The sequence below is a fragment of the Diadema antillarum genome, unplaced genomic scaffold (assembly GCF_040938485.1).
Source record: "Diadema antillarum isolate AM-2024a unplaced genomic scaffold, OU_Dant_1.0 seq00000696_RagTag, whole genome shotgun sequence".
Lineage (NCBI taxonomy): Eukaryota > Metazoa > Echinodermata > Echinoidea > Diadematoida > Diadematidae > Diadema > Diadema antillarum.
This window is the reverse complement of record NW_027271601.1, coordinates 1,540,050-1,612,138: the sequence shown is the minus strand read 5'-3', so window position 1 is coordinate 1,612,138 and position 72,089 is coordinate 1,540,050. Positions and strand designations below refer to the sequence as shown.

General features: G+C 39.3%; 2 protein-coding genes and 1 pseudogene across 2 annotated transcripts; 1 reads left to right on the top strand and 2 right to left on the bottom strand.

Annotated features, from left to right (window-relative positions):
- Positions 1–2,003: 2,003 nt before the first annotated feature.
- LOC139737571 (uncharacterized) lies at positions 2,004–2,947 on the bottom strand. The gene has a single exon (XM_071648252.1). The coding sequence runs from the start codon at positions 2,940–2,942 to the stop codon at positions 2,004–2,006; it is 939 nt and encodes a 312-aa protein (XP_071504353.1). The 5' UTR covers positions 2,943–2,947.
- Positions 2,948–31,501: 28,554 nt separating this feature from the next.
- On the top strand, positions 31,502–40,476 carry LOC139737570 (ubiquitin thioesterase OTUB1-like). Its single transcript, XM_071648251.1, has 7 exons — positions 31,502–31,556; positions 34,058–34,110; positions 35,318–35,413; positions 36,157–36,275; positions 36,691–36,775; positions 38,593–38,787; positions 40,262–40,476. Exons 1-7 carry the CDS (start codon positions 31,502–31,504, stop codon positions 40,457–40,459), a joined length of 801 nt encoding a protein of 266 aa, XP_071504352.1. The 3' UTR covers positions 40,460–40,476.
- A 10,164-nt stretch (positions 40,477–50,640) lies between these two features.
- LOC139737568 (uncharacterized) lies at positions 50,641–70,491 on the bottom strand (annotated as a pseudogene).
- Between the last annotated feature and the right edge of the window lie 1,598 nt (positions 70,492–72,089).

The following is a 72,089-nucleotide window of genomic DNA, read 5'->3' as shown; positions in this document are numbered from 1 at the left end:
TGAAAGATCGCCTTGCGATGAGGGGCTGGGATGTATGGACGAGGAAATCCAGTTGACAAATCACATAATATCGTGCGATCTGATGAGGGGATTGGCACTGGTGAGAGTTTGAGTGAACTGTCAGTCGTGAGTCGTTTGAGTTCCTCGTCGTGCTCTTGGGCGAGGGCAATGATGTTGAAGTCGATGGGGGTAGTGCTTACATTGTTGATGAAAGCTCGAGAGAGTGCGTCAGCAGCTGTGTTCCGTTTGCCTGAGATGTGGCGGATGTCGGTCGTGAACTGGGAAATGAAGTCGAGCTGACGAATTTCTCGTGGCGAGTATCTGTCGGGACGGCCGTGGAGAGAGTGGGTGAGAGGCTTGTGGTCGGTGTACACGATGAATTGTCTTCCCTCGAGCATGTGACGGAAGTGTTTGATGCACAGGTAGACGGCGAGCAGCTCTCGTCCAAACGCACTGTAGCGAGTTTCAGCTGGCTGTAGTCGTTTAGAAAAAAACGTGAGAGGTTGCCATGTACCGTCGATGCATTGCTGGAGTACACCGCCGACGCCGACGTCCGACGCGTCTGTGAGGAGACAGAGGGGTGCATCCATCTGCGGGTGAACAAGCATGGTGGCTTGTGAAAGCGCTGCTTTGACTGCATGGAATGAGGAAAGTTCGTAGTCGCTGAGCGAGATGGGCTGATTTTTCCTTTTAGCATTTTTCAACTTGTCGGTGAGTGGTTGCATTAAATCAGCGCATCGAGGGAGAAATCTCCGGTAGAAGTTGACGAGACCTAGAAATTCTCGCAGCTTGCGAAGTGAAGTAGGGGCTGGGAGGTCTTGAATTGCTTTGATCTTGTCTGGCAGAGGAGAGATGCCGTGGTGATCGACAACGTGGCCGAGGAAGTGGAGGGATGGCACGCCGAGTTGGCATTTGGCTGGGTTGATGACGATGCCATACTCAGAGAAGCGTGAAAACACAATGTTCAGGTGTTTTTCGTGTTCCTCGTGTGAGCAGCTTGCGACAAGGACGTCGTCCACGTACGCGTAGGCGAATGGCACGCAGTACTTCGTCCATGAAGCGTTGAAAGGTCTGCGCTGCGTTGCGAAGTCCAAAAGGCATGCGAGCATATTCAAACAGACCGAAGGGCGTGGTGATGGCGGTTTTGTGAACGTCAGCCGGATGAACGGGAATTTGATGGTACGCCTTAACGAGGTCGAGTTTGGAAAATACTGTCATGCCATCAAGATTTGCTGCAAAGTCTTGTAGGTGGGGAATGGGGTAACGATCGGGGACTGTTTGTCGGTTGAGGGCGCGGTAATCGCCACATGGTCGCCAATCGCCGGAGGTCTTTTTCGGCACCATGTGGAGGGGCGAAGACCAGTTGCTTTTCGATTGCGTGACGATGCCGAGCTCGAGCATGTGGCTAAATTCCTCTCTAGCTGCTTCGAGGCGGTCTGATGCGAGCCGGCGTGGTCGAGCGGAGACGGGGGGACCTCGAGTCTCAATGTGATGGGTGACTGAGTGTTTGACGCTCGCCGGTGTGTATACTGGTTGTGTGATTGATGGATGTTGCTGAATTAGGGCGTCGAAGCGAGTGCCGGTGGAGCGTAGCATTTTGAGACTGAGGGACGTTGCCGACGGTTCGGTGACGACGCCGCTGACTGAAAGATTAGTGGTTCCATCTATCAGTTTGTGTCGCTTGACGTCGACTAGCAGACCGAAATGCCGTAGGAAGTCGGCTCCTAATATGGGTGTGGGCACGTCTGCGAGTACGAAAATCCATCGACACACGCGTCGCAGTCCGAGATTTAGCGTTAGGGAGCGTTCGCCGTATGTCGTGATTTGTGACTGGTTTGCGGCCTGTAGTTTGATTGTGTTTGATTGCACTCGCCTCTCAGCCGGGGAAGGGGGAAGAACACTGACTTCCGCGCCGGTGTCGACGAGGAACTGCGTGCCGGTGTTCTTGTCCGAAATGTAGAAGAGGCGACTGTGTGAGTGTGAACCAGCGCTGCTTGTCGCCATTAGGCGCTGGCTTGCTCGTTTCCCTGGGTCGTGGCAGCGGGCGGTTGATGAGCGGAAGACGGTTGTCGTCGACAAGGTGGTTGACAACGGCAAGCGTTCTCTCCGTAGGTTTGATGGTACCAGCACTCACCATTGTCTGAAGCAGGCGTCTGAGCAGGTACGGCAGGGCTGCTACCACGCGAGGTATGCTGTCGGTTTCTGCGTGTGGCCGACCGACCTCGACTACGGCTCCGCTCACGGTTACGAAGCTGCATTGTTAGAGTTTCCACCTGCATTGTTAAACGGTGTATTTGGTCCTGGAGGTGTTGATTGGGCGTGGGTGTTGTTTGGGGTGGGGCTGCCATGGCATTGACAAAACTAGGCGCTGTGACGGCTAGGATGCGGTCGGCGAGCTCCGCTAACTGTGTGACAGTTAGCGAATCGCTAGACGATGCCAGTATTTGTTGCACGTTTGTCGGCATGCGCTGGACGAACAGCTGCCGAAGAATACTGTCTTCGAGCACGCAATCACCAAGCAGCTGTTTCATCCGACGGAGGAGTTGGGTCGGCTTCCTATCCCCCAGTTCTTCCTCCGTCAAGAGCTGCTGTAGTCTACGCTGCTCCGTCTCGGATGTCCGCGCGACGAGTGCTGTCTTCAGCGTGGTGTATGGCTGTGCGGCAGGCTTTGTGATGAGGAGATCGCGCACCTCCTGGGCGATGTCGGGGGAAAGAGAAGAAACCACGTAGGCATATTTTGAGTCTTCCTTGGTAATGCGGCGAGTTGTGAATTGGGCTTCAACCTGCGCGAACCACACCAACGGGTCTTGTGGCCAGTAGGGCGGCAGCTTTATGTTTGCTACGGCGGCGTTATCGACAGCGATGTCAGTGGATGGTTTCGAAGTCGCGTCATCAATCGGGGGCTGAACGGGCTCAACAGGCGCTTGCGAGGGGTCGGTCATAGTGGCGGGGAGATGAATTAGATCACGTCGGGGTCACCAGTGAAGGGATTTCGTAGTAGGATGTTAATAGAACGTAGAAAATGTATCCTTCTACTCACCATTCGTTGATTTTATAACACAATATCTCCCGTGCTGCCGAGCTGCGCCTGGAGTCGATGCTGTTGCAGGAAATGGTCCTCCAATTGAGAGTTCAGTTATTGCACTTTCCCGTTTGGTATATACACAAAAACATAACGCGACACACAGTATAATTTCAGTAAATAAGGCGAAGTAGCACAATGTAGAATGCTCCAGAAGACGGCGAAGTTAGAGAGGGAAAATAGAGATAGACAGATTGAGAGAGAGAGAAGTTCGCGAGTCCGATGTTTGATGATGAAGTTTGGCGAGTTGACAACTTGGCGTTTTCGTGCTTTCACGTCGAAAGCTGGTCAAGAAGTGGTGTGTGCGTGAAAAGTTGATTTTTGTGAATGGAGAGTTGTAACACGCGTGCGAAACTTCTTCGAGAAGTGGAGCGAAGAAAGAAGGAGATTGGTTAGAAATGATGTCCATCTCGCGTTGTCATGGTGACCGTAGGAGTGACCGGAGGTGAAGTTACGCTGTTCGCGAGGAATGTGACAGATGATAATATATGAATGCTCGCGATACAGAGGGCCAGAGCGGTCGTAAAAATGTGCTTGTATTACGCCGTAGAGTGACCACTAGCGGATATGGTCAGCGAGTGGACGAAAACAATTCTTAGTAGTGCGAGAAAATGAAAGTGTGACTCATTGTGCTGCTACACAGTGATGAGATTTGGGCCTATTATCTCTTTTGCAGCTTCACTACGTTTGCCTTTCACACATAATCTGGTTTGTGTTCAAAATACTAAGTAGAAGCCACCTTAAAGCTGGTCAGTTTTAATGCAGGACTGATTTCTTAGATTGAGAACCCATAAACTTCCAGAGACTGCTTTTGGAAAGTTATTTCCTCGTTATGGCGGCTACTTTTGCTGTACCTCTGACAATACTTTCTTGACCTTGATCTTGAATATCACTTGCAGATTTACATAAAAGTTTCTCACTTTATGCAAAGTCACTGTAATACATAGCTGATGATTGTGACTTCACAACTTTAGCTTCCTCTATGTATTTTCATTGATTAAGTTTTTTTTCAGATGATGTTTATGACAAGACCTGGATCAACATTGATGTTGTCAAGTAAAGGCACATAAATATTCTTCATAAATCTCATTCTGTGTATTTGAAGATGCTGAAGTAAAAGAATATTTGACAACATTCAGAAAATATTTTTTAAAGGTCAAATGTGGATTCATTATGGTTCCTCAAAGAGTTTCTGTGATATCTGCATTAAATAAAATGCAGTACACAGAAATATGGCTTATTTACATTTGCTGATGCTAAAAGGTCCTTGTTATCACGGGTTTTTAATTTGGATGGATTTTATCTTCTCCTCGTCTACTTTCAACTCGATGAAGTTCACCGCTCTGATGAAGTTCACCGCTCTGATGAAGTTCACCGCTCTGATGAAGTTCACCACTCTGCATCACAGCAATGAAATTCACAGCCTTTTGCAAAGGGCAGATCGCTATGATTTCAGCATACGCACACAGCAATGGATTTTGCACACACAGCACGCGACCGGCCGCCGTATGCGAGTTCACCGCCCGCCGTGCGAGTCCATTGCTAGGCTTTGCAAAAGTTTTTTTCTGCCTATGTTGCGCCATGTGTCGCATGGCCTATTTCGTTACGAAATCAGTCATTTCGTCGAAAAAAAAAGATTACCATTTCGTTAACGAAATGGCTAAAGAAGTTCGTGACCGCGTGAAAACATCATCTTGACAAAAAGAAAATACAACAAGAAAAAAAAAAATCAACGATTGCAAGGTGCCTGACCTGGGGAGGGGTAGGCCTACAGTAGAAACTAGAAACCTAGCGCACATGCAGACCGATTCTGGAGGGCATAGACAGTCTGGGGCCTCGGGAAAGGACAGGGAAGGAACCGCGAATGCAGCTTGTTATTCCGAAGGTTCGTTATTCCGAAGATTCGTAATTCCGAAGGTTCGTTAATCCGAAAATGAAATAAGATTCGTTATTCCGAAGATTCAATACTCCGAAAATGTAATAAGGTTCGTTATTCCGAAGGTTCGTTAATCTGAAAACGAAATTAAGGTTCGTTAATCCGAAAATGGAATAGGGTTTGTAATTCCGAAGGTTCGTTAAACCGAAAATGAAATAAGACTCGTTATTCCGCAGGTCCGTTGATCCGAAAATAAAAGAAAGTTCGTTATTCCGAAAGTTCGTTAATCCGAAAATGAAATAAGGCTCATTATTCCGAAGGTTCGTTAATCCGAAAATAACTTCGGAATAACGAACCTTCGGAATAACGCCACAAATGTTCGGATTAACGAACCCTTTTTCATTTTCGGATTAACGAACCTCTTTTGTATAGGGAATTTGCGTGTTTCGGATCAACAAACCTTAGGAATGATAACGAACCTTCGGAATAATGAACAGCGCTTTCTTTTGTGGGACCGCTATTTTTTCCCGCATGCAGTATGTAGGCTCTTTATACCCCTAATCTTCCATTTTTCTTCCATCTTATTTCCTTTGCCCTTCGTCTTTCTGTCTGCCATTCTTTTTTCCCTCCCCTCTCCCCCTCCTCCCTTTGCATGAGTCAGCACTGTCACGACTTGTCCTATTGTACCAACAATCTCGAAAGCACTCTTGTGTAACAATCACACAATGTTTATTGGTCTTTTTTTTTCAACTGCACCAACTTTCTTTACCCCTCCCTTTCTTTTCTACCTCTTGCTATGTATTTTTATACTTAAATCACGTCATATAGGTTTTATTCTTTAAAACAATTTTAACCTGTTTTTTTATATTATTTGTATCTTATGTTACAATTTTGCAATGGTGTTATGGCAGATATGGCACCAGCCAAAATTTTACGACAGTGTCGACTGCCATAGCTGAACAAAAAAACATGTCATTGGTGTGTTCATGGACACAAGCGAGGCATTCGACACTCTTGACCACACTATCCTTTTACGCAAATTACATTATTTTGGAGTTCGTGACATTCCACTGGAATGGTTTGAAGATTACTAATATCAAATAGACAGCAGTACGTATACTATGAATCGAAGTTTTGCCTATACATTGTGGCGTCCCACAAGGATTCATATTGGTACCGCTTCTATTTGTAGTGTATATAAATGATATTACAAATTCATCTAAGTTACTGCAATCTATTCTGTTTGCCAATGACAAATGAATTTTGTTCCAATTCTGATTTTCAGTCGCATCTAAGAACTCTTAATACTGAATTACCGAAATTATCTATATGTATATGGTCAAAGAGCAATAGATTATCGCTCAACTTAATAAAGACAAACTTCATTTATTGCCATAACAAGAAGCATAAAAATAAAATGCACCATTTAAGTATCATGGTGGATGGTATGTCTTTGGAACAAAAAGAAAGTTAAAATTTCTTGGAATATATAAAAATGAAAATATGAGATTGAATGCTCATGTGCAATACATCTCAGATAAAATGTCTCGTAACGTTGGTATACTCTGTAAGCTTAAGTATTAGGGCCTATAAGTTCCGAAGAATATTTTATTTGTAAATGCCTTTTAATTCGTTGATATTATCGAACATCTCATAATGTAACATTGTTTGGGTAACTGCAAAAAAAAAAAAAAAAGGTCAAATTGACAGAATATTGCTTCTACAAAAAAAAATACGCACCAATTATTCAGGTTCTTGTGATCATTCAGATCCTTCGTTCGTAGAATTAAAAACACTAGAAGTAACTAAACTACATTAATTTTTTTTTGCAAAATTCACTCTTTATGTTCCGTTTGTATAACGGTCAGTTGTCATCTTCTTCTTTTTTCTCATTATTTCAGTTAAACAAGGACATACATTCTTATCTCACTAGGCAATCTGATAACTTCATTTACAAACTCCTAAAACGGTGGTGGCTCTATAATCTATCAGAGACACTGGACCTGATATTTGGAACTCTCTTCTGAAATTCGAACTTTAAAGTCTATGTATTTTATAAGAAAGCTGAAAAAATAATGCTGCTCACTGGATATCAGTGATCTTATAATGTCATTGTAAATATATTGTATATGAAATTTCCTCGTGGAAATATCGCCGTTCTGAATTTATTGTGTAATGTTATGTAACCGACCATGACCTGTAACTGTTCGCCTGTACCTTGATGAGAAAATACTCTTCCATGCTTTACCTGTTTACTACCAGTGATCCACGTGATCTAACTTTGTGTAAAGCTTTAGCGAAAGCAGACAGACCTCTCCCTCTTATCCTTTCTCCTTTCTTCTATCCTATCTCCATATGTGAGTCATCCCACCCTCTAAGTACGAGGGCTGCATGCAAATGAAGAAATGCTTACGCTGACGCCCTTCTGTTTTATCAATTGCATCGCTGATATATTTTGTTCCACATTGTGAAGGCAATGAAGAAACCTACTTTGTTAAAAATTGATGTTTATGTATATGTATGGCACCAACAATTCAATAATACATGACGGTATGTATCTGCGAGAGCAATGATATAATGCAGGAACCAATAAATCAAAATCAAAACAAATCAAATCGAAATTCAAGATGGCCACCACACCTGATGGGGCAGACAAAAAGCAACGATTAAACTACTAGTAATCAGATTGTTGGGATCACAGACATGGATATTGCTGCAATTTTAATGATAATCATTGCTCACAAGTTGAGAAACAGGATAAAGCCTATTCTGAATTGGCGGCCATATTGAAATTCAACATGGCCTCTAGCCTGAGGAGGTAAAACAAAAGTGATGATTTTGATAAACTCTGTTGTATCATACACATTGGTTTTGCCACCAATCTCAATGCTTTTCGTCACTCAGTTGAAATACTGTATAGGACAAAACCCATTTTGAATTGGCGGCTGTGTTGCAATTCAAGATGGCTGCCAAGCCTGATAACGTAAAACATAGGTGATGATTTTAATGAAATCTGTGGTATTAGAAACAAGGGCAACCCATCATTTTATATGATTTTCATCCCTTACAAGTCGAGATTTGGGCCGAAACCTATCTAAAGGCGGCCATTTTGACATTCAAAATGGCGGCAGAAAATGTGTTCTGAAAATTGTAGTACGGTACCCTTAATTTTCGGAATCAGCACCCCAAGATGACAAAGTTAGACATTAAAACCAATTAGGCAAGAAAATCCAGCTGAAGCCAAATTATTATGTGACATACGGGCCTGCACTTGAGCGTGGTATCAACCAGGTGGGATCCATCTTCATGGTATGTTAACTGATGTAATTATGTAATTATATGATAATAATTACCATGGCAATATTTAAAGTACTATAGTAATGGTCGTTATGGTGATAATAGGTGGTATTGACATAGTTTTATTTACAAAGAGTAACCTCTAACCTGTCGGATTAACTTGTAACCTTGTTATTCTCCTACAGAGCTGCACCGTTACAATAAACCAAAGCATGGATCAGATCTTCGTCGAAAGTGAGTCTAGAGAGACAAAATTTCTCCAGACATCTCGTCTTTAGGGTACGCAATCACTGCGTTTGAACAAAAGGATCTCCTCGCTAGTGACTAGTCTCTTGACTCCTTCTCATAACCACGTAGAGTCACAAAACATAAGGCACATATTTCATCTCTACTTTAACTATTCCTTAAAGCAACAACTATATGCACGTCATACAAAATAGAAACTAGAATAAAGCAAAATACATGAGATTACTTATGTTTACATTTTACATAACTACATACATACACACACACACACACACACACACACACACACTGGATATTATATATTATATCGAGTGCATGAGGCTGAATGCACTATAACAATATAAGCACCGACAAATTCTGAATTTGCCCCGAAGGCCAGTTATATTCAATGAGGCCGCAGGCCGAATTGAATATAATTGCCTGAGGGCAAATTCAGAATTTGGAGGTGCTTGGTACTTGTATAGTGCAATAAGATGTCATGCACTATGTGATATATAAAATAGCATACATACCCAGGCAAGATAAGCCTAGGCCTAGATCATTTCTAACAGTTACACGTGTCTACACAAGCAATAATACCAGTTTCTTTGAACCTGTGTAGACAAAATCCTGAAGATTCAAATTCAACTATAGAGTCTAGGGTCTACGTGGTTATATCTAACGTTTTCTAGGCCCTACGATAGTTTAGGTCTAGGGCCCTAGGGGCCCTGGCCTAACGTTTTTATACTAGATCTACGTATTTGTACACTGTACTGTACGTCACTTTATATACGAGCGACAGAGCTAGTTAACACTATTTTGACCCTACAATAGGTCTACCGTGGATCTAACAGTAACACTAACAGTAACACGTTAGACGCCCTACTTACTGCACTGTGGGTCCAGGACCAGGACTAGATGATGTTTTGTAGGATTAGGGATCTACTGGATTTAAACACAAGGCTCGTGCCAGGCCCCATTGCTGCACATGCGGATTCCGAGAGTGTGTTGTGAATGTCGTAGTAAGGTTCATAGCGTAGCGTGATCAAAGAGCGCTTAGCGTATACTGTTGACACACCACACGCTGCCCATTTCCACGGCGCACTTCCGCGTAGAATGTACGGAGAAAGCGGCACAAATCTTGGGTTGACTTGCTCAGTAATATCCGTCGGATTGATTCCTTTTTCAGAACAGTAGGAGTCCAAAATTCGTAGGGCGTATTTGATGGCATCCTTTGTGTCCTTATTGTCTAAGATACTGTTTATATAGATCAGTCTCTCCAAAAGTAGCGAACCTGTTCATTTCAGCTTCCATGTTTAAATCTACCGCTGAAAGTCTAGTCCCACTACACAGATCTAGATAAGTTGCTGGCATAGCCAGCCTGCGAGAATTGAGAATAATGATAATATCGAGCAAAACATATCGCGGTTGGGGCGCAATCGCGTTGATAAGGTGCGGGATTCAAGTACTCGATGATTAAAATGAGGGAGCAAAAACCGATATCAAATCGATAGTGGGTTATCGTTTGCAATCGTTATATTTTGCGTGCACTATAACTTTTGTCGTGCACTGCCGGCCTGTATCATAAGTATGTATGCTATTTTATATATATATATATATATATATATATATATATATATATATATATATATACACACACTCAACCAAAAAAGTAAGTTCCCCCTAGCATTTTTGGATATATCTCAAGAAGTATTTTACCGATTTTCATAATTCAAACGGGAATGGATAGGGAATTTTATTACTCTTAACATGAATGGCATATCATTGTAACCAGATATCATTATTGGTGTGAAATGATGCATTTTATGCTGAAAAGCATGGAAAAAAAGTTGCACTTTAGTGATTTGCATTGACTTTTACACAGATAAACAATCACTCATGATTCTGAACTTTTTGGCATGGTTTATTGCATATTTCTCTATCTCTTTCTTTTCATGAGCATACAGTGAAGTATTTAATAAATATATATATCCACCATCAGCTTCAATGACAGCTGGCAATTCTTCCTAATACTGTTAACTAAAGTTTGTACTTGGCGCTGCTCAATGTTGGCCCATGCTCTCTGCAAGATGCGCTGAAATTCTTGAAGTTAAGTGTCATCTTTCACCTTCTTGCTCGCTTTCCGCTTAATGATATCCCAAAGATTCTCTATTGAATTACACTCAGGGGATCTTGCAGGCCACTCCATACGTTCGATGCCATTACCCTCAACAAACTGATCTACAACTTGAGCGCGATGAGGTCTAGCATTGTCATCCATGAAGCTGAAATCGTCTCCCATAGCTGCTGCATACGGAATGACGTGCGGTTCCAAAAAAGCACATGGCTTCCACCAACATTTTCATATTGAAAAGGCCTATTTTTAAAAAAGTATGCATAACATCTGTTTAATGGGAAAGCGCATTGTACCTGAAGAAATTCCTAAGAATAACATGACAATTTAAAAAGGTCATTTGCTAAATGGCATAGGAAATGTACACAATATGCTTCATATAACCTTAAACTTTTTTTTCCCCCTTGCATTTTGACATAAAATGCATTTTTTTTTTTCACACCAATAATGATATCTGGTGGCAATGAAATACCATTCAGGTTACGAGTAATAAAATTCCCCATCTATTCCCGTTTGAATTATGAAAATCGGTAAAATACTTTTTGAGATATATCCAAAAAAAAAATGCTAGGGGGAACTTACTTTTTTGGTTGAGTGTGTACATACCTACAATAATAATAGTACGTGAGGGTGTGAGTGGAATATTAGCTATCACTTCCCTTTCCCAAAAATAAATCAATCATCAATGCCACATGACATGTTTTGCTGCGAAATATCAAACTGATGTCATTGCCTATACATGTAAAATTTGAAACACGTAGACATACCTGTATTTTCCTTATCTGGCAGGCAAACAGTTCTGACGAAAGGGCCAAGCGTTGCGTCGCCGGTCAATTTTAGAAGGCCTATGTCATGTAAGGGGAACCCAGTCTTATAAAAGTCTTCATGCCAAATGGCTTCGGCGACTTCAAACTTCTGTGATTTCGTCTCGTGCTCGTCGTTTAGACGATCGGTGAGCCCTTGAAATATACAGTACAGATTAGTAGGCTTGGGACTTTAACGGGGCATTCTAGACAATCTATAAAATTCCACATCATAACTTTAAACTCTATATAAATAGATAGTGTCATATATGAATTTGCGGATTTTGCTTTTGTGGTCCTTGAGCAGATCACCTCTGAAAAAGCCCTGTTGCATGAAAAGATTAAATCAATCACAATTGAGTTTTCAGAAACTTACATAATGCTGAATTTACTGACTTATGTTTTATTTCAACGTTTATGTAACAGGGCCCAGAATTACCAATCTATACACTGCAGAAAGCTTTGTGCTAAATATGAAACACCGAGCTGGTGTTAAATTTCTAATGCTCATTGTTTTGTAGTGTTAGTGTCACACATTGAGGTATCACTTCAAAATGTCGAATTGTTTTTTGAAATAGGTACTTTCTATACTTACTGTTCTTCTTGTTGATTTTTAACTTCAACAAGACAATCAAGAACTTTCCGATAAAGTACTTGATTTTGGAAAAGAAAGGTGTGAGCACATTTACACCACAGTAACACCAGTTGGTGTCGTCTCCTGCTGACACTGTGCGGATGTTATACCGTTAACATTAACTCCAGCAATATCAACTCAACACCATGTGGTGCCATTGTGGAATTAACACCAGTGCAGTGTCAAAATATCGCCAGCTACAGTGTCAAATCATCACCACGAAGTGCATGTGAACATAATTTCTACACCAGTGGGTGTGATTCTCTATATTGAGACACTTTATCTATTTCACATTTAACACCAATGATGTTAAATCTAACACCGATGTTTTTGAAGTGTAGTTGTTCAAATCAGAGTACAAAACTAAAATCCATATATTACATTATGTAAACAAATATGCATTCGAATTACATTTAGTTAGTGCAACTATATATCCGCAGATTATTCAGAAGGTATACATTGCATACTATTTTTTTCATTGACGTCAGGTTTATCAATAACCTCTTCTACATACAATTTTTGTATTTATCTTTATTACATAATATTCCATAGTGTATTTACGAATCTATGCTGTACGTAAGGATGATGTAATAATGTTTGAAGAAGCCTGCTCGCCGGTACCGTGAATTAATGTAAAACAAGAACAATCAAGTAAACCATTTAGAAAGCATTTAGAAAGCGCATACATGTATTAAAATTCCGTTCAACAGTCGTCACTGTAAAAATATCCACTACATTTCAAAGTACTTACCAAGAAGGACAGTAAAGTCGGTTGTATTCGTCTCATTAATGCAGTGAGCGGCAGTGAGAACTCAATTCTTTGCGATCAACGTACCACCGCATTTGAAAAGCTAAATAGGGAAGGAAAAATAGCACATTTTTAAGTGGTTTCAATCACACAACTGTAGTCTTGTCATGTTTCCTAAAATAAACCCTCTCCCCTCTCTCACTTCCCTTGTTCTCCCCTCTCTCACTTCCCTTGTGTTCCTCATCCATTGTCTACTTTCTATGAATAAATGTAGGAGCTCTTATAAATCATCGTGTTTTCCAAACGTTTGGAGCAATCACATGATTTACTCGTGCATAATCTACAATACAAACTAAAGTACTACTAGTATTTCATACCACGAAAAAAAAGAAAGAAAAGTTGTGGGGCGGAGATATTATCACCTCACTTGTTTGCATATTCACAATGACTGCCTAAGAAGTGTTTGGTTATAGACTAGCAAAACTACGGAAGCTTAAAAGTGCCAACCAGATGACGAGATAAAAAGACGAGAAGACAGGTTAAATACCGAGAAGCCGAGTTATTGCAACTCGGCAAGTCGACTTGTTTAGGTCAAGAAGACAAGAAGCCGATTTCTTGTAGCTCGGCAAGTCGACTTGTTTGGGACAAGAAGACATGATATCGAGTTGTTGAAACTCGGAATATCGACTTGCTTGGGACAAGAAGACAAGATGACAAGTTATTGCAACTCGGCAAGTCGACTTGTTTAGGTCAAGAAGACAAGAAGCCGATTTCTTGTAGCTCGGCAAGTCGACTTGTTTGGGACAAGAAGACATGATATCGAGTTGTTGAAACTCGGAAAGTCGACTTGCTTGGGACAAGAAGACAAGATGACAAGTTATTGCAACTCGGCAAGTCGACTTGTTTAGGTCAAGAAGACAAGAAGCCGATTTCTTGTAGCTCGGCAAGTCGACTTGTTTGTACGGAAGATTAAAAGTGCCAACCAGATGACGAGATAAGAAGACGAGAAGACAGGTTAAATACCGAGAAGCCGAGTTACTGCAACTCGGCAAGTCGACTTGCTTGGATCAAGAAGACAAGATGACAAGTTGTTGAAACTCGGTAAGTCGACTCGTTTGGGACAAGAAGACATGATAACGAGTTGTTGAAACTCGGAAAGTCGACTTGCTTTGGACAAGAAGTCAAGATGACAAGTTGTTGAAACTCGGCAAGTCGACTCGTTTGGGATAAGAAGTCAAGATGACAAGTTGTTGAAACTCGGCAAGTCGACTTGCTTGGGACAAGAAGTCAAGATGACAAGTTGTTGAAACTCGGCAAGTCGACTCGTTAGGGACAAGAAGTCAAGATGACAAGTTGTTGAAACTCGGCAAGTCGACTTGCTTGGGACAAGAAGTCAAGATGACAAGTTATTGAAACTCGGCAAGTCGACTCGTTTGGGACAAGAAGACATGATGACAAGTTGTTGAAACTCGGAAAGTCGACTTGCTCGGGACAAGAAGTCAAGATGACAAGTTGTTGAAACTCGGCAAGTCGACTTGCTTTGGACAAGAAGTCAAGATGACAAGTTGTTGAAACTCGGCAAGTCGACTCGTTTGGGACAAGAAGTCAAGATGACAAGTTGTTGAAACTCGGCAAGTCGACTTGCTTGGGACAAGAAGTCAAGATGACAAGTTATTGAAACTCGGCAAGTCGACTCGTTTGGGACAAGAAGACATGATTACAAGTTGTTGAAACTCGGAAAGTCGACTTGCTTGGGACAAGAAGTCAAGATGACAAGATGTTGAAACTCGGCAAGTCGACTTGCTTTGGACAAGAAGTCAAGATGACAAGTTGTTGAAACTCGGAAAGTCGACTTGCTTTGGACAAGAAGTCAAGATGACAAGTTGTTGAAACTCGGCAAGTCGACTCGTTTGGGACAAGAAGTCAAGATGACAAGTTGTTGAAACTCGGCAAGTCGACTTGCTTGGGACAAGAAGTCAAGATGACAAGTTATTGAAACTCGGCAAGTCGACTCGTTTGGACCAAAAAGACATGATTACAAGTTGTTGAAACTCGGAAAGTCGACTTGCTTGGGACAAGAAGTCAAGATGACAAGATGTTGAAACTCGGCAAGTCGACTTGCTTTGGACAAGAAGTCAAGATGACAAGTTATTGAAACTCGGCAAGTCGACTTGTTTGGGACAAGAAGACATGATATCGAGTTGTTGAAACTCGGAATATCGACTTGCTTGGGACAAGAAGACAAGATGACAAGTTATTGCAACTCGGCAAGTCGACTTGTTTAGGTCAAGAAGACAAGAAGCCGATTTCTTGTAGCTCAGCAAGTCGACTTGTTTGGGACAAGAAGACATGATATCGAGTTGTTGAAACTCGGAAAGTCGACTTGCTTGGGACAAGAAGACAAGATGACAAGTTATTGCAACTCGGCAAGTCGACTTGTTTAGGTCAAGAAGACAAGAAGCCGATTTCTTGTAGCTCGGCAAGTCGACTTGTTTGTACGGAAGATTAAAAGTGCCAACCAGATGACGAGATAAGAAGACGAGAAGACAGGTTAAATACCGAGAAGCCGAGTTACTGCAACTCGGCAAGTCGACTTGCTTGGATCAAGAAGACAAGATGACAAGTTGTTGAAACTCGGTAAGTCGACTCGTTTGGGACAAGAAGACATGATAACGAGTTGTTGAAACTCGGAAAGTCGACTTGCTTTGGACAAGAAGTCAAGATGACAAGTTGTTGAAACTCGGCAAGTCGACTCGTTTGGGATAAGAAGTCAAGATGACAAGTTGTTGAAACTCGGCAAGTCGACTTGCTTGGGACAAGAAGTCAAGATGACAAGTTGTTGAAACTCGGCAAGTCGACTCGTTAGGGACAAGAAGTCAAGATGACAAGTTGTTGAAACTCGGCAAGTCGACTTGCTTGGGACAAGAAGTCAAGATGACAAGTTATTGAAACTCGGCAAGTCGACTCGTTTGGGACAAGAAGACATGATGACAAGTTGTTGAAACTCGGAAAGTCGACTTGCTCGGGACAAGAAGTCAAGATGACAAGTTGTTGAAACTCGGCAAGTCGACTTGCTTTGGACAAGAAGTCAAGATGACAAGTTGTTGAAACTCGGCAAGTCGACTCGTTTGGGACAAGAAGTCAAGATGACAAGTTGTTGAAACTCGGCAAGTCGACTTGCTTGGGACAAGAAGTCAAGATGACAAGTTATTGAAACTCGGCAAGTCGACTCGTTTGGGACAAGAAGACATGATTACAAGTTGTTGAAACTCGGAAAGTCGACTTGCTTGGGACAAGAAGTCAAGATGACAAGATGTTGAAACTCGGCAAGTCGACTTGCTTTGGACAAGAAGTCAAGATGACAAGTTGTTGAAACTCGGAAAGTCGACTTGCTTTGGACAAGAAGTCAAGATGACAAGTTGTTGAAACTCGGCAAGTCGACTCGTTTGGGACAAGAAGTCAAGATGACAAGTTGTTGAAACTCGGCAAGTCGACTTGCTTGGGACAAGAAGTCAAGATGACAAGTTATTGAAACTCGGCAAGTCGACTCGTTTGGGACAAGAAGACATGATTACAAGTTGTTGAAACTCGGAAAGTCGACTTGCTTGGGACAAGAAGTCAAGATGACAAGATGTTGAAACTCGGCAAGTCGACTTGCTTTGGACAAGAAGTCAAGATGACAAGTTATTGAAACTCGGCAAGTCGACTTGTTTGGGACAAGAAGACATGATATCGAGTTGTTGAAACTCGGAATATCGACTTGCTTGGGACAAGAAGACAAGATGACAAGTTATTGCAACTCGGCAAGTCGACTTGTTTAGGTCAAGAAGACAAGAAGCCGATTTCTTGTAGCTCAGCAAGTCGACTTGTTTGGGACAAGAAGACATGATATCGAGTTGTTGAAACTCGGAAAGTCGACTTGCTCGGGACAAGAAGTCAAGATGACAAGTTGTTGAAACTCGGCAAGTCGACTTGCTTTGGACAAGAAGTCAAGATGACAAGTTGTTGAAACTCGGCAAGTCGACTCGTTTGGGACAAGAAGTCAAGATGACAAGTTGTTGAAACTCGGCAAGTCGACTTGCTTGGGACAAGAAGTCAAGATGACAAGTTATTGAAACTCGGCAAGTCGACTCGTTTGGGACAAGAAGACATGATTACAAGTTGTTGAAACTCGGAAAGTCGACTTGCTTGGGACAAGAAGTCAAGATGACAAGATGTTGAAACTCGGCAAGTCGACTTGCTTTGGACAAGAAGTCAAGATGACAAGTTGTTGAAACTCGGAAAGTCGACTTGCTTTGGACAAGAAGTCAAGATGACAAGTTATTGAAACTCGGCAAGTCGACTCGTTTGGGACAAGAAGACATGATTACAAGTTGTTGAAACTCGGAAAGTCGACTTGCTTGGGACAAGAAGTCAAGATGACAAGATGTTGAAACTCGGCAAGTCGACTTGCTTTGGACAAGAAGTCAAGATGACAAGTTGTTGAAACTCGGAAAGTCGACTTGCTTTGGACAAGAAGTCAAGATGACAAGTTGTTGAAACTCGGAAAGTCGACTTGCTTGGGACAAGAAGTCAAGATGACAAGTTGTTGAAACTCGGTAAGTCGACTTGCTTGGGACAAGAAGTCAAGATGACAAGCTGTTGAAACTCGGCAAGTCGACTCGTTAGGGACAAGAAGTCAAGATGACAAGTTGTTGAAACTCGGCAAGTCGACTTGCTTGGGACAAGAAGTCAAGATGACAAGCTGTTGAAACTCGGCAAGTCGACTCGTTAGGGACAAGAAGTCAAGATGACAAGTTGTTGAAACTCGGTAAGTCGACTTGCTTGGGACAAGAAGTCAAGATGACAAGCTGTTGAAACTCGGCAAGTCGACTCGTTAGGGACAAGAAGTCAAGATGACAAGTTGTTGAAACTCGGCAAGTCGACTTGCTTGGGACAAGAAGTCAAGATGACAAGTTATTGAAACTCGGCAAGTCGACTCGTTTGGGACAAGAAGACATGATAACGAGTTGTTGAAACTCGGAAAGTCGACTTGCTTGGGACAAGAAGTCAAGATGACAAGTTGTTGAAACTCGGCAAGTCAACTCGTTTGGAACAAGAAGACAATGTTCAGTTATTGGTTTTCAGAATCATGTTAAGTAAATTCGATCATTAATGATGTTATGTCCATATCGGTCCTGTCTCTAGCACCTGTATACTTCATCAAAAACAGCCCGTAACTTATGTGTGATAGTCGATCACGAAATCTCATATCGAAGTCATATAGCTCAAGTTCAGCGGAATGTTAGATATCAGTTGGGTTATTTAAGTTTCAAATATACGATTCCTCTTTTTTGATGTTGTTGTTGTTGGATCAAAATCTGCAGCTGATATCAACGGCATAAATCCTTCCGGGGGGGGGGGGATGATCGGCGATAGTCACTATTACCACGGTTACAAGCCAATAACCTGACCGGCGCACCCTTTTGTTTTTTGTTTTTTGTTCGTTTTTTTTTGGAGGGGGAGAAGCTTGGTGACCCCCCCCCCCGACACACACACACACACACTTTACAGGGAGCGAATGTCCCATTCTTTTGCATGAATTATAAAGTGGGAGGGAAGTGGCAGCAAAAATATGTAGTCTTTTTGTTCTCGTTTTTGTTTGTTTGTTTTTGCTTGTCAGTATGAAGACTTTTTTGTTGTTGTTTCTCTTGTCTTTTGATTTCCTTTCTTCTTCACTGAAAGACCATTTTGACCCCCCCCCCTACCTTTCAAAAATGTGGCGCGGCCCTGAATAGTGCCCAAATAAATTCAATAAAATGGTAACATTTCTTTTATGTAATAAAATTATGTACAAACCATCCCCCCCCCCCCCCCCCGCCTCCATTACAGGGGGAATTTACGCCCATGGCTGCTATGCTTAATCATTCTTTGCCTTCTTCTCGGTTGGGTTTTTCGAATTCGCTATTGTGTAATATTCCAAAAAAAAAAGATGTCACAAAAACTTATTAGTACATCATTCGGTTCATACCCTTTTCCCCGTATACCTACTCTATTACTGTCATCTATAAAATGTTGAAATCCAAACTTAAAACGTGTCTGTTCCCCTCACAATGAGGACTATAACTGCAATATGTAATGTTCGGAACGATTGCAATCTTTATCTGGTATATGTGGTTGTTTGTTGCTTGTCCTTTTCTTCTGTGTTTTCTTGTTTGAACATGTATGATATTTAAATTCATTTTTATTTCTTGAAACGCCTTCGAAAAAAGTAGACCTGCGCCCTGTGCAAGTATAGACACCATTATTAGTATTTATTTATTTATTTATTTCGTTATTATTATTATCATTATCATTATCATTATTAATATCATCATTATTCACATAATCATCATTATCATATGTGAAGCAAGCAAGCTTTTCACGATTACATTCCTAGACAGAATGCAGAAATGGGGATCTCTGAGCGTTAGCCTTGGATGACCAGCACGACCGCAAACTAAGCAAGCAAACAAGCAAGTAAACAAAGTGACAAGACAAAAAAAACCAACAGATGGTTAATGTATTATCGGCTCTGAGCGGCTCGGGAATACCGAGATCATTACAAAGAAACGAATAATTAATCACTGTGATTTCGAAGACTTCGTTGATACCCGTTATTTTTCGCTGTTCACAGAATGTGAGTTTTTTCCGACTGAAATAACAAACGATGTTAGAAAATTTAAATGGGAGTGGTAATTTTCTTGTGTCAAATTAATTGGAGGAGAGGTGATTGTTTGGGGTCTAATTTTAGAAAAGGGTAATTCTAAATGGAAATAATGTTCTGTGTTACCTATAATGTAGTGGTTACTGCAAAATGATGCAGCAGGGCAATACTGAAATAAATGCTATAGTCCGGCAGCCGAGGGGGCTAAGTACTTTTTCTCTGATATATATATATATATATTTTTTCTTTGTTGATTATTCATCTTTGGGATCTCTACAATGATATTCAGGTGGGTGTGGAGCTCTCACCATTGGGCAATTTTAATTATTCAAAGTGGCGTCCAAAATGGCCGCCATGAAGCCTATACAAGAGTCAGAAAAATGTCACTAAAACACTAGTACTTCAATTAGAACACTTATCTAAACGGCCAGTAATATTAGTACAATGTCTCTAGTCGAACAAAATCTGGTTGCCATGGTAACCATCAAATAATTGGAACAAACCTCAAAAAAGTTAGCAAAGTATGCAAAATACACAAAAATGCCTGTTATTTGTGCGACGTCAACGAAATATCAAATACCTGCATACCTCTTACAAAGAAAGCCTTAATGAAGCTCCCATTAATCTAGCCTTAATTTATATTTATAGTTGCCATAGCAACCTAAACTTGAATTTAACTGTGAATAAATGCCGAAGGATTGAATTGCAGTATAGCAATGATGTGAAAATGTGAAATACCATATTTCAGGTCTTTACTCCACATATGCCTATTATTGGTTACACGAATCCAATACCTCCCTCTGTTATAATTATGAAGTTGATATGTCCTGGTTGCCATGGTAACTGCTCAATGTCACTTTCAAGGACAGTCCCACAACATGCATACATACACATTGTAACAAAATTGCTTGACACTATTAAAATTAGATGGCAAGAGACTAACATCTTTGTGTAATACTTATTGGATGGATAAACCGACTGTTAGCTGGGATTTGCATGTTTTCATTTGTTTCCAAGTTGTAATATAAAAATAAAATCATACAATGTGAAATATTTTCATGGTTTTGTCAAAATATTGGAACATACATTGCAATATTACAGCCTGCATAAATTTCCTTAAAAAATCGTTCATTAAGTGTTTACGTGAAAACAACATTTCAAAAATGATACTTCCTATTATGTGGTACAAGGTGAAGGCTATAATGAAATAACTTTCACATTCATGACATTGACATCAATACATACATTGTTCGTAATAAACTACAGTCCTTGAGGATGAAATAATCAAGTTTGTTTCATGATTTCCTGTTAATTATCTCACTATACTTACCTGTAGTTTTTATTCATGAGTCATGCATATTAATTTAACCGAAGTTGATATTATACAAGTGTATAAGGCAAAAACACTCTGAAAAAGAAAATATGTGTTTGTTATAATTTTCTGTTAAAAAAAACACAAAAAAACACAAAAAACATATTATGACTTACTTTTCTTGTTTCATTTCTGTAGTACATGTAGGTTTCTAAATTAGGTCATGTAAGTTTTTTAAGATTCAGGTTCCAGTTCTGATGAGTAGCTTATTTTCACTTTGCTTCATTATGCGAGGGACTATAGTATCGAATATAAACTGGGCCGCCTCACTTTTAAAAAACACAGCGCCAGCCCCGATATGAGTGGTTCTTATATTAAGGGATGTTTATGAATAAAGTGCCTTATGAGTGTTTGAACTTCTTAAATTTTCATATCTTTCTATGCTTGAATTTGGGATAAAACCGATTTTGTTAAGCTAAGATTTATTTCTGGCTACTGGCTACTTGTAAGCCGATTTTGTAATCTAATCTTTATGGTTTGACATCGTGGTTTAACTCTCAAACAAGTAGCACATGTCTTCTAAAGGTGGCCCAACTCACGGCTTAACTCTCCTTGCTCTGCAAAGTGTTGACATTTATTTTTCTAAAGAAAGTTCTTTTTTTTTATTAGGCAATATCCTAGAAGAGTAGAAGAAATTTTCATAGCTATAACAAGACAGGTTTATAGTTGTTCTTCAATTTGGTAACAAACACTTGTTGTGAGCAAGAATTGATTAGGAATCATATCCAAAAATGGAAAAAGTGGTTGAACTCTCCTGCATCTCCTCTACTTGATATCATAGGATTTTCTTTAATGTATATAATTTTATGATGCTTCAAGACATCGTAGGCAATTATCTCTTCAGATGATACTCTCATGGTAACATGTATAACACCAAGAAAAAGGCAAATTCGGAAGACAATTACGATGTAGTCAGTTTCTTTTACAGATTGATAAGCTTCCTATATATATATATATATATATATATATATATATATATACAGGTTACTTATAAATTTTGAAACATCCCAGGACTATACATTCGTATGTAAAATATCATGTCTGGAACCAGCCAAAGAGCAAGTATCCATGGCAACCATCTACTCAGGTCCTTTAGGTAAAATAGTTTCTACGAATTTCTGCCAAACATTCTGGTCAACACGTCCCTCACCACACACACAAACCCGATTCCATATCATTTTTATTTATATTGTGCATTTTAGGGATTTTAAGCTAATTCAATGTTTACCGTGGCAACTGTCCTGCAACAAAAAATGTCAAAAATATCTTGTTCAAGTTATTGGACCTTTGGACAAATGCTCCAATCCAAACGTTGATATAGTAGCATTCACAACACATGATTACATACATTTTCCTATATTGAGGGCTGTGTGGCGGCTATGTTGGACGCCATTTTGAATAATCAAAATTGCCCAAGGGTGAGAGCTCCACAACCACCTGAATACCTTTGAAAAGACCCAAAAGATGAATAATCATCAGAGAAAAAAAAAACTGTATCAGAGAAAAAGTACTTCGGCCAAAAAAAAAAAAAAAAAGGCTTTTGGCTGCCGGACTTCTAAATACGGTATAAACAGAAAATAGCATCGAAATTCTCCTAGACACATCTGGAGGCGGTGATAAGAATTTTCAAAATAGATGCAGTAATGTACTCATTAATTTATGAAATAAAGGTAAAATATGTGGGCCCATAAGTAGACATATTCATGGGGTACTCCATGACATTTCATCCCTGCCTGCCTCTGAGTAGTTGTCGTGGGCCGTGGGTTCGGGGGATGCCCGATGGGGAATTATTGTTCTGGTGAATTGGCCTGGAGGTTAAGAAGTTTGATATCCAGAGGTAATAGTTGTAGGCTATCAGGATTGGTGGGAAAGCCCTAGAGGGAGTAATCAACCGGGTGATATTTATCTGGTGGGTAATTGCCCTGCGAAAATTGTCCTGGTGGTATTTATCCGGGGATGGGGGATGTTTTCGGGGGAGGGGTGAGTTGCAGGGCCGTCACCAGCTTTTTTTTCAAAGGGGGGGGGGGGTGCGTTTTGACAGTAAATGTAAACTGTGAGATTTTTTTTTTTATTTGATTTATTGGATCCTGTGTCATCGTGTACATTTACACATACTCTATATATGTACATACATGTGATTGTATACATACACGAATCTTTCGCTATGAAGGACTATACGGGGGTACATTATGTGACGGTGTGAGATCCTCGACGATGATCAATTTCGCTCCTTCAGTGCGGAGGGTGTGGGAGGGGGATACCCCCTCCCACGGTGGGAACTTTTTGTAAAAACAAAAGTGTAAAAGTCGCGTTTCGTAGAGCATAGTGAAAATGGAAATAATATGAAGGACTATTACGGGGATACATTATGTGACGATGTGAGATCCTCGGCGAGGGAGCGAAGCAACCGAGCGGGAGAGGGTGTAGGAGGGGGATACCCCTTCCACGGAGGGACTTTTTGTAAAAAGAAAAAAAAAAAGGAGAATTGCATAACTATTAAATGCGAGCGAGCGGAGCGAGCGAGCTTGAAATTTTTGATATTTTACAATCCCAAACTGCGGTTTGTAGCTATATTTTTTCGCTTTGGAAATGAAGGGGGGGGGGGGGGCGCACCGGGCGCAACTGCTGGCAATTACTGGCATCAGCATGAGGATAATGGCATAACGATTAAATGCGAGCAAGCGGAGCGAGAGAGCTTGAAAATTTTGACAAATTTACAGTCCAAAAACTTCCGTTTGTACCTATATTTCTTCGCTTTGAAAATTAAGGGGGGCGCACAGGGCGCAACTGCTGGCAATTACTGGCAGTAACATCAGGAGAATGGCATAACAATTAAATGCGAGCGAGCAGAACGAGTGAGCTTGAAAATTTTGACACCGTCAAAAAACTGCCGTTTGTATCTATATTTTTTCGTTTTCGAAATTAAGGGGGGGGGGGCTTACCGGGTGCAACTGCTGGCAATTACTGGCAGCAACGTCAGGAGAACGGCACAACGATTAAATGCAAGCGAGAGAAGCGAGCGAGCTCGAAAATGTTGGCATTTCACAGTTTTAAAAAAATGCCGTTTTTAGCTACGCATCTTTTCGCTTTGAAAATTAAGAGGGGGCACCGGGCGCAATTGCTGGCAATTACTGGCAGTAACATCAGGAGAATGGCAAGGCGATTGAATGCGAGCGAGCTTGAAAATGTTGACATTTTACAGTCAAAAAATTACCGTTTGTAGCTGTATTTGTTCGCTTTGGAAATTAAGCAGGGCGCACCGGGCGCAACTGCTGGCAATTACTGGCAGCAACATCAGGAGAATGGGATAACGATTAAATGCGAGCTAGCGGAGCGAGCGACCTTGAAAAATTTGACAATTTACTGTCAAAAAAACTTCCGTTTGTAGGTATATTTCTTCGCTTTGGAAATTAAGGGGGCGCACAGGGCGCAACTGCTGGCAATTACTGGCAGCAACATCAGGAGAATGGCATAACGATTATATCGTCTGTATCACTTCAGTCAATCAATTTTCCTTACAACGTTTCTGTTACCCCAAGGTTCCACAATTATGTTTTCTCAATTTACTTTGTTTTGATTATGCAACCGTATTCTATGTTACCAAAGGAAGTGAAATGTTTATGTTCTTTTCGAAAAAAGAAATAAAGTTTGAATTGAATTGAATTGATTAAAATGCGAGCGAGCTTGAAAATTTTGACATTTTACAGTCTAAAAACTGCCGTTTGTAGCTATCCTTTTCGCTTTGGAAATTAAGGGGGCGCACCGGGTGCAACTGCTGGCAATTTGATACTGGCAGCAACATCAGGAGAATAGCAGAGCGATTAAATACGAGCGAGCGGAGCGAGTGAGAGTAAAAATTCTGACATTTTACAGTCCAAAAACTGCCGTTTTTAGCTATAAATATGTTGTTTTCGCTTTGGAAATTAAGGGGGCGGTGCGCCACTGGTAGTCAAGGATGTCGGTTTATTGTTCATGATTGGGGGAGGTATGACCAGCGAGGGGGCGTCGAAGTGACCAAGCGGGGGAAGGATGTCCAAAATCTGCACTTTAGAGCATCCCCTAATTGTTTGTGTTTGTGTGTGTTTGTGTGTGTTTGTGTGTCTTGGGAAAGTTGGGAAATAGCCCGTCAAGTCTTATTATTGGCAATGCAAGGCATTTTAATATAGACTATAGTATGTAAAGCAACAATCAGTGATCTAGCTTTGATATAACGAAGTGTAAGGTACAGAGATGTAATTCTACATCACATTGCGCAACATTACAGCGACTCTTTGCCGTTCGGATGTTCTGAGTACACTGCTCCATCCTGCCTATCATTCAGAAAGCCAACCAGGAATCACGATGAATCACAATCTTTTGTCGGCTCCGGGCTTTTTGAACAATGTTTCACACTATTGATGCCTCTTTTATTATGGTTAAAAGAAATCTTAGAGAAAAAAAATATAATTTCTTGCTCACCCTTTCATGTCAATTTCAAAAGCAGTTTATTAACCTTTGAATTACCATTTTGATATTTTTTTTTACCAGCGGATTGGGGGGGGGGGGGGGGGGGGCACGTGCCCCCCCCCCCATTCCACCCCCGTTACGCCACTGATTGGAAACCTATAACGGGGGAGGGGGTGGGCGGGGTATCTTCCTCCCATGCGATGGAGCTTTTGCTTTTTCTGAATTGATAATCCGTTGCACAATGAATGAAATATTCCGTATACAGTACGGTCGATAGATAGTAAACACTGTATGTATAATGCATCAGTGCTGCCAGATCCGGGGTGCGATTGTTTTTGTTTTTTGTTTTTGTTTTTGTTTTGTTTTGTTTTTTCCCCCTGGTGCAAAATAAAAATAAAAATTGAATAAGAAAAAAAAAACCAATTATTTAGCGTCCGGCGTTGAGGTCACTCGCAGACTGAAGCATTTTTTTTTGATTAACAATTTTTTTTTTAGGTTCTGAAGGGGGTGCGTTCGCACCCAGCGCACTCCCCCCCCCCCCCCCCCCCCCCCCCCCGTGACGCCCATGAGTTGCCCTATCGGGAATAGCCCTGGAGGTAAGTTGTTCGGGGCTAGCCCCGCGATTGCCCTGGAGGGTAACTGCGCTGGGAAAGTAGAAGATTGCAGTGGTAAATCCCTAGGGTATCTATCGGGTTGTAGTTGTTATACCAGGGGTACTAATGCGGGAAGTAGTTATCCCGATTGTAGTGCAACCTTCGTCATTTGTCGGTGTTAGACACTGTGTTGTCACGGAAACAGTATTTTCAGGAAAAAAATACCAGTGTTTTGCTCCATTGGTCAGGTTTATGCATTGAGATTTTGGTGAGGAAAATCATTTCTAAATAAACTGAACATATCTTTGATCATTGTAGGGCAATGTGTTGCCGTTGGGTGGGATACTATAATGACAAGTTTTTTTTTTTCTGAAAGAACATAAATTTAATTACCAGTTTTGCTGGATGAGCTAACACCATCGGGTCAGGGTGGGGCATCGGAAATATTCAGTGATTGTTTAAGTTGCGTTTGTCTTTGAATTCACTGCTTTGTTGTTGTTGTTGTGATGATGTTTTATTTGATAGTGCTATCTGGGGGTAGTCATCTGTGGGATAGTTATCCAGAAGTAGTTATCCCGGGGGTAATTATACGGGGGTAGTTATCCGGGGGTAGTTATCCAGATCCAAGGGGTAGTAATTATTTAGTTTAGTTTAGTTTAGTTTAGTTTATTTTGCACCAAGCATTAAAAATATACAGAGCAAACAATAAAAACATGAATGTACAAAATGAGATACAAAAGAGAAAAATTCATTAGACATAAGACATACAATTAGAAATAATGTTGCGGTATGACTACATACAAAGACAATGCCATTGGTGGGGGAAGCAGCAAGAAAGGAAAAGCCCTTGTGAGTAGCTGACCCATTGTACTGTAACATACATATACCTTAGACAGATTTAAGGAAAAGAAATGACAGTTAAGTTGACAAAACGGAACAAGTCAAACCAATGCAATCATTACAAAAGAAAACTACGGAGATATGGACGATACAACACAGAAAAACAGCAACAACAAAAATAAAAATACGCCTTGAATTAACTACGTTTGTAATCTTCCAGTAAAAAGTGTTTATATTTGATTTTGAAACTATTTATAGATTGTGATGCTTTAATTTCTCTAGGGATAGAAAACCATATATGAGGACCCTGATATATAACTGAATTTTTAAAAAATGAGGTGCGCATGTGATATAAATGATAGTTTGCAGAATTTCTTGTGCCGTAATTATGAATAGTGCTGTTCAGCGAAAAATAATCTAAAAGGGATTCTGGAAGTAACTTTTTGTAACATAGATACATAAAAATACCCAACTGTAAAAGATAAATATCATAGAATTGCAGCATCTTATACAAATGAAAGATTGGTTTTGAATGGGCAAGATATGAAGCATGGTGTACAATACGTATTGCACGTTTTTGCAAGACACAAACTCTGTTCAACTGGGTTTTTGATGCATTGCCCCAAATTATGATCCCGTATGACAAATGTGGTAAAACAATTGAATTATAAATCATTTTTAAAAACACTTTAGGCATTGACTTTAATCTATACATAACACCAATATTCTTTGCCAACACATTACAAACGTTATTTACATGAGCATTCCAGGTAACATTTTCATCAAGTATTAATCCTAAAAACTTCAAAGCCGACACACGTTTTACCTGAGAGGCACAGATATTGACAGAAAAATTATCAATATTACATTTTCTCTTGGTGAATAGCATATAATTAGTTTTTTGAACATTAATTGTAAGTTTATTTGAATAAAACCACTTTGTCATCAGAGTAAGTTCTTGATTCAAAATAATTTGTAACTCTAAAATATTCTTGTGTGAAAAAAATATGCTCGTATCATCGGCAAAAAGAATAAGCTTTAAAGTTTCAGAAACATTAAAAATGTCATTGATATATAACAAAAATAGTAAAGGTCCCAAAATAGAGCCCTGGGGCACTCCACATCTTATGCCTAAATTAAATGATTTATCATTACAGATGCTTACATATTGTTTACGTTCACACAAATAACTCTTAAGTAATTGTAATGGTAATCCTCTAATTCCATATGCATATAATTTATGTACCAATATACTATGATCAAGCGTGTCGAACGCCTTACTTAAATCAAGAAATACACCAATCATATATTCTTTATTCTCAATCGCAGTTACAACTTCATGCACAAAATTCACCATTGCAGATGATGTGGAGTGCCCCGGCCTAAAACCATATTGATTTTCATGTATTATATTGCACTGTGTAAGAAAATTAAAAAGACGATTGTATATACACTTTTCTAATATTTTTGAAAATACTGGCAAGACTGAAATTGGCCGATAATTAGAAACGAGTTCCGGGCTTCCACTTTTATACACAGGAATCACCCTAGCAATTTTCATATTTTCTGGGAAAATACCAAATTCAAGACACTTATTAAATATCAAACTCAAACGTTTTGCTATCACATGTATAACTCTCTTTACAACTTTTATGTGAATATCATCATATCCGGCACTGGTAATTGATTTTAAGTTACAGACTATGTCTATAATTTCTTTCTCAGTAACAGGGTTAAAATAAATAGTGCGTTCATTTACTTTCACATATTGCATGAAATTATCAGTAACATCTAGTGTAAACTTTGAATTCAAATCATATCCAATATCAACGAAGTACTTATTCATAACATCACATATTTCTTTCTTATCAGATATATACTTTCTCACAATTCTTTAATATTCCATTGCACTTGAATTATGGGGTAGTTTTCCAGGAAGTAGTGTTCCTAGACCCCAAATATCGATAAACAACTTGTCACCTTGATTTCTTGTCCTAAACAAATTCCGACCACTCGTTGACTTGTCTTTTTGTCCGCAACAAGTCGACTTTTCTGTTCCACTAACTAACCAATTTGTCTTCTTTTCCAAAACAAGTCGACTTGTCGTGTTTTGTCAACTCGGCATTTTGTCTTCTCGTCCAAAACAAGTCGACATTCCGAGTTTCAACAAGTCGTTATCATGTCTTCTTTTCCCAAACAAGTCGACTTCCCGAGTTTCAACAACTCATTTTCATGTCGTTTTGTCCAAAACGAGTCGACTTGCTGAGTTTCAACAACTCGTTATCATGTCTTTGTGTCCCAAACAAATCGACTTGCCGAGTTTCAACAACTTGTCATCTTGACTTCTTGTCCCAAGCAAGTCGACTTGCCGAGTTTCAATAACTTGTCATCTTGACTTCATGTCCCTAACGAGTCGACTTGCCGAGTTTCAACAACTTGTCATCTTGACTTCTTGTCCCTAACGAGTCGACTTGCCGAGTTTCAACAACTTGTCATCTTGACTTCTTGTCCCTAACGAGTCGACTTGCCGAGTTTCAACAACTTGTCATCTTGACTTCTTGTCCAAAGCAAGTCGACTTGCCGAGTTTCAACAATTCGTTATCATGTCTTCTTGTCCCAAACGAGTGGACTTGCCGAGTTTCAATAACTTGTCATCTTGAATTCTTGTCCCAAGCAAGTCGACTTGCCGAGTTTCAACAACTTGTCATCTTGACTTCTTGTCCCAAGCAAGTCGACTTTCCGAGTTTCAACAACTCGTTATCATGTCTTCTTGTTCCAAACGAGTCGACTTGCCGAGTTTCAACAACTTGTCATCTTGACTTCTTGTCCCAAACGAGTCGACTTGCCGAGTTTCAACAACTTGTCATCTTGACTTCTTGTCCCGAGCAAGTCGACTTTCCGAGTTTCAACAACCCGTTATCATGTCTTCTTGTTCCAAGCAAGTCGACTTGCCGAGTTTCAATAACTTGTCATCTTGACTTCTTGTCCCAAGCAAGTCGACTTGCCGAGTTTCAACAACTCGTTATCATGTCTTCTTGTCCCAAACGAGTCGACTTGCCGAGTTTCAATAACTTGTCATCTTGACTTCTTGTCCCAAGCAAGTCGACTTGCCGAGTTTCAACAACTTGTCATCTTGACTTCTTGTCCCAAGCAAGTCGACTTTCCGAGTTTCAACAACTCGTTATCATGTCTTCTTGTTCCAAACGAGTCGACTTGCCGAGTTTCAACAACTTGTCATCTTGACTTCTTGTCCCAAACGAGTCGACTTGCCGAGTTTCAACAACTTGTCATCTTGACTTCTTGTCCCAAGCAAGTCGACTTTCCGAGTTTCAACAACCCGTTATCATGTCTTCTTGTTCCAAACGAGTCGACTTGCCGAGTTTCAATAACTTGTCATCTTGACTTCTTGTCCCAAGCAAGTCGACTTGCCGAGTTTCAACAACTTGTCATCTTGACTTCTTGTCCCTAACGAGTCGACTTGCCGAGTTTCAAAAACTTGTCATCTTGACTAATTCTTGTCCCAAGCAAGTTGACTTGCCGAGTTTCAACAACTTGTCATCTTGACTTCTTGTCCAAAGCAAGTCGACTTTCCGAGTTTCAACAACTCGTTATCATGTCTTCTTGTTCCAAACGAGTCGACTTACCGAGTTTCAACAACTTGTCATCTTGACTTCTTGTCCCAAACGAGTCGACTTGCCGAGTTTCAACAACTTGTCATCTCGACTTCTTGTCCAAAGCAAGTCGACTTTCCGAGTTTCAACAACTCGTTATCATGTCTTCTTGTCCCAAACGAGTCGACTTACCGAGTTTCAACAACTTGTCATCTTGTCTTCTTGATCCAAGCAAGTCGACTTGCCGAGTTGCAATAACTCGGCTTCTCGGTATTTAACCTGTCTTCTCGTCTTCTTATCTCGTCATCTGGTTGGCACTTTTAAGCTTCCGTAAAGTTCTCCCAGAATTTAATTGATTACTTTTTAAACTGCATGATAATTGTCGCATGTCTCTGGTGTATCTTTTTTCTTCTTTTTTTTTTGTCATACATGTATGCTTCAATTCATTTGAAGGGGTCGGTGCATAGTGCTAACCCACACAGTAGTCATTTTGAGATAATCGCTGTTGAACGTTTGGAAATTCCATACATTGCACATTAATCAAACATGAATTTGTGCATTTTCACCATCTTATTGGTTGAATTCAAATATGATATTTTCACAGAGGTTAGAGTGAAGGATAAGAATTATGAAAATGCATGTAACTCAATTTTGACAAAAGTGTGGGTTAGCACTATATTGCACCGACCCCTTCATTTCATTTCATGCATTGTCTGTAATCATGGATATTGTTTTGTCCACATGCATTTTACAAAAATATTTTGTGCAATTACTAGTACAATGTACATCAAAAAACATTTACATGACATGTATGACATAAGAGACACATCATTTTTGGGCAACATTGTAAAACATGATGGAACAAATATCATGGTTAGTCTTCGAACTTTTATTTGGTGTTTGTTTGTTTGTTTGTTTGTTTGTTTGTTTGTTTTATAAATAAAACCGAAATTGAATTGAATTGAATCCGGCTGGAATAGTGCAGTACCTGCCAGTAGGGCCTACATGATCAGCGAGATGTACAAAGAGCTTTCGAATCGCCTTCACACAGGACGTAGATGACGATGTACACCCGGTACGTAGAGGCAAGTAGCGCTTCGCGTTTACGTTTAGACACTCTTTGGTGTACATCTATTAGCGCCCACCGACACCAGGATGGCAAACAAGGAGGAGAAGCCGCTGACCGATCAAGAAATTGAACAATTTACAGGTACCCGTTCGTTTTCTCAATACTTTATGCTCGATTATTTATTTCGGGTAAGATTTGATTGTTGTTGAAATATCTCTTAAGATGAGAGAAAGCTGAATTTTGCGATTCTTCCCTCAGTTGATATCGTCCAGTCCCGTGCGTGGAAATATGTGTCTGTGCAGTGCAATACTGAAAACCTACACTGCTACTGTACCTGGGCCTTGTTGTTGTACGTTGTTGTTGGTGCTTAAAAGCGCATCATTCAATATTGAATATTTACGCCTTCTATCTTATATATAAAAAGAAATTCACACTCATTTTTTTTTCAACACGGAAGAAATAATAATTCCACTGTTATAGGTCTATAACTAAAATAATCATGATATAATTTGGCGCGGGGAACAATCTGCACGCATAATTTAGAGAGGTTTCGTACAACTAACGTTACAAGGCTCACAAAATCTGGTAAGCCCGGCTCGGTAATGTTGAGCAGGCTTCTCGGCCGATCTTGCATGACCTATGCCTAGACCACTCATTTGCAAGAGGGCGCTCCACCCAACACATTATTTTGCGAGGCAGTTTCCCGATTGTATTGTGTCTTTGTGATACACCAGAACAAAACCATATATTAACTACTATAATTCTACACACATGATACAAACAGACAAGCCCAATAGCGGGTAAGTGCAGTGCAGTGCAGTGCAGTGCTGTGCATCAATGATATTACGTTATATACAATTCCTCCTGATATATATCTTCTCATTATGTAGAAATAAGAAAAAGGAAAATACGGCCGCGGCCTAGGCAGGCCGTAAATTTTAGACTGGCCGTAACAGTAACGGGTTATGTCTATTAACTCTAAATAGTAACTGTATAGACACTTGCTGGTTGACCAGTCTGCTTGCATTGTTCACTGTGATAGCTCCAATGCTAGTGTCAGCCAGAATTGCCAGTTAATCAGTTCAGAAAGTGTTATATGGGACTGCATGGAGATGATTTTACATGGAAACCAGACTAGATCTAGAGAGCGGTAGAGGTTCTAGAGGTTTCTAGATGAGTTGCTGAAATGTATCTTTCGGATCCTATTTATATACACCAGTCTAATTAAAGTTAAAGAAGTAAATTTATCATTTTATTCACTTATCATTTCTTCATTGAAGACAAAGATAGAGGATCTCTGTGCATTTATAGAGTGAGTTGAGATAAATTTGGATCCTCAAGTGCATTTCGTTTGGTATGACATACAATGTAATCATAATATATCCTTTTTTCCCCTTTTTTTATTGCTGAACCACACTAATTGTGTCAATATTTTGTTACGCATCAAAGTAATGCTGAAAATGAAAATGAAATTATTTCTCAGAACGAAGACATTCATTTTCACCTTGCTGTTAAAAAGATGGTACAGTGTAGGGCCTACAAGAAATTATAAGACATTCCACAAGGATGCCATTCCTCAAAGTCTCTATGTCATTGAATGGTATGTTATCCTCGCTTGCTTGTTAGGCATACCTACTGTATGCTATTACATATATCAATGCAAAACTTTCTTTATTCATTGCTTTGAATACCTTCAAGTACATTGTACTTTGATAAGTGGTGAATTACATTGTGTCGATTCAGTTCTATAATTCTACATTCTTTTTTACTAGAGTGGATGTGTACTCCGTATCTAGGTTATTTTCACCAAAAGGATGTCTAATAATTATTTCTGAAGCTTACCGTATTGCATGGACACATTGTATTTTGCTTTGTTTTATGAGCTGCTACACATTTCTGTTATTATAATTACATTAATTTGTTATCAATGTTGTTTTGTCATAGAGACTGGTATTCTAATTAAATCAGAAATCTCATATCATTAACTTTCTATAAATTCTTGAATGTATGCTTATCGTTCCAGGAAGTCTTTTACATTTCCATATTCGATGTGTGTAGAGATCATCTAATTATATTCCATGTCTTTCAGTATTTATATGAAATGTCCTTCACTTGAACCTCCTGACAATAACCCCCCAACATTACTCTCTAGTTGATAGGAGCTGATATGTACATGTATATTCTAGATATTAATACCTATAGTTTGGTGTATTATTCATATCATATTATTATGAACAATCATTTATTTCAGTATTCATTTTCTTTTTCCCTCACATCCAAATCCCAAAAATATTCGTTGTAAACAGATCAGACTTTAATAACACTTACCTAGGGGTACTGTTCTTTCTTGCAAGGCTCACTCTTATTTTGTTTTTATAAGTAATGAATAGAAAAATTATGTGAAAATGGAGATATATGTGGAATAATGACATGAAGTGCTCAACTAAAATGATGTCTACAATGTCTATATTTATTGGGCAGGAAGTCAGTATGAACAGATGTCTTCCCTTCATTTTTGACTAGTAAGCCTTGTATTATAGGGACACCTCCTTTTCATCATCATTTTTCTTCTTCTTCTTCTCCTTCTTCTTTTTCTTCCACTTCTTTTTTTTTAAAATAATTTTGTTCATTCTCTGTTCTAGGTATGGCCAGGGATGAAGCAATCATAGCTCAAGTGGATAAGATTGAGAAAGAGGTGAGCTAAGTTTGTTGCTAAAGATCAAATGCATGTAAATAGATTGTTGTTTCATTTAAATTGATGAAATTCTTGCGTCAAGATTTGTTTTTAAAATTTCAACTAATTGACAATTTGCCATACATTGACATAAATTGCGCACTGAATTGATCAGTATTTTAGTAGTAGCCATGACAAAAGAAATCATGGTCAAACATCAGTATCACTCAATCATACTCGAGCAGGATTTGAACCTACAGTACAACCTCCTAGACCACTGAGCTTCCGCCCAGCAGCCAGTACTGGTTCTAATCCGTATTACACAGTACCTGCTACATGCTATAAGGATTAGAACCTGCACTGGCTGTCAGGCTGAAGTTAAGTGGTCTTGTGGATAAGACGCCTGTCTGATGATCAGGAGGTCTTAGGTTCAAATCCTGCTCAAGATTCTAAGTTTGCTTACTGTTCATTCAAGAGATCGGTTCAGCGATATTTAACTGTGTTCATTGTGCATGATCTGATCTGCATAGTACATCAAGACAATGTTGCTTGGCTGTGGATATTGTAAAATGAATGTGTGACATTGCAGTTTTTGTCTGGAGTCAGGAGGTTGTCCGTGAGCAGAGCTGCCAAGTCTTCCTAATTTTTCAGGGGGTTCCCCAGAAAGTTCAAGTATCTCTTCGTGTCCTGACAAAGCAAAAGCCTCCTTGATTTGTCAGTCAACCTTGTGTAGAACACAAGTATATCTCTGTTTGCCTTGTGAAGCCTCTTTGATTTTGATGAGGAAATGTTGGCAGCCTTGGAAACAGATATTGTTTAAACAAAGAAAGAAAGAAAGAAACAAACAAACAAACAAACACACCTTACAGAAAAGTCAGGTGATACTGATGTTTGACCACTGATTTTAATACTGACACGTATATAGTTGCAAATGACTTGTCTGGAAATTCCATTATTTTGTCCGTAGAGAGTGCATTAAATCTTATTTCTTCCAACACAAAGTCTTATTCAATGATTCACCTACACGTATTAAAAGGCTGTGATAGTTGCACTTGTGCTCTCATCAATAGTCTTTTGTATTGTAAAGTTCATTATCATCCACATCATTGCATTTATGCTTTATGCCATTGGATTTGACTGAACCAAGTTTGTTGACTGTATTGATATAAGCTATTCTACATTTGTATATATTGTATGACCTTACTCTCTGCTCTTTTTTCCATTCCAGATGAAGGAATCAACAGCTCTTGTGAGTGACAAGCTTCCTCTTTCAGTTCTCACAGATGAGTTTAGAAGTGATCCCGTCTACAGCCAGAAAATTGAGGTAATTCCATCATAAAATTGTTCGGTACATACATAATATAGTAGACTTGATTAATCATTCCTTGTCATGAAAGACTTGTTCAGTAGCAACATTTGCATAATGACACACGAGACTTGTAAAGCAGTATACTGTAAGAACACATTTGAATGAGTGCTGTAGAGACAGCACGTCACCGTTTTTCAGTTTTACTCTCTGTTAGCAAGATTGTATGGTGTCTAGACGGACATGTAGGATCAAATTCTGCATTATTTACGAGAGTTGATTTGTTTACAACAGGTGACTTGTATTCATGGTTGGTCATAGAAGTGCTGAGTGAAATCCATTAAAATAAACAACAGCTGAATTAAAGTAGATAAATAAAAACAAGTCAAATCTTTGGGCCAAGCATAGATTATTCTCCAAAATTCTGAAGCATTTGTGTAAGTGGGAAAATTTTGAGTTCCTACTTCTAACAGACTTGTGTTATGTACCAGTGTCATAACATTAGCATTGAAATATAGTAATAATGTGAAAGAACACAGCTTGCAAAATAGACTAGGCATTGATGATTGTGACATAGATAAAAATTATTCACATGCATACAGGCAGCATTGTCTAGTAATGAATAAAAAAATGTGCATCAGCAGTTGAACTTTTTCTCCTGTGTGTTATGCTGGCTGACATGTTTTGGTGAAACTAAAAAGAAACATTTGATCTTTGCAAACATACATGTGTATCAATCTTCTCTTTGCCTCGACTTACAGGATCTTTTGACGAAGCACAGGTTTATCAGAAAAACAAGAGGTGACGGAAATTGCTTCTTCCGAGCATTTGGTTTTGCATACTTTGAGACTCTTCTCACAGACAAAGTAGAACTTCACAGGTGAGGAAAATGTGTGGTAGCAGATATACAGTGTTCCTTTTCCCCCTTTTCTAAAGACTTCTTTTCGTGTATATCGAGAAACTTGTATAGTTGATGCCTTTGCACTGCCCTACCGTATGTTCATGAGAAGACATTGCAAGTTCATGTGCCAAAATTTGTGAGTTGAGAGCCAAGCTATTGAATCATGCTAGGTTGTCCAACTGGCATCTTCTCAATTTCAGAAAGGTGTACTACATGGCATGACGCATCCTTGTTATGAGTGTACTTTCTGCGATGAAGTGAAAACATTGCATTTAGATTTTAACTGCTGTTTCAAAGTGTTCACATTGCGTGATTGGAAAATAAAGAAATAGATAAACAAAAAACAAAGATTGAAAATCTCCTCAGTTTTCCATGTTTTCCATGCTTTCTGCAGGTTTATTGGCATTGCAAAGGAGAGCAAAGATGAGCTGATCAACCTGGGTTTCCCATCTTTCACTTTGGAAGACTTCCATGATACAGTGAGTAAGACTCCAATTCTCCCATTTCGGGCAGAAGACCTCCCACTTTGAAGCCATTATCTCAAAATCTCCCACTCTTCCGCTTAAAAGTTTGAATTTCTTGTGCTGAAGATATATCTTTTACTGCTTAAAACTTAGCATTCTCCCACTCAACTTTGCTTTGTCATCTCTGTTCAAAGATAATGCTATTGAAATATGGAACCAGAGTGCATTTATAACCCTAGAAGCTATGGGGCAACAAGCTGGGTCCTGGGGGGTGTTTCATGAAACTTTTTGTCAGTGATTTACACCGACAACTGTTAAAAGCTACTGAAATCCTTGCGTCTGATTGGCTGATAGCAAATTTGTCGGTGAAAACCTCCAACGAACTCGTTGATGAAACGCCCCCTCAGGATCCCCACTGCAAGGGACGTTGCACTTTGAGCTTCTGGTGTGCACTCTGTGTACACAATGTGAGTCTCCACTTTGCTTGGGGGTTCAGGCAGAAGAATCTCCCATTGTAGAAATGCTTGGGGTTGAAGTCTATGGTGTGACACTTTTAATGATAGAACCGGGCTTAGTCTTCATAATAAAGGGATGGTACAGAATTGGTTGAGATGAGAATTGGGCTTTTAACTCTTTGTGAGATACCAAGAAACTACTTATGATATACGTGTAGTACAGAGGATACCATTCTAAGAGGAATTCAAAGTTTATTTGATGAAAATCGGTTTCGGAATGGCTGAGACATCCAAAAACAAAGTAAAACAAAGCCATCATTATAGATTGTGGGTCCCACATTTTATTTGGATCGCTCTGTTTTGGGTATCTCAGCCATTTCAGAACCAATTTTCATCAAATAAACTTTGAATTCCAGGCTCTTTCATATTTCGTAAGAGGTTTCGTATAATCTCACCAAAAATGTTAGAAACCTGAAGTTAGGTCTCAACCAAAACTATACGATACCCTTAAAGGTACAGGGGCGGATCCAGGGAGGACCGCAACCGGCGCATGCCCCCCTTTATTTTTTGTTGAAACAAAAGAAATAAAAAGAAAAAAATGGGGGAGGGGTGCGTGCACCCCCCCCCCTTAATTTTGTAAACGCGCCCCCTCTTTATGGAATTCCTGGATCCGCCCCTGAGGTATATTATTAAACAGTCACTAAGGTTTGCAGAGGCTTTGCCCACATTTTACATAATTGTTCACTTCAGTTTAAGATGAATAATAATGTGGTGAATGATTACAAAAGTTGTCTTTTCTATGGGTCCTGTGGGATGATTGGCTTCCCATCTCACTGTTTTTCTGTGCTCTGAACAGATAATCTAGGAAAGTTTGCCTTAAGTGTGTGTGTGTGTGTGTGTGTGTTTGTTTGGATGCAAGAATCTTACCCCCCCCCCAAAAAAAAAAAAAAAGAAAAGAAAAGAAAAGAAGAGAAAATAAAAGTTGTGATGCCAAATGAATAACATACTCTCTCATTTGCATGTATGGACAGATAAATTTGTATGAAGCCACATTCTCATCCTTACCAAAATAAGTCAGTTTTCTTATATTTTTAACTTGAAGGTTTAAATTATACAGTGACTGAATTAAATATATAAGAGGTAAATATTATAATACTTCAATTTTTATCAAAGTCCACAGACATATATGCAACATGATTCTAAGTATGTAAGTGTATACAAGTGTGTCTTTGGTCCTGTTTGTGTTGGTATCTGGAAAAGAGCCATAATAAATTTTATTTTTAAATGTAAGAGTGTAAATACTTGCAGTGTTTCTGGTATTGCATGTTATGATGTTGCTGAGTTGCAAATTCCATTTATATGGTAATTTTTGTCTAGTTCATGGAGGCCGTTCAGTCGTTGCAAGACCAGCCCAGTGTGGACAAACTGGTGGACACATTCTGTGACCAAGGCATTTCGGATTACCTCGTCGTCTACTTCCGTCTCCTCACGTCGGGAGAACTCCAGAAGCAGAGCGAGTTCTATCAGAATTTCATTGAAGGTGGCAGGACTGTCAAAGAATTCTGCAGCCAGGTAAGGAGTGGTTTAGCTCTTTCTAGTAAATACACTTACTAATTCATCATGGAAAACAAGTTAGAAAAATATCTGTTTCTTGTCAGAAAAGTAAAAATGGCTAAGGGCAACCGTTACGCTTCTCAACCATTTTTAACCTGAGGCCCACTTTTGCTCCTATAAGTTTTTTTTGAGGCCCAGTTAGATGGACAAGAAATATTTTTTAGTAACGGGGGTAATTTTTTGGCTGTCAAATTTTTTGGCCGACATTGCGGCCACCTGAGATAGCTTCATGGTCCACAAGTGGGCCATGGCCCACCAGAGAAGTGGGGGGAGGGGGAGGGGGTGGGCACTTGGGGCAAAGTTTTTTTGTGTGAATTAGATAAAGTATGCATGCAGGCAGTTGTTTGTTTTGCCTATGTAGCGTGTGTGCAGAGGATGACAGGTGCATGTTTATTTGGCTGTACACTGATGCCCGTACAATTGCTTCACACTATACATGAGCATTCAAGCACTGAACATCAAAATTTGCACAGGAAGTTATTGACGTATGCAATTGAATGCAATCAATGATGCTAGACAACTAATTTTACATCAAGGTGCCTTTATTTTTTTGCCGTTTGGGGACTGATCCTTTTAACCCGTTCCTTACGGGAACCTGGTTTACCAGGTTCCCGTGGGCGCAACTGATGTACGGGAACCTGGTTTACCAGGTTCCCAAAATGAAGACAAGGGTGCCTGCTTCAGTGGCCTAAATTCATGTTTCTTTGTGTTAAAATGCTCAGAAAAGTGGGTTTGATAAAAAGATCAGAGTTTATTCTATCAGGATTTGTTCTCCTGCTGTTTAAAAAAGGGGTGTTTTACAGTATTATGTACCTTTTCCTGATTTAGTTTTTTGCTTGTTCTGCTGTAAACTCGTACGAACATGTACATAATGATCAAGGCTGAGATCAGTTAGAAATGCGGGTTCGCTGACCCCAGTCACCTCATTCAGGTACCTGGTTTTGTGTGGAACAAAAGATTCTGAGAGCTCATCAGCGCACGCTCTATTCATACCTCGCACCCGATCGATATTTCCATTGTTCACGGGCACATGTAGTTGACTGTAGAAAGGGGGACACAATGAACCGCTTGACTGCCTTCACACAGCTGGATTACCAACCTGTGTGCCTCTCTGTCGACGGGCGAAAAGAATCTCGTTTGGGGGCATTAAAGGCACTCAGAGAATTGCGGAAGGAACGGGTTAATTGAATACAGTATCTCTGTATTGGAGATATCTCTCTGGGATATTACCAAAACACAAGTCTACAATATCAGAAAATTGTGAGTCCAGATACACTTGAACTGCAAGGTGTATATTTCACAGGAAAAACAATTGTGGGGGGGGGGGGGGACATGCCAATCGTTGAGTCTGTTTCATCTGAAAGGTTTGATCATAAATCTGTGCAATTAGTGGCATTACTCACTTTTTCATTCACTATGTCATCCAAAACAGGAGGTTGAGCCAATGGCCAAAGAGAGTGACCACATCCACATCATTGCACTGACCACTGCCCTGTCTGTTGGCATCAGAGTGGCATACCTAGATCGGGGTGAGGGGGGAAAGGTCAACTGTCACGACTTCCCCGAGGGATGCACACCACAGCTCACCCTCCTCTACCGGCCTGGTCACTATGATATACTCTACTCCTAGCCACCCCTCTCTGAAGAATGGATGCTTCCATTTTTTTTTTTTGACCAATGCCCTCAACTGGGAAGAGAGAACTGATGAATATTCATGGTTGTTGTAAAACAATCTGGGTTTCATAAACTCATGGCAGGGGTGTTGATGTGCTCACCTCAGTGCTCTGTGTCCTGTGTTTCATTAATTGTGCATTTGCTGCAGGATTGGGGCATCAATGTTGATATGACATGTTTCACCAGGTCGCTGGACAAGGAATTGTGGTGGGTTGTGACCAGAAAATAATGGACAATCACTTGGAATGTATCCACTGTTATCAGTCCTGTAAGGTGTAGATAGTAGCCTGCATTTGCCTTAAAGGATATATCAGGCTTATAGCAGCAGAAAGTAGCTACTTGTCTCTTGAACATGTCACAACACAGCAGGCGTAGTCATAATCATCATGTTAAAGAGGATAATATACAATGTACACTCATTAGTCTCATTTTACGAAAACAATTAGACTTTCAGAAGTAGCAGCAATTTGATTTCTCTTCACCAAACTGTGGCCCTGTGAGTAATATTTAGCTGTCATTTGCTGATCATGATGATTTTCAAGACAGCACCATTCTGATGATTCAATTTGACATTCTCAGTGAATTGCTTGTGAATAGCTTGTGGTAAGGTTGATTGTAAAGTTTTGTGGTACGGGTGTACGAGGAAGGTTGATGTGACATTTGATTTCAGCAAGTCAACAGGGTCGGTAATCATTTTCAAATAGTGACTGAGAAAATTAGAGGGACTGTAAGCAAGGCTAATGACAGGAGTGGGTTATTGTTGAGGTTTCAAAATCAGTGGTAACTGTGAGTCATTGCTTTATCCAGATTGATCTGATTGACTCTCAAGACAGGTGCAGGACAGCATGCAAGTGGATGCAAGACCCATGTTGCCATGGCAACCTCAGCAGAAGCAAGATTGGTTGAATTGTCATTTGTGCCATACTGTTGAAAAGCTCTTAATGGAGGGTTTATGTAAAACTCTAAAATAAAGCCATTGTTTTAAATTATTGATATTTTCTGTAATGTGATGTAAAAAAAAAAAATGGTATTTGAATTTGTAACTGTTTATCTCTTTAGTTGCACTGATATGATAACAGAATAAAGTTCATTGTTTTAGGGGGAAAATACACCATTGTATGCATCTTGTTATTGGTGTTTGTCTTGAATAAGTAATATAGATGTCAATGTTTTCGTGCTTTATTGAAGCACAAAGGGTTTTCTATAATCAAGAACATAGAAGAAGAAAAAGAAAGATGAGTGCCCCGAGAAGGAAAACAATTTATATGACACTTCATGCTTGGGCATTGTTGGCGTATTCTTTGAGTTGGTTGTTCTTATGTGATGTCTACATACAGTATGGGAGAAATCTCAGATATCTCTGGGATATTACCAAAACACAGGTCTACAATGTCAGAAAATTGAAATTTTGAGTCCAGATACACTTGAACTGCAAGGTGTATGTTTCACAGGAAAAATAATTGTGGGGGAGGGGGAGGGGGAACCTGCCAATTGTTGAGTCTGTTTCATCTGAAATGTTTGATTATAAATCTGTGCGATAATTCGCATTACTCACACTATTTCATTCACTATGTCACCCAAACCAGGAAGTTGAGCCAATGGTCAAAGAGAGTGACCACATCCACATCATTGCACTTACCACTGCCCTGTCTGTTGGCATCAGAGTGGCATACCTAGATCAGGGTGAGGGGGGAAAGGTCAACTGTCACGACTTCATGAAGTGTCAGTGGATTTGATCCATCAATCATGTGGGGTTTTTTTTTAATGTAAACATGCATGCATGCATGTGTTGTATGCTTTTTCAAAATATTATTTTATCTATTTTATTTCATATTATGATGAATTCATGTAAACCTTATCCACTGTGTATGCAACCATTGAAGAGGGACTAAATTGACTCGGGCAGAATGCATTTATAAACTATTAAAATACAATATTGCTTTGCATGTTAACAGGGAAAAAAACACACACAATTTGTTCAAATGCTGTCTGCAGAATACACCAACTCTGAATTGAGCTGTCTTAGGACACAATTATCTCTTCAAATAACCGTTGCTAACCATGTAGGCCTAAGGTACATTGAAAAGATTTGGTTCTACAGAAAAACGACTCTTTCTGGGGCACCCACCCCCTTAATAGCTTCTTCAATGAAATTTGTGAATTGCATGAAAGATGAAGTGTATTTACTTTCACAATGAAAAACTCATGACAGGTATTCAAGCATGTGGTTGAAATTTGATGAAACCTGTGAATGCACGTGCCACAAATTCTCATATAAAGTGTTTGGAAGTGCAAAACTGAGAACAAATCACAAAACATATCTAGAACCAATGTTTGCTGAAGGTACAATTGTAGATGTTTGTTATCTGGGAGTACTTGGTGTGATAATGATGATGATTATTTTTTTTTTTCAATATTGTTGAATGAATATGTCAGATTGTTGGTTGTCAAAACTTTCGTTATCAAAGTAATATGCTTTGGAATTTACAGATGTGTTTGCATTGCTTTGATACTCAATGTCTTCTTTAATATGATAATAGAAGACAATGATTTGTTTCGGTCTTTTGTGCTGGTTTTCTGACAACAGGTCCCAAGTCATCTTTGAAAATATATTGTATGAGCTAATTGAAGGTTAGTTGAGAGCTTTGCTGAAAAATGATGTCCACACATTGGTCCTCAATTGCAAATTTGACACATGTAGGGGAGAGCGGGGTGAGTTGGGACGCGGGTCAAATGGGACACGTCCTCTGAATCAAAAACTGTTCAACCAATCAGCGATTGGCTAATATCTACAATAAGTCCCTAGCAACCATACATCACATTAAGAAAGCCATGCAGTTCGGCAAATTCTAAGTGGTCATAAATTGCTATTGAAAATTTTCCCCCAAATATGATTTTTTTTTTTAAATCAGGTTAATTAACCTGTTGTCTTTGTATTCATGATTTCAAGGGCACAATTGAAGCTGGTGGTGAGCCTTATTGATATGCAACTAATATAACTTGTTTTTGACAAATGCCTGCATGGTTACTGAGCAGTTGTACATATCTATGTATATGCCATGTGAGGGACAGTTGGGACAACGTGTCCCATTTGTCCCTCATAATAGCATTACATGTAAAACAGTTCAGATTTTCAAACATGTTGTTCAAACTTGTTTTGTTGAAATAAAGATCATTTTAAAGCATGTTTGACTGTTTTCATTACCAATGTTTCATTACGCCTTCAAACTTTGACTTTTCCGACATGTTTATAGGATGTCACACTTTACCCCACTTTACCAACACCGTCCCATTTCTCCCTTGCCGTTGTCCCACTTTACCCACGGGTGGGTCAACTTCTCCCCCAAAATAAGGTTTTTTCTTTTCATTAACTGCAGAAAATTGAGAACAGTGCCACCCCCAGTTTATAGCTCTTTATGTAACCTACCATATGAACCTTCATGCAAGCCCGCAAGGAAATGTAATCATCTCTTTTATAAAAAGATATCAGAAGAAAATCGGCGAACTTGAAATAATGTCCCACTTCTCCCCGCTCTCCCCTACAGACATGATGTCTGAAATGATTTTCATTTTGTTTTCCTTTTGCCCGTCTTGTTTTGCATGTCTTGAAGTAATTGTTTAAATCTATTTATGATTAGAATGGCAAGATGATGATGAAATATGTTTTTTCGATATATCCTTCTATCTTGTTGCTTTTTACACTAATTGGTAACATGTTCCAAATTATTATTCTGATGTTGGTGGAAAAACTCACTAATACAATGTATTTCAGAAATCATAAAAACTTTCAGAAATGATATCAAGTGAACCTTTTAACATTAACGGGGTAGGTGCTGGACAGTCAGAAATGTGATGTCTTGTTACCTAATAAAGAAATCATATGTGAATGTGATGTCATAATGTGTTCTTTGTCTTTATATATCTTGACAGAAGTTCCTTGTGTGTGCTGTATAGAAGCTAGGACCATTTTCGTGACAAAATGTTATGTTGTGCTATATTTTACAATATGTTACTCGAAAAAGTAGCCAAATTCACATGCCTTTCCAATTCAGAATAAGTCTTTAGTCAGCATGGTAGTTGCACACAGTATAGACTTCAGAGACATACAGCACAAAACTTACACTGTTAGCAGGGCTTCTTGTTGGAATGATAGTTTATGTATAATGAGAATAATATGATTAGAATAGCTTATTATTTCATGCCTAGGTAGTGTTTCCTGTCTGAATTATGTACAAAGATGTTTGAGAAGTGCTAAGCACTCTTTGAATTATGTCAAGGTCTCTGTTTTTATGTTTCATTTATGTTAACTCTTTGTGATGCCAATTGTCTATCTATACCTGCAAATGCTGCTGGTTTGATGGCTGCTGGTTTGAAGTGCTATGATGGTTACCATGACAATAAGATATATTTGTGTTGAACTAAGAATATGTGAAATATTAGAGCTACATTGTAGAATGAAGCAGATTTTGGAAATCTTGTATGGGTATAAAAAAGTACAATGGACTCCCGTTACAATGAGGTCCTCGGGGACCGGTGGTTATAACCGTTATAACCAAACAAATGAACAATAAAAATACAAAGAGTGGATAATCCTGTTGCCTGAATTTTTACTTCGTTGTACCCGGAATTTTATTATAACCGTGTTCGTTAGAACGGGAGTGCACTGTACCCTAGTGATACCAGAACATTGAATTGGGACGCTTCCTAGGTCTCACATATTGTGCGCTTCACTTTCTTGCACGCGAAATGCTGTCGCCTTCTTTGAATTACACAAGTGTGATCTGCACCGTATGCAAACAGCATCCATGCATTATGCGTCCATGTTGCTCGTTTTGACTGTTGAATCACAAAGCCTGTGAAACTGGCTTGTTAGTCAGTACAGTGGGGAAAAAATAAAGGAACAAATGTTTTAAAGAGTAATGTAGATAGAGCAGAGGTAAATGATAGTTGTATCCAAAAGCCAGTTTATCAAAGTTCATGGAAACGAGGTAAGTGAGGAACTCGTTATCGTGAATGTTTTTTCGTTGTAACAAACGTGTGTACAGTGCTGCATAAGCATACACATTTTTGACTAATGGCCAAGATCTTGTTGTGTTTCCAGAATATTCTCTATATTGAGTGCTTTATGTCATGAACATGCATGTACAAAGTCTATTCCTGGAAAAATCTTGTGCCATTAGTGGAATGTGATAGTGTCCATGGTAACAAGATTCACCCATACAATCAGAAGCTGCATGACTCAATGTTTAGTTGGAGTAGAAGCATTGCAAAGTGAGAGGAGCATTTGGCGGTCAGTCCAGTTTCAACTGCTCAATTTTTTGTTTCTTACCTTATGTCTGTGTTCAGTATGTAGCACATGTTATGTTGTAAAGACAATTACATGTATCTTGAGGGCACCCAAAGCACAGGAAAAAAAAAAAAAGCCATAAAAATATGAAAACCACTTGGTGCAAGAAGTGTCAGTGTTGATGTCATTATGTATACACATACATGTACATTTGATTACACTACATCATGCTCTAAAAAGCCTATACCTGTACCCTTGGCAAAGTTTTACCCTGTAACTGTACAAATTTGTAACTTGTACATGTAGAAATAATCTCGCCCTATCATAAAAAAATAAATAAACTAGAGAAGCACAATTGAGAGTGCAGACCTCCGCCAAGCATGCAGCCCATTTCCACCTGCACTGATCTTGTTATTCCACAGAGATCAGTGATTTCCACCCATACGCACTTATAGCTTTGTGCGCTGAAAGCCGCCCGATTTCCCAATATAGAAGCCTTTGTTACGTCATAAACCCTCAGCTGCACAGCACGTCTCGCCCTAGCAGAAACCTTTGGCAGAAACTAGAGCACGCGCTTTAGTGCGTGCATGCAAACCTCAAATAGGCTCAGCCTGAACTCCCAAGTTCATTGACCCTACCTGCCAAAATATTAAAAATCCTTCATAAATTCCCCAAAAATTCTCGGATCATTACCAAAAGTTAATCGTTGTTACTTGTGTCATTCTCAACCTTTCCTGCAAGTTTCATCCCAATCCGTTAACTTCTTTTTGAGTTATTTTGCACACGGACAAACAAACGAACTAACTAACGAACAAACCAACTGTAATGAAAACATAACCTCCTCCCTTGGTGGAGGTAATAAAGAATGGGGAACTGTGTCAGTGTGTGACTGTAGCCATCAGGGAATACAAACAGGCAAGAAAAAAATCTGTTCGGTCAACATTCTACCTAATATATTACATACATTTTCATTTCACTACTTGGGTTACACAGGTATTTCCTGAGTCTTACATGGTGAAAACACTTTCACACCAAAGATGCTCCTACAGTATTAATACTCGTATGCAGGGGTGTCTGAACTCATTGCAATGTTCTAAATACATGTAGCGTATATTTGAGAGTGGATGGAAACGTGTGCATGTACTACGATGTGGATTACCACAAATGCAGAAACTTGCATACAGTATTTGCAAGGTGCACATTATTTTCTTCCTGAAAGATATCCAAAGTTGGGGGTGTGCCCTGAGGTACGAATGCAAGAAATTCCCACGGCAGTTGATGCGCATGATGATGTGTACAAATCATTTTGCTGGAAGCCAATACAGCGTTTATATTGGCAATTGCACACGTATGTGTGACTGTGTGAAGAAAATGTCCCAGATATGCGAAAGATAATTTCTAGTACAAAGTAACAATACGTATAGAATATTGTGTATATACATGAACATATTGACTTTACAGTACAGTATGTAGCTGACATAAGAAGTTAAGAAAAATACTCTTAAATGCACTGAGCCTGTTCAAATGAATGCTAGGAGTAGTCCATATTTATTAGTTATGGTGATGGTCTTGTATGACACAATTTCTGACATTAAAATACAATCACATCATGAAACAATGACATACTGTATACGCTGAATATTTCGCGAGGTTTTTATTTTCGCGAATTTCGTGAGTCAGGTGCTATTCGCGAAATTAAAGACAGGCGAAAATATTGACTCTGATCCCGATGTGAATGTGACATATGCGTGTACATTTCTCCGTTTAGTACAGGACTCCACGATCGCGAATTTAACCACTCGCGAAATCGTTGGGAAGTCCTGATTCGCAAAAATTTAGACTTGCAAAATATATGGCGTATACAGTAAACAAGGCAGGGACAAAAGTGAGTCAGAGATGGTAAAAGAAAAGAAAGAGGTCTACTTTAACAGAGATTCAAGGGCTCATCTTACACATTCATGTTGGCATAACATATCTATGCAAATGAAATCTTTGAAGGCTTCTGTGGTGGTAGAACGTTGGATGGTAGAAGGCTTCACGGTGCACCACGTATTCTTTCTGGAGTATGTGAGTGGGATTGGGTAGGCCCTTTTCAGGGCCACTCACATACTCTAGAAAGAATACGTGGTGCACCGTGAAGCCTTCTACCACCCATATCTATGCAAATGTTACATCACCATGACATATATTAACCCATCGAGGACAAACTGATTTTCCTAACACACATTTCCCATAGACATCTGCCCGAGTACACTCTGGAATAGTCTTCAATGGATTAAGAAAGGCATTAATGCATAGTTGTTTTTTTCCATGATCCTTAAAGATAATATAAAGTTTTGGTACCTCAAAAGTTTCTCTGGGTTTCCTTGTCTTAGTTTGTGTTTCAGGTTAAAGTACCTTTCATATAACTAACACTGTGAGACTTACTCGCCCCAAAGTGCTCTCATGTCTTAGTAATCATGCAATAATGGTTTCGTACCAGAGCAAAGCGGGCTCTGAAAAATTCGAACGAGCTGTTAGTTTGACTCGGCGCGGTACCGCGACAATCAATATACACGTATTGTACGAAACCATTATTGCATGATTACTAAGACATGAGAGCACTTTGGGGCGAGTAAGTCTCAGTGTTAGTTATATGAAAGGTACTTTAACCTGAAACACAAACTACAATAAGACAAGGAAACTCAGGGAAACTTTTGAGGTACCAAAACTTTATATTATCTTAAAATATTTTCAGCACAGTGAACGTGTCACTCACTGATTACTTCAAAAATAAAACAAAAGTGTTGTCTCAATATATGGTGCTGTAAATGCCCTGGATTTATGACTGCCTTCATTTCTATTTATATATTTGAAACATATTCTGCTGAGATTGTTCTCTGGTCTTACCGAATTTGTTTTAAAAAAATCCTTTAAAATTACAGCTCTTGACAGATACTGGAAAGCATATCTAGTGCAGTGAGAAAGCCATCTCTACATCTCTAAATTACTGCAATAGATCTAACATTAGCAAGTGTATGATTATAGAAATCTTTTCATTGGAGAGCACATATTTGGGGCAACATAAAGCCACGACTATGCATTGCATACAATGGCAAATAAATTGATCATGAAACTGCCACAAATATCTCGGGGTTTTATAGTAGTATTCTTTTGCATATAACATTCAGTCCAGGCCATTGTGTCTGTACAAAATCTTTAACACAACTACATGTACAAACAAGTATGAGCACTGGGAAAAAAAATAATAATAAAGTTTAAAAAAAAAAAAAAATTGACATGATATAGAAAAATCAAGAGAAAATGGCACAGTTCATCAAATGCACAAAGTCAAAAGAGCACACTATGTGTATTTCAACCATATACATGTACATAGAAATTAAATCCGTGCATGTTAAATTTGCTTTCATGTGATATTTGACGATTATAGTACAGGCATTCAAAATCACAAGAAACACATTATATGTATGTCTGTATATATACAAATGTATAACGTACAAATGAGCAAAATGAAATTCCTAAGAAAAGGAATGTCCAGTGAAACGAATCAAGGTCGATCAGAACTGGAAAAGGATTTTGAAAATTCATCTCAATTTACAAAAAAAAAAACTAAAAAAAAAAATCCCCAACTAGAAAAAAACAATGTTACTGATTATACAATCTCCACTGTATTTGGTGTATTTGCCTGGTCAGTGGCCAATTTTTTTTTGCCCCCACCCCCTCCCACCCCACAAAAAAAAAAAAGACTGCCACAGGGTCTGTAAAAGCTATCATATTCACAAGCACACTCACTTTTAACTACTGTTGAACATGGAAACTCTATTGGTCCAATCAAGTTAAAAATAATTCCTGGCCTGCGTTTGTAAGTGGAAGTCTATCTCAAGCCCAATGGCACTTAATTATACGTGCTCATCAAATTTCAAGCAGTGCAAACCGATCAAGACTCCCCTTGATTGGATAGCAGTGGCTGTTCATTACCTCTTAGCACCAGTCAAGTTCTCCCCTCTCACATCTACAGTATGTGACACTTGTCTCGACAAAGTTCTTGGACACCGCACAGTCATTCCAGGGCTGGAAATCACATCTGTGTGATGGCCTACTAAGGAAACAAACAAATAGGTTCAGTCTTGAAGGGAGACTATCCAACACGAACCAAGTGGAGGTCATGACCTTGTTGCCTAGTGCTGAACCCTCATTCATCACTCTGGTGGCACACCAGTCCTCTCCCCTGGTGCGTTTATCAACTCACTTCTGGCATAGAATTAAGATTTCAAACCAACTTTCAGGGAATTTTGGGCAGTTGGTAAACTCACAGCTGTTTTGATTATGGGGTAAGAAATATGTTTCCGAAACACCAAATAAAATGTGGTCAAAATGCATTTGAGCCATAAACATGTTTCTGTAGAGTTGATAAACACACAGTTTTGTTTTTTTAACACGTTAATAGCTTGGACCTGCCCATGCCAACCACTACCAACTACACATCTGTGCTCCTATAGTCAAATTGTGCAACGGAGCTGTAAAGCAACAAGGCCTCCCAATCAACTCCCTACGGCTGATACAGTGGACTCCCTTTATAACGAAGTTCTTGGGACCGGCAGTTTTCTTCTTTTATTTCAAAATTTCGTTATAACCGAACAAAATAAACAATAAAGAACAAAGAGCGGATAACTTTGCAGCCTGAATTTTTACTTCGTTATAACTGGAATTTCATTATAACCGTGTTCGTTATAACAGGAGTGAACTGTATACGCAACAACTCGAGAGACATGATCCAAAAGGCGTTTGCAAAATGTTCTGATTAAGACAGCCTAAGACATCCAACAGTGTGGTACTGCTGCTTTACGTCACTAGTCATCGTCAGACCAGTAATAGTCTGCCTCCCCATCCTCTTCCACGTCGTGTTCCATGATCGGTTCAATCTGGAAGGCGTCCACCACAGACGTGTTCAATGCTGCCAAGCCCACCCCGCCCTTCTTGTGGGCGATCTGTACAGGGTGAGTAAAGGAATGGAGTGAACAAAAAAAAGAATGGTAAAGTCCTATATAGAGGTACCTTTTTTACCCTATTGGTGGTTTACACATTATTCTGACTACATCATTCACTTAAATACATTGGGATTGGTAAAATTATATTCTTGTTTAATAAATTTTGCTACTGTAAAAGTGGAAATTTTCGCGGTGTTGAAATTTTCATGCATTTCCCGCAACCCGAAACTAGCGCTAAAATAAAGGCACGCGAATATTTTTGTTTGCCATATGTTCCAGCAGTTAATGACTTGATTCCGGGAATTAAAGACATGCGAAACTCTTCTTATACCGCCAAGCGCGAAAAATTAGTCGCACAAAAATATCCACTTTTACAGTATATCAAAGGTGTGAAAAGTATTCTAAAGGCTAGAGGTATTGCATTCACGGACATGACATGGTGTTCTACCTCATTTAGTCCCAATCTAATACAGAACTGCTTTAAAATTTAATTGTTGATATGCTACAAGTTAATATTGAACTATAAGGTAATAATAATAATAATAATAATAATAATAATAATAATAATGGCCTCTTGTAAAGTGCTGAAGTCCATCAAAAATGATGCTCATGGTGCTGTAAAATAACCAACATAAACAGTACATATACGTACATACGATAATGAACGATAATTTATCGGAACAATGAAATACAAAAACAAAAAAAATGCTACTTATACACAACAAAAATTGATGTCCAGAACATGAGAAAAACTGAACATATACTAATGTTGCCGTAATGTGTACAAAAAGACATCAAATTGTAATGATCATTCTTCTTTCACAATTAAGAATTGAGGTAGATACATAGATTTCAAAATCCATCCATAGCTGGCCTAAGATCTGCTCTAAATCGCAGTGGGGAAGTCCCCAGTCTAATACCACCATCTGAAAGGTTGATATCAATCAGTCACATGCCCGGTACTTGTCGTTTCACTGTGTAAACAAAGAAAGTCTAGAATTTTACTGCAACATCTATTCCATGACCATCTCCCCATGTGAAACTGTTATCTTTTTATTTTTTTTTTTCATGGCTAGACATGGCAGCACATCAAAAGTAATTCTCATGCCTTATTATCAGTTTGTCACACAGCAGGGGCAGATCCAGGAATTCCTAAAGGGTGGGGGGGGGGGGCACCCCCACATATTTTTCTTTATATTTCTTTTGTTTAAAAAAAAAAATTAAAAAGGGGCGGCGCATGCCCGGTGTTCGCCCGCCTGGATCCGCCACTGCACAGTGCAATGAATTCGTATGAATGTATGACAAACTAGAAATGTCGCTATGGCGACTGGTATGCCTCCGCCATAATGCATGATTCTCCTAATAGGTCTATAGTACATGTGGACAATGTGTGATTACATTTTCACAAAACTGGCAAAATATCAAAAGGACATGTTTGTCACAAATGTTTTGAATGTTCACCTTCCTTGACCTAGGTTTGATTGGATGAATAGGAGAGCACGTATTTGGGGATTTAAAGACTTTAACTTGACTTTGACCTTTCATAAGTTTATGCTTTGAGTAATTTTCGAGGTATGGAGAAAAAGTGCAATTTCTGTTTTGAATAGTAAATTGTTACCATTTCATCTGGCCTTTGACCCTAAAATTCATAAGAGTATTTCTGTCAAGTTTCAAGATAACTTGAGCCACTTCCGAGATATTGAGGAAGAAGTAAGTTCAGCACTTTCACTTGATCTTTGACCTTTTGACCTTTGACCTTTTTGGCAAAAAAAAAAAAGACTTCCCAGAGAATCTCTATTAGGTTATACATGCATACACCAAGTTAAAAAATATATATAATCCTGCTGGCCTTGCATAAATATGAGGGAAATAGTAAAATTTTGAAGGTTTGACCTTGACCTTTGACCCTGAACTTTGACCCATGAACCTCAAATTCCCTAGATAATCATTGCCAGTCAGTACATGCAAATATACTATGTTCTATGAAGATACCTTGAACAATTTCCAAGATACGGAGAAAAAAAGGGAAATATTAACATTTTTACTTGACCTTTTGGCCTTTGACCTCATGATCCCAAATATTCACCAGAGAATCTTTATTAGGTAATACATGTATACAATAGGTTTCAAAAAAATATCTTCTGGCATTTCATAGATATGGAGAAAATACTAAATTTTACATATTTGACCTTGACCTTTTGACCTTTGACCTTGAGCATGTGCACCCAAAAGTTGATAGGCACAACTTCCCTCCCTAATACATGTACATGCCAAGTTTCATTAGGATACCTTTAAAGGTTTTTTAGTTACGCTGTCCACAAAATTCATTACGGACAGACGGAAGGACGGACGGACGGACGGACAACCCGAAAACATAATGCCTCCAGCACCACTTCGTGGAAAAAATTGAAAATTGAAAAATTAGATATATCGCTACGGCGACTGATATGCCTCCGCCATAATGCATGGTTCTCCTAATAGGTCTATAGTACAATGTCTTGACAATGTGTGATGACAGTTTCACACAATTGGCAAAATATTAAAATGACAGGTTTGACACAAATGTGCTGAATGTTCACTTTCCTAGAATTAGGTTCAATTGGATGAATGATTAGAATGTCAGAGTGCAGGTATTTGGGGAACTGATGATTTTTACTTGACTTTTGACCCTTTTATATGTTTATGCATAGAGTAATTTTCAAGGTATTGAGAAAAAGTATAATTTCAGTATCAAATGGGAAAATAGCATTATCTAAACCTGGCCTTTGACCTTTGACCTCACAGTTCCAAAGAGAATCACTGTTAGGTTGAACATGCATAAATATGTAAGTTTCATGATGATACCTTGAGTTACTTTTGAGATATGGAGGAAAAAGTACAATTCAGCACTTTCACTTGACCTTTGACCTTTTGGCAAGAAACTTCCCACAGAATATATATTGGGTAATACATGTATACATCAAGTTTAAAAAAAAACCCAAAAACCTTCAGGCATTGCATAAATATAAGGAAAGTAGTGATACTTTGAGGAGTTGACCTTGAACTTTGACCCCCTGACCTTTGAACCACGACCCCCAACTTCCCTAGATAATCACTGCCCATTGGAACAAGCATATATACTAAGTTCCATGAAGATACCTTGAACCATTTGCGAGATATGGAGAAAAACATGAATTTTCAACCTTTTTTTTTCACAAAATAACCTGTGACCTTTGACCTTTGACCCCGTGACCCTAAAATCCCAACAAAGTATTATCCCCCAGGATATACCCTCATACCAAGTTTGATGTAAAACCACCACACGGTTCTTGAGATATCGACAAAAACAAAACGGGACGGACGTACGTACGGACGGACGGACGGACGACCCGAAAACATAATGCCTCTGGCCACTTCGTTGGCGGAGGCATAAAAAGTGTCCTACGTCCTTCCCCTACATGTAGAGGTGTAAAAGCTGACATACCTTCCTGGTGGTTTCTGGTGATTTCTTTGCTTTCCCCCTTACAGGCTTCTTCTTCTGAATGCCATGGATGTACTGCTCTGTGTGTTTTCTGGAGGTCACAAAACGAAAAGAGAGGAAGTCTCATTGGACAGCATATCGGGATCACAGAAAAATCTACAGTCATGTCTCCTTCAACACAGTACAGCTTTTTATGGAACTCGATTCTGTGGCGTTCACTCAATATCCATACAGATACAAAAACCCACACAAACACAGACCCAGACATAAATACACATACACAGAAACAAACATGCACAGCCACACACACAAACAAACTCAGACATACAAACTTCATTACTGCTGTTGAAATGGCATCACTGTCATCTTCTTCTCTACAACTATACATTAGTGACACAAAAATCATACAGACTAGTGAAAATGACATCTTTTGCATCAAAAGCCTCAAACTTATCCCAACAGGGGAATCCTTGTTTGCATTTAGTCCATTAACCGAGGTAAATGATTTGCTATACAATGAACCTAAAAACAATCAATCTATTTAAAAAAAAAAGAGAAAGATTAAAGCACTCTGGTCTGGTGAGAACTGCTCACTTTCCTTGAACCAGCAATGCAGTCATACCTACCTCTCAACAGAATGGAGTAATCCAGGACTAATGAGGGTGGAGTGGGGCGTCTTCTTGCCAGACAGGGGGGCTAGGATGGAGAAGAGTCTGGTGCTGGGGGTCTTCATGCGCCCCGTGCCTGGTGTCTTACCGACCACACCCTCCTCCTCTTCTTCCTCCTCCTCATCCTCATCATCGTCATCTAGATCCAAATTCAGGAGTGTCTGAACAACAAACATCATAGAGATTATTCAGAGGAGAATGTACTGCAAGGAGAATGACATATTACATGAATACAGTCAAAGAAAAAAAAATAATGAAAGCTTGAACAAATATGCCAAGTGCTCTTGACAGAAAGTTTAACATGCTTCTGAAATGCTTGTCTCGGTCATATAAATATGTTATAGATGTTTTCTGCATAATACTGTAATAATCCTCACACACTCCTCACATAAAAAGTAACTTTCTTAAAATTTTGTCGAGTGACATATAACTTTCATGACCCATCCTCACAAACAGCAATTCATCCATACAGATTTGGGAAGAAGTTGTACTTCTGGTCTTTTTGTATAAAAGGATATACCTGCAACATGCAAAGTTATATCAAAACATATAATTTGATTTGCATTTAATTAAAAGGCTAAATTTCCAACTTGTCTTGTGACATTCCCATAAATTTTGAATTCATAACAGCATTGAGTGCTACAGGAATGTTCATGGCATTAGATCCAGTCTGAAAGTATTTTTTTTTTTTCTGCTGGCTTATTGATAAACACATTTCTCACTTACAGATAAAGAGTTTCTCTAGACACATCCAAAAGTTGTATTTACCTGTGACAGTTTCAATGATGGGCTGTCATCTCTCTCAGGTAACTTCAACTTTTGGATTTGTCTACAGAACTCTTTATCTATATTTATCAACCATCCTTATGAACTTTAATATTTTGCAACATTTCTCACTTTCTTGGTCACTTTTTGCTTCTTGAAGGGTGTGGAGTCAAAGAGGTTATCATCGTAGTTCTGGTTTGTGCTGTTTCAATGAACTCCTTGAGCTGTCTCTTCCGTCTCATGGTTCCTTTGGCTGCCGTTAGTGTCACTGGTTCTACAGCAGCAAAGCAGAGTGGTAGCAACGTTCATTTGAAGGAGAATGGAAACCCGTATAACATATCTGGATTAACCCTAATCCTACCAGGTTTTTTTGAGGGACTTGAAACCACGGGGGGGGGGGGGGGGGGGGGGGGGGGGGGGGGGGGGGGGTGGTGGGATCGCATGATCTTATATAATCATTATATATATAATACATATTTATATATAATCATTATAATCAATATAATCATATAATCATGTGATAAACCATGATCAGCCATTGAAAGTAAAAAATATTTATTTTTATATGAATTAATTGCAAAAAACACAATTTTACATTGGATTTTGTACACAAAATCACGTTTTTTGAGCAATTTTTGGGTCGACAATATTTTTCAAAAAAATGTATGCCTCCTTGTTTTATGTGGCCCCTCCCACGACAATACCACCCACCGTGGTAGTCTGATTACGTAACGCTGACCCCCACTGCAATACCGGAAAGCCCAACGTGGCAGAAATTATAAACTCACATTCCTACCTCGCAACGCACTTGAGTCAGACGTGCTTTCTATATCCTCGGTGTCTACATGAGTGAATGCTAGTTGTATTCATATGCAAGTATATTACAGGTGTGGCTTCAAAACGGTATGCACGGGAGCGACAAATTTGGTCTCAAAAGTTGCGCAATACTTGAAAGAAAAATGTTATAAAATGTCGCGGCGAGAGCATCATGCATTGCGGAATAATCACACGAAACGTCGAGGGGGGGGCCAAAATGCCCCCCGGGAAAAAGTTTAAGGGAATGCAGCAATATCAGTAGTAAACATCAGTGAAGAAGTTTGAGAAAAACTGAACAACCCATCCAAACATTATGATTTCTACAGTTTGGTGCAGCCACTGCTGGATGACAAGACTACGTTTTGTGACATATATGGAAAATTATATACAGTTTAAAAAAACAACAACAATTAAACAAACATATCTTCGCTTTTCTACCAAAATGACAACTCCTATTTGACTCTAGGTCAGATAATTAATGAAAACAGAAACTAGAAAAATGTGCACAATGTCAGGGGTACCTTTAGCTGCTTTTTGGTTTTCCTTCTTGCTGGACCTGGGCTTTGTGCTGGACTTGCTGGTGGCAGTGAGTTTGGCCTGGTGCATCTGTTGGCATTCCCAGTCGGTCTTGGTCCCCACAGAGGAGGCGACTCGCAGCCAGAACTGACTGCTGCTGGGTGGTATCATCTTCAGCGCCCTGTGGACATAAAGAAAACTTCTCTCTCAATTTTTGTTTTTTCAAGGGCACTGCTTTCTTTCATCTTTTGTAATATCACTGCACTAAGCAGCTTTAAATGGAAAGTCCACCCAAATTAGAATCCTTACAAATAAATACCAGTTACTGCTCATATAAGTCAAGTGTAAGATTCAGGTGCTTTGCTCTAGGTAAGAACTGAATACAGAACTTTACATTCCTATCATGTATCATTTCCATGGAATGCTCATTACGGAAAAAGTTTTGTGTTTACTATCAACCAAATGAATGTCCGAGTGAAAAATATGCTATATATGTAGTATCGCATGCAGCATTTTATTGATTCCAATTCTCCTTCCCTTCTGTTTTTGCGATGTGATCTCTTTGGAAAGTCGTTACACTACACAGAACAATGCAAGTACCCAAGTGCTGTATCATGCTTGTATCCAAAACACCATGCAAGAAAACTTTTAAAACATCGCAGAGACAAAAATTTTATGCTACAGCATGCTTGACTCACCTCTGCAAGCGATGCATTTCATCAGGACTCCATTTTTCTCCCCTCTCCACCGCATCTGGATGAGCAACTGTTTTCTTCTTCCGCGACACTCGCGCTCTCGGCGTCTCATCGCTGATCTGCCGACTTTCTGCGATTTCCACATCTTTCTGCTGTTGAGACTCGGTTGATTCATCAGCTTTAGGCTTTCCCCTCTGGACAGACTTCTGTTTCTTAGCTTGTCTCGGGCGATCAATATTTCTTTCACTGATTGCATCAACATCCGAGCTCTCCTTATCCCTACTGAGATCCTGATGGTCAGTTTGGGAGTGACTCGTCTTGGTCTGATCAGAAGTCTTTTCAGTCTCACCCTTCTCGTCATTCTTGGGATTATTCCTTGTCTGCTCAGCATCAGCTCTATTCAGTAAGACTGTAGGAAGCATGTTGGATCCCAGGAGAGGTTGTTGAGAATACTTGGAGTCTTTTGTCCTTCTGTGCCTGTGCAGACTGCTTTCATTTGTGATCGTAGGAGGTGCCTGTTTTTCCGTGCCAGCTGAACTTAGAGGCTGTGTTTTTGATGTGTCCTTAGTACCTTTCACACCTCTCGCACTGGACCGTTGTGATTTCTTATCTCGTTCGGCTGATGAGATGTCACTGCTGAAGTCTTCATCATCAGACACAGAGTAGGAGCAATCCTCACTGCTCCTTGATTTGGAGACATCTCCCTGGCCCACTCCATCTCGAGACCTGCGGCTGCTCCTAGAGAGGCGGTGCTGCCGGTGTTTCTCCACCACGCCCATCACAGCACCGTACAAGTCATATCTATTGTGGGAACCACTCTTGTCCGTCGAAACCCGCTGGTCTTTTTTACTCTTCTCTGACACACTCACATCCCCTAACCTCTCGTCAACCTCACGCGGAGACTTCTGGGGGGCGTGATTGTTGCATAACCTGAGAGGAGTCCTTCTTGTTGGAAGAGGCTCATCACTCTGAAGATTCTTTTCTATCCTGTCTGGACGACTTCTTGTAGTTCTTTCCTCTGAATCACCAGCATCTGACTCCTGCCCCTTTGCTCTGCTTGGTTTCACAGACTCCCGCTTGGTAGGTGAGGAGGCTAGCACTTGTTCTTCCACCACATCCTTCTCCTTTGCTGCAACCCTATCTTGTTTCACCTCCATCTTGCTGGTCCTCTCTCTCGCAGCTTTCCTCTTGGATGTCCTCCTCCTGCCATCCTCGCTCTCGACGGAAGACGTCGGCTCAAGATCGCTATCCGTGACATCACTCTGAGAGCTGCGATCCAGTGAAGATTCATTTCTTGATTTCCCATGCCTCGTTCTGCGGGTTTTGCCCAATCTCTTAAACAGTCTTTCCTCCCTCTGGAATGTGAAGAACAAATAATGCTCACAATGTAGGTATATTTCAAGTCTGCATACAAAAAAGAAAATACATAAATAAATGAAATACATGAATTAAAAAAAAAAATAAAGCAAATACATGGGAGTAAAGCATTTGGAAAAGTTGGTAATGTGAAATAGGAACATTAATTTTGGCTCTAGGTATCCAGAGGGCTGTTTTGCTCAAATCTAAATCACTCTCAAGTTCAATTCAATTGATCTCAATCAGTCCTCAAAAGTTAGGATCTGTTTCACTGCCATTTGGGAAGAACATATTGGCCCGAATTCACGAAGGTGGTACAAATGAAACCATGGTTTAAACCATGGACAAAAACCATGGAGCGCCAGGTGTCGCACGGAATATTTCGTTACGAAATTGGTCATTTCGTCGACAAAATGACTGTTTCGTTAACGATATTATCATTTCGTGGACGAAATTTTCATTTAGTTACAAGATGCTGTCATTTCGTTACAAAATAATCATTTCATCGACGAAATGACTGATTTCGTAACGAAATATTCCGTGCGACACTTGGCGCTCCATGGTTTTTGTCCATGGTTTAAACCATGGTTTCATTTGTACCACCTTCGTGAATTCGGGCCCTTGGGTCTACCTTGCCACATTCTAGAATATATCTTGAATGTCTAAGTATCCTTTCCAAGTAGATCTGATCTGATTTGTCGAAACTGTGGGTTCATTGTTTGGCTTGATATACTCGTAGTTCCCATGTTAATGAAACAGGGCCTCAGACACGTAATACAGACACACAACTTACTTCTCAGCTCTCTCCCAAGCTATGTCAGTCAGCTTTCATTATACAGTGCACTCCCGTTATAACGAAATACTCGGGACCGGCAGTTTTCTTTCGTTATAACGAAATGTCGTTATAACCGAACAAATAAAATATATAACAAAAACAAGGAAACCACACATATATCATATTCTGTTTGTTGAATACTCATCTTATGCTGTGCAGCTATGTGAAACGGGATGGTACACTGTACCTTTTAATTTCGTTTGGATATTACATTAAACAGAGCATAAAATTGACGGAAACTGTGCATGATACACGGAGCGAACATACCGCAGTGTGAAGCATTCGCCCATGCTTGTTACGCTATTTTCGAAAGCGATCCGCATTTCGTTATAATGGAGCACATTTCTTTTGTTTTTCTTTGTCCGTGGGGCTCGGAAAAGACTTCGTTATAACGAAAATTTCGCTATAACCATGTTCGTTATAAGCAAATTTTGTACCATAGACATTAATGGCAATAATTTTGGGACCAGAAGTTTTACTTCGTTATAACAAAATTTCGTTATAACCATGTTTGTTGTAACGGGAGTGCACTGTATATCTTTTGGACATATGAAGTATTGTGTTCTTTGATCTCATGATATGAATGAGCATGAATAATCTAAATTTGATACAAGGAAAACTACTTTATCACCCAGACTGCTTCAAAAAAGTGTGTTTGATGTGAACCATCTGGGAATTTTCTACGTCAAGTTTTGTGATCGTCCACTCTACCTTTGAGATTTTGATTGACCCCTGTAACCTCACGCCGGTGACAGAGACAGGGGTGTAGTCAATGGACCCTTCCAGGATCTCAGTGGCATCATTGAGGGCAGGAATGGAGCGCTGCCGCTGCCCAGACCAGAACTGGAGGGGTGGGATGATCTTCCTCCCACTCCGTGTCTTCTCCACGTCATTGATGTTGATGCAGGTGGGCGTGGCTGGTTTAACTGTGAGGTGGAGTTTGTCAAATGTTGCATTAAAGAAATGCCTTTAAAGATACCCATATACAAATGCTGCATCTTTAATCTACAAATAAATATAAAACAAAAATGAATGCAGTGTTTGAAGTCTAAGACTAACTAATAATGGGGAAAAGAACATAGAATAATTCTTTTCAAAATTAATGCAGATCTTAAAAGGATTTTGCTTGAACATGTCACCAAGCAAATCCTCAAATGGAGTCTGCAAGTGCCATCAAGCGATATCAATAAAACCTATATCTTCATGGGCAAATCTGACTTTATCACTGATTGGCTGCACACAGTCACATGATTTCCAGTTACTGATGTTAACAGCCTCAAAAATGCACTAATGCACCAGGCAATATTTGTATGATAATTTTTGTTGGTACATTTTGTATCATGTCATAATTTGTTTTGCAGCGCGCACTGAAATCTTTTCAAGTTTGAAATGGGCTATAAACTTGACATTATTCTTATCATTACATTCTTTGATCTACTTGGTTGCGATCTCCTGAAATCCCATTCATAGCCTTATTTCTTCACAGAACATGGGATGAATAGTTGCTCTATTCTGTTTGACACAGTATACCATGAATAATTTGATAGTGTTGACTTCTCCTACCTTTCAAAAAGCGGCACAAAGAATCTAACATGTTTACAATCACATGCATTTAGAGAGTCACAATCACTCACAATCATCACACCAGATAACATCACAAAATTTCCAATTAAAAAAAACTCAGCCATATCGTCTGTTGAGAATGAGAAGGGCGTTAAGTTGTCTCGAACACTATGGGTTTTGTGAGAACTTAACGCCCTTATTATTCTCAACCGACGATATGTAGCAGATTTTAGAATCTAAAATCAGAGCTGGAAAGGAGAGGAGACCATTCATGTGCAAGCTACTCAAATGACTGGTTTGAAAATTTCAAAGGATTCCTATGCTCACTGCTGTTTTTCGGGCCAGCCTGGGTCTTCCTAGCTGAGGATTTGGTAGATTTTTCCTCCTGAGCTCCTAGTTCTCTCCCTGTCTTCTCTACAAGTGTCTGAGGTGTTGTCATTTTAGTCTCATTCCCTCCTTCCTTCCGGGCCTTTCTTCTGGCGGGTGTAGTGCTCTTAGTTGCAGCTTTGGACTTTTGGATGGTTGCTTTCTTCTCCTTCTTGTTCCCTCTGCCCTTGACCGCCGATCCAGGACTGACATCGGACCTAAGTGTTTGAAGAATGCAGCTGGATCAGAAAGTCTCAGGGCAAAATTCACGATATGCAGCTATTGAGCAGAAGATTATGAGTGCAAGATTGCAAGATAGTCACCGTGTACTATTCAACATGAAAGCGCAGTGATACATGTTGAGGCTTTCAACATATTTTGTACTGCTCAATCTGAATTATCTAGAAACTCCTTTTGTTTTGTTATCTTAAAAAAAAGACTTGTGAAAGCAAGTCTGGTGAATTGCCCTAGGCACTGAGAAGCATGACTTTTATAAAAGAGCTTGACATTTTACCACTAGCATATTGTCACAACATTTGTGGTAGAGACACTCACTCAGTTGATAGCTCCTTTGCTTCTTGCTGCAGCAACTCTTTCCAGTTGGACGGAAAGCCTTTCTGGAAGCGTTGAACCACACGTGGTGAGAAACCTTGGAGAAAAAAAACAACAACAACAACAACAAATAGAAATGTCACCATAGCGACTGGTATGCCTCCACCATAATGCACGATTCTCCTAATAGGTCTATAGTACATGTGGACAGTGTGTGATTACATTTTCACAAAATTGGCAAAATATTAAAATGACACGTTTGTCACAAATTTGTTGAATGTTCATCTCTCTTGACCTAGGTTTAATTGGATGAATAGGAGAGCATGTATATGGGGAATTAAGGACTTTAAATTGACTTTGACCCTTTCATAAGTTTATGCACTGAGTAATTTTCAAGGTGTGGAGAAAAAGTGCAATTTCTGTATTGAATAGTAAATTGTTACTATTTTCATCTGGCCTTTGACCCTAAAATTCATAAGAGAATCACTGTCAGGCAGAACATACATTAATATGTACTAGTTTTCAAGATAACTTGAGCCACTTCCGAGATATGGAAAAAGAAGTAAGTTCAGCACTTTCACTTGATCTTTGACCTTTTGACCTTTGACCTTTTTGAAAAAAAAAAGAAAAAACTTCCCAGAGAACCTCTATTGGGATATACATGCATACACCACGTTGAAAAAAAAAATTAATCCTGCTGGCATTGCATAAATGAGGGATATAGTAAAATTTTGAAGTGTTGCTCTTGACCTTTGACCCCTGACCTTTGACCCCATGAACCCCAAATTCCCTAGATAATCACTGCCAGTCAGTACATGCATAAATACTATGTTCCATGAAAATACTTTGAACAATTTCCAAGATACGGAGAGAAAAGTGAAATGTTCACATTTTTACTTGACCTTTTGACCTTTGACCTCATGACCCCAAACTTTCACCAGAAAATCTTAATTGGGTAATACATGTATACACTAAGTTTCATAACAATATCTTCAGGCATTGCATAGATATGGGGGAAATAGTGAAATTTTAAGCAGTTGACCTTGACCTTTGACCTTGAGCATGTGCACCCAAAAGTTAATAGGCACAACTTCACCCCCTATTACACATACATGCCAAGTTTCATTAGGATACCTCGAAAGGTTTTTAAGTTACGCTGTCCACAAAATTCATTACGGACAGACGGAAGGACGGACGGAAGGACGGACAACCTGAAAACATAATGCCTGCGGCACCACTTCGTGGCGGAGGCATAAAAAAGGAATTTCAGTCGCAAAGTGAAAGCTAGAATAGCGGGAAAGAAACCTGCTCCTCCAAGAAGGGCTTGAAGCCACTGATTCCGTGCGAGATTACTCATAGGCATTCAAGTGCTTACTTTGTAGTCACTAAGATAAATCCAAACACAACACAACACAGGTGGGAATAGTTTCAGCAATGTAATGAAACAAAATTTCAACATATCACACTAGTGTGCTAGAACATATGACAATTATTGTTCGTAGCAGAAATCTGACACGGAACATTTTCACTGCAGCACTGCTTATGAGAACGTAACTTGTACAGAAAATTTGGCAAGCATCGAGAAATTGACGAGAATGAATTGAATGATTTAGACAGTTTGAAATATTGGTGTACCTTGATCAATGGTCAGGAGTTTGTTGATGTTTCCTTTCAGCCGATAACGTGAGCCTGAAGAGGTCTCTACGACACGACTGGAGATGCGCACTGATATGGCGGTACTGTGCCAGAATGCACCAGCTGGGTCTTCCCTGTAAAAGCAGAAACATTTCTTAGTCATTTCTAAGAGGGATTAAAGTGACCTCAAACTGTCTGTCAACCTTGAAACCACCAGTCCCAGTCAATCATCCCATAGGACAGCTTCTAAAAGATTACAATACCCCTATAGACAGCTGTCCTGACTAGTAATTGTTGCAAAGTAGTGGTCAAAAGTGACCATTGCCTTAGTTGGGATATCCATTACAAGGAATGCTTACAGTCCTGAATTGTAAATGCAAGCTACAAGTCTTTCAAAGATGATTGCTCTACATAACACTCCTTCAATAAGAGTTGATCAAAAATCTCCTCATTACAAGGAAACTCATTTGAACATATCACATTAACTTATATTACATCACATTTTTTCTCCAAATTACTGAGAGAATAACACCCTTGCCTTTTTTGCTTGGAATATAAAGAAGCATATGAACGATATCATTGTATTGTGAAAACATGTCAGAATTTGGCATTCCGTAAGTTCAGTGATAATTTGAATTTCTTGAAATTGGAGATAATAAAGAATGTCTCTGGTACTCTTTGGGGCAGTGACACAAGACAGAAATGAGGCATAATGAACCAAAACTTTTGAAAAAAGGAGGCAGAATTTCTCACTCTCTATGGCCCTCTACAGAAACATGCTTGTGACTTGATCCCAGCCATTTGATGATCCACTGATCAAGTACAGTTTCAGTCTTCTGTTGACAGGATGATAAAAAGAAGCAATTTTCATTTAAATGGAAGTCACATACTACTCTAACATAAGGAAGCAGTTATGCATGAACTTGTGACACTGAGACATATGCATAAACTTATCTGTATCTAAATTTCTGTGTTCAAAGTTTGAGATGGGATACACATTGCTATTCAAAGACCTTCTTTATAACTGGTTTCTAACACTGATATACTACAGAGTAGTGACATTAATGATTCTGCAAGGAATTTGGATACCAGGTACAATTAATTCATGAACAATGAACATGCATTTCTTGCATCTGAAGAGAAAATATTGGTCTTTTTTTTTCTTATGAAGCAAAACAGTGGTTATGTGTAATTACTGTAAGAAAACATCCACAACATTCTATGACTGATCTCAGATAAGGAAAATGATCACTCAGCAAGGGATTCATGTGTTAACAGGTATTCTGAAATCAACATTGGTAGATTTCAGGTCCATGTGCCTGTGAGGATGACAACATGGATAATAATATCCTGCTTCAATGAACCCCCTTCATCTTTGCTTTGAGATTTGTCATCATTGATCATGCCAGTAGTCCATGTCTACTATAGTGCTTTGCTCCTATGCCATCTCTGGTCGACCTCACAATACAGTAACCCCAGTAAAGCTAAAGCAATGCCTCAAAATGTGTTACAGTTTGTGTTATGTTAGATATATCTAAATGAAATGGTCAAATTCTCTTCATTTGGAATTTTTAGAAAGATAATTCAGCGAAGTTTTTCTACCATTTGTGAGTCCAAATTCATTTCCTAAAATTTGCTAATAATGTAATTCTTCACAGCATTATATGTAAAAGACAGTTGCCTGTGTTATAAGACTCAGTGGCTAGTTTTGCCATTATTCAATGAAACTTATTAACTTAGACTGGCCTTGGATGTCTTTGGGGTCTCTGTCCAACCATCATCAGCTGGTTCTGCAGACTCCTTGGGTGTTTCTGGCACAGAGCTGAGATGATTTGCTGATGATATCATTTGGCCTTTGGATATTGCTTTTGCTGCCAGGGGAAAAATGTTAAGATAATACAATAAATGAATGACAAATCAGATCATCATCTTCAACACATGGACATAACATAATATTCAGTCAATTTGACTCTTTAACTCTATGCAACCAGCTTCCTTCTGAATACAAAGTATGCAGAGATAAATTCAAAGAACTTGTTTTTTATCAACTCTGCAAAAACTGTTAGTACATAAATAAATAAAAAATCTACAATTTACACTGCATTCCACTTCATATGTGACCTCTGATTAAAAGTGAAAGAGCTAAAACCTCTCATGGGAAATTCCTATAAAACTTATCAAAGCACTATACATCTCATGGTACTCAATACAAAGTAAACCCTGCTTCACTTTCAAAGGGTCACCAAGAGTTAATGCATTCTATAGAAACACCACAGCATCTACTCCAAAGCCCTTGAAAGTGCAAAGTTGAAAACTCACAAAATTACCGATTGCTTTAAACAATGTGTCGTTGTGCTTGCATACTCACCTTTACAACTTCTTGTGACTCTTTTGAATGACCCATCACTGATTGCCTTCTGAGTATCTTCCACAAACTTTGATTGTGTTTGATCATGTCTTGATTCCTGGTTCTCCAAGTCCATTTCTCCACCATCCTCATTTTGCCCAACATCCATGTCCATTGCTTCAAATCCAGTTTGTTCTTGTGATCCATCTTCACCCCTGGTCCCTTCAAGCTCATCACTGTGTGATGCAATGCTTGGTTCGTCCTCTGGAGTAATCTCTTTCTGCTTGTCTTCTTTTCTCTTTGGGATGGAAGATCTACTGCCAGTGTCGGTTTCTTTACCGCGACTGTGCAACGCTTGCCCCTGTGTGGTCCCTTTCTTCTTCATCTGATGGAACAGCTGTGCTACGGGGGACATAGGAGGCACACCACCAGTGGAGGCGCTATGCTTCTCTCCTTGAGGTGATGCAAAAGGGACCTTGAATGGTCCTGATTTTGCCGACGCCCTGGTCTGAGGAGCAGATGTTGAAACCATGCCTGGAAATACATCCTTGTGAATCACCTATGTGCAAGTGTCACACCAAAAGAAGTGGTTAAGTTTTTACCCATCCATTGACAAATTCATGGAAAAGTTTGACATCATGGTTATTCATAGGACATATCAAAAACAACAACATCAAATCAACGAGCTACTAAAATCATCCGAGTTAGTTTCTGCTGAGTATGATTGTATGATCTGTATCATCCATCCAAAGTTGTTACTAACCTCATCTGAATTATCAAAATAATGCTGTTACCAGTAAAGGACATAGATCAGACATCCAGCCTAACCAGCATGGTTTATTATTTTTTTTCCCTACATCTACATTGTATGAGGAAAACAATCTTATAATACACATTGAGTTTCATTGATTATCAACCACATTTTCCAAGTCAAGTCACATAAAACTGGATCTAATGGATGAATCAATTTTGAAATGCATGCTGGTCTAAAATGTACATAGATGAAGTAAATATTACAAATACTTTGTGAAGCACATAGCAGCAGCTACACATCCATACATCAATGAAAGGAATCAACAGGGCTACATTGTACATTCCACTCTAAGTCAAATTGAGAGATATCGGACTCATTAAGAAACACAAAACTTAATGGTTGTGATGTTTGCTGAGATGACAAGAGGACTTACCTTTGCCAGAGGACTCTGTCTGTAGAGCTCTTCAAAGTGCTCGACGTAGTGCTGATATGTCGGGATTGGCCTTCGAAGGGCACTGACATTGATTCTGTGTTGTAAAAATATCCACAGAACAAGAATGGCCATCACTGCATTACATGATACAATGTACATGACAAGCCTAGTAATACACATGATTTAAATTGGCATGACATGTTTAAAGTTAAAGTACATGTAGTCCTGCTGAATAAATAAATGGGCCTCATAATATACATGTATCTTTAAGTTTCTTCCTCCTTTTAATATTTCCCCTCTCCTTCTTTTTTTTTTTGGAAAGACTTCCTAACAGCTGTATGCCCCCCCCCCCCCCCCCCCCTCCATGCCCTACCATCCATGCCCAACTAGACCTACTAATTCTGCCATACCACTCTGCACTACCCCTACTGGTAATAGCTACAGATGCACACACACAGACATTTGGCAAGCAGGTGGGATATGCCGAGTGTGGGGGGGGGGGGGGTGGGGGAGAGGACATAAGGAAGTCTTGCTCTTATTCTCTCGCATTTTCCCCCTCATCCCCCTTACATTGTTGCAGATATAAAATGTACTGTACTGTACACCACTACCTCATGCCCACCACTGGCGAATAAGCTACAAACCCATTGACGAAGGGCTGATTTTGCTAACATGCAACTCATCCTCAGCGGGGTTAAAGGTCCATTTTACCTTTGGGAGCAGTGATTTCAAAAAAGTTCAAGATATCACATTTGATGCATATGTGTAGGTCTGTTGTATCACAAAACATTCTACCATATAAAATTTTTGCAATAAAGCCTAAAATATATGGAGGTATCGGTGTTTTTCTCAATAAACCGTAACTGTAGACAGTTTAGTCTGGAGACATTTTAACTATTGTTCACATTTTGTGTACATTTAATAGTTCACTTAACATTGATTTCACAGATTCAAATTTTTACAATGGCTGTTTCGAGCCCTAACTCACATTTTAGAACTATTTGGAAGCACTAATGCTGGGTTTTTGTTTTATAGCTGCAAATGGTAAATTATGCCTTTATATACGGTAGATGTACAATCGTATTAAACTAATTTGTAGACACACATTACAGCTGTACATCATGAATTACCGGTACATCATGAATTCTGCCTTCCATCAACCTTTCTTAGTTTAGATCACAGGTGTACATGCCTTTCGTGCAAGCATCCCTGCTGCATTCAGCGCGAACTTGCGCACGGACAGGAGGAGATTTCTGTACATATGTAGCATTTTAATGCATGGCTCACATGCTGTCTGTGCTGGATGCCACTGGACGCTTGCATGAAAGGTGCCCAAAGGCTGGTGGCAGTGCAGTTCACAAAGAAGTGAACCCGTAATACCTGCAAAGTGATTTAGTTTGCTGACAAATTTGAGTACCCACCTACTCTATCATGATCAGTGTGGAATAGTAATTTGGAATACAATACATGCACAAGATCAGGTTAGTTCTGATTTTTTTTTCTCTCTTTGTGAATATTTGTAAAATGATGTCAGATTTAAGTTTCATGGGGTTGATTCATGCATGGAGAGCCTTAGAAAAAAGCACAGAAGATTTCAAGTTGGATCAGGCTGATATGTGCAGCAGCCCTGCATTGAGCGTCCATGTTTTGGTGGGTCGCTGCACATCGGTTACATAAATCTCAATTTTTGCCAAAAAGCACAGACAGAATCTTTTCTTCTTTTTAACTTTATCATAGAAAGTGGACATGTATGGACATGTATGGGTAACAAAAAATAAATGTCAGTGCGAACTTGTGACAATTTATAGATCTAGATTCTAGAGGCTTTTCCTATGTCAGATGTGAGATGGATGATAAGTGAACAGGGCCGGGGGCCTCGACATGAGCATCTCATCCCGAAGGGCTCAACATAAGCATCTCGCCCTGCATACAGTAGACCCCTACCTAGACTACTAAGCTACTAATGTAAATCAAGACAAGTCAATGAAAATTCAACACCTGCCAGCATGCATTCAACTTCAGGCGTAAGGTTTACATTTGATTTACGAGAATCTAAGGGACTAGGCAAAGTCTTGAGTGAGACCTCTTTCAGAACAAAAGCGGGAGGAATATACCAGAATTATATAACCCTTACCACATGTTAGTAAACTATAGATCTAGTAGCAATTCAAGGGAATGTGATGATGTGTAAATTTACTTTTCATTTAGAAAAAAAAAAATGGTTGTGTGTTATGAACTGTTAAAATAATAACAAATAGAGCTCTAGAGACTAGGTCTAGCCCCGAAGAGATATTTTTCTGTCTGGACATGCAATACAATTTCTGCACAGCACCTACCAAAAAGTTATTAATGAATGAAATTAATGTCATGGTATGACGACACCGAGGGCGAGGGGCAAATACGCCCACTTCCAAGGTACATGTATGCATTGTGTAAATTTCATGTCTCGGAGATCGGAGATGGTCGAGTCTTGATGAGAAGCGACAGAAGAACAGAACTCAAATTCAGAAGATGTCACGTCATAGAAGACAGAAAAATCCGTCTGTATAGTGGAGTATTTTATCATCTTTTTACCTTTATGGCTCAATAGAAGGAGGGGATTCCGTGAATTGAAGCCAGAACGCAGTCTCCGTAGAACAAATCACACCACTACCACACTCCTGTCTGTAGATACCATTTATTGTCTACTCGGAAGAAAAACAAACGAGAAATACAACATGTGGGACTACACCCAGAGTACTTTTTTTTTGGCCTGGCCCGATCCTATTTCATTTCAGCATTCGCCAAACTCGTTATCAATAAGAAGTCATATTATTGTCAGTCTTCAAACTACCATCACTCACCCTTTCACGTTGTTCTTCAGATCAGCCATTGCAGTATCTTTCCAGCCTTACGGTGTCACGGTACAAAATCTCACGACACACAATCGGTTTGAATTCTGAAATATCGGCGCCATTTTGAGAAGGAATAAGCATAGTCTGATTTTCAGACTTTCAAGTGTTAATTTTTGTCTTCCGGGCGCATGTTTTACATGACAGCTCGAGAATCCACCCAAATCCAAAACCAACTACCGCCTTCTGCAAGGACGCCCTCTTTGGAATTCGATTCCTTGTTTTCTGGCAAAATAATAAAGTAAATAGACCCTAGACAGATGTTGCATCAACTAGGAAAAAAAATGGGCAAAATGTTTACAAAATAACACACAGTGCATGTGCTCATATGAATATCAGATGGAAAAAAAAAAGTAAGAAGAAAAAAAAACAAACAGTGACCGTGACGCCCACCAAGTATATACAGTATGCATTGTTCCTCCTAAATTATATATATATATATATATATATATATATATATATATATATATATATATGTATATATATATATATATATATATATATATATATATATATATATATGTTGTTCTTTAATTTATCTCGCATACTACATGAATCTTTTGCAAACGTTTGAACAACATCATTTCATGACATGTGTACTTTGTACTATGTTTTTGATTTTCATTGATAGGAAATAAACTATGATTGAATTGAATTGAATTGAATCTCTTTCAAGATTCTGGAATGTCTCATGTTCTGAGTAAAATTTTGCAGCCTGTATATCTTCCTCAGATAGAATGTAGTGACTTATGTATGTGACAATCACTGAGCACTGCCAAGGGGTTTTGAATCGTGGACCTCGGAATTTAAAGGCTGCAGCTATTATTACTCAGCCACACCCCAGTCGCATGACTATTTTAGAATAACTTGTCAGCATTTACTTGTGAAATACCACATGTTGACAGTGCAGTAGGCACTATTGGATGCCATGTGTATGTTTTTGTGTCATCTGTATACAATCAATGTATATTCATGTCCACTGATCATGATTTTATCATACTGTGTGCATGGATGATTAATTGTTATTAAAGGACAAGTTCACCTTCATAAACATAAGGATTGAGAGAATGTAGCAATATTAGTAGAACACATCATTGAAAGTTTGAGGAAAATCAGACAATCCGTTCAAAAGTTATGATTTTTTGAAGTTTTTGTGCAGTACCCGCTGGATGAGAAGACTACTGCAGTGTATGAATAACTTAGATGTCATATGCGTACAACAATACAAGGAAAATATAAAGAGAATTTCACAAAATTCCATCTTTTGAAAAAAGTACACATTCCCCTGACTCGTTACCGATAAATGTTATGGGTAATATTATTCCCCCTGCCTTTAGAAAGAGGCAAGTCAATTGCTCTTTTATCATGCGAAAAAAGTGAAAATATGTTGAATTTTCTTTTACATTTTCTTTATGCCGTTGTACGCATATGACTCACAAGCTTTAGTAGTCTCCTCATCCAGCGGTTCCAACACAAACATTTGAAAAATTCATAACTTTTGCATCGATTGTCCAATTTTCCTCAAACTTTCACTGATGTGTTCTACTGATATTGTTGCATTTTCTCAATCCTTATGTTTATGAAGGTGAACTTGTCCTTTAAAGGTAATCTCCAAATGTAAGTTTTCCTGGTTTGGCAGTTATGAAATCTTTTACTGGA

What these genes read in the sequence shown, in the direction of transcription:
- LOC139737571 (XM_071648252.1), bottom strand. Translation starts at nt 2,942, where the DNA reads ATGACCGACCCCTCGCAAGCGCCTGTTGAGCCCGTTCAGCCCCCGATT.
- LOC139737570 (XM_071648251.1), top strand. Translation starts at nt 31,502, where the DNA reads ATGGCAAACAAGGAGGAGAAGCCGCTGACCGATCAAGAAATTGAACAA. An exon ending in TGGATAAGATTGAGAAAGAG is followed by an intron (nt 34,111 to 35,317) that starts GTGAGCTAAGTT and finishes TTTCCATTCCAG; the next exon opens with ATGAAGGAATCAACAGCTCT. An exon ending in TCTACAGCCAGAAAATTGAG is followed by an intron (nt 35,414 to 36,156) that starts GTAATTCCATCA and finishes CTCGACTTACAG; the next exon opens with GATCTTTTGACGAAGCACAG.